The sequence below is a fragment of the Nelusetta ayraudi genome, unplaced genomic scaffold (genome assembly GCF_046127955.1).
Source record: "Nelusetta ayraudi isolate G7.1 ecotype Tasmania unplaced genomic scaffold, CSIRO-AGI_Nayr_v1 ptg000042l, whole genome shotgun sequence".
NCBI classification, from domain to species: Eukaryota; Metazoa; Chordata; class Actinopteri; order Tetraodontiformes; family Monacanthidae; genus Nelusetta; species Nelusetta ayraudi.
Genome location: NW_027466092.1, coordinates 14,315,677 through 14,387,765, shown reverse-complemented (window position 1 = coordinate 14,387,765; position 72,089 = coordinate 14,315,677). Strand labels below are relative to the sequence as shown.

The 72,089-nt window shown below is 43.4% G+C and overlaps 2 protein-coding genes across 5 annotated transcripts in view; one reads left to right on the top strand and one right to left on the bottom strand.

Annotated features, from left to right (window-relative positions):
* The window catches only part of vstm4b (V-set and transmembrane domain containing 4b), a 20,119-nt gene extending 6,816 nt beyond the window's left edge, over nt 1-13,303 (top strand). For all 3 annotated transcript variants that reach the window (XM_076034707.1, XM_076034708.1, XM_076034706.1), the window contains 6 exons: nt 8,344-8,397; nt 8,603-8,710; nt 8,874-8,907; nt 9,028-9,152; nt 9,769-9,833; nt 10,462-13,303. In XM_076034707.1, the coding sequence (XP_075890822.1) occupies nt 8,344-8,397; nt 8,603-8,710; nt 8,874-8,907; nt 9,028-9,152; nt 9,769-9,833; nt 10,462-10,587 (512 nt within the window). In that variant the 3' untranslated portion in view covers nt 10,588-13,303. The remainder of the gene's footprint in view (nt 1-8,343; nt 8,398-8,602; nt 8,711-8,873; nt 8,908-9,027; nt 9,153-9,768; nt 9,834-10,461) is intronic.
* A 23,063-nt stretch (nt 13,304-36,366) lies between these two features.
* On the bottom strand, nt 36,367-39,854 carry LOC142893802 (bone morphogenetic protein 2). Of its 2 annotated transcripts, none has more exons than XM_076034705.1 (5): nt 39,260-39,854; nt 38,672-38,811; nt 38,431-38,547; nt 38,153-38,312; nt 36,367-37,664 (listed from the first exon to the last, which is right to left on the bottom strand). In XM_076034705.1, exons 1-5 carry the CDS (start codon nt 39,573-39,575, stop codon nt 37,249-37,251), a joined length of 1,149 nt encoding a protein of 382 aa, XP_075890820.1. In that variant the 5' UTR covers nt 39,576-39,854; the 3' UTR covers nt 36,367-37,248. The 2 variants fall into 2 exon arrangements, with proteins under 2 accessions (XP_075890820.1, XP_075890819.1); XM_076034704.1 differs by having other exon boundaries at nt 36,367-37,667; nt 39,260-39,848.
* Nucleotides 39,855-72,089: the final 32,235 nt, after the last annotated feature.

Below are 72,089 nucleotides of genomic sequence, written 5' to 3'. Positions count from 1 at the left end.
TATGAAGGGCGCCCTGAAGAAAGCAGGAAGTTTGTCCCGAGGGAACACGGTCGCCACTAGTCGCATTTAGCGGGACCAAGATGGGATGATGTAAGCCACCCGGCAGCTGTGGCAGTTCACCGAGGAAAAGCACTGGGCTGCTTCAGATTTGTGAGGGGACAAATGTCATTGGTTAGAGCTCGGTCTGAAGATAAAAGGACCCTCTGCAGCAGTGAGCTGTGGCTCCCCAGAGTAAATTGACTCGGAGAGAGAGCAGAGGCCCAAAGTGAGGTTTCAGCGCCACCGCTGACACACAAGACGTTCCGTCCACGGAATGGATTACAAATCTGGTGCCGTGAGATGGTGCCCAGAAATCCCTCCACTTTAATAAAGCCACAAACACACTTCAAAGATTTTCTCAGTTTTCCCCTTGAAACTTTCGATTTTTGTCAATGCTAGAGGGGAATCTGATGATTGTCAACATATGGACAAAAACCTTGATGTAAGCATATTGATAGTCTTGAAAACCTCAATGTGAGAAATCTGACTCTTGGTTTTTCCAACCAGGAAAATTAGAAAAAGTCATAAATATGGCTCTTGGACTAATAATACTAAACTTTGGGTTTTGATGTGGCCAAGACTACATTAACCAAGATCTAGACACTACCAAGAACAAGACTACACCAAGGCCCACATAGACATGTCAAGACCAAGACCAAGTCGAGACAGAGACCGGAACCAAGCTCTGACCATGAGTGTAAAAAGGGTTAGAATAGACATGTCACTACCACTTGCTTGAGTTGCAGAACAAAAGCATTGTGTTTGGGCGTGTGAGACGAGTGACTCATGAAGAGAAGACACATCAGCTTGTGTGTGTGTGTGTGTGTGTGTGTGTGTGTACAGGTATGTATATATAGATATTAAGTTTGTCTTACATATTCTACTAAACCATCTAGACCAAGTTTTCCAACTAGCAGTCTGAGTCTCGATAGGTTTCGACTGCTGACTTTCTTTCTCACAAATGCCTTTGCTCCCCTCAACCAGCTGACCAGACGCCACAAATCAATCACATGACACTTGTGAGGAAACCAGTTAAAAGCTGACAGTTGACTGACCGAACCATTGTTCCACCCGGTGCAAACACGGTGTCAGGTTGCAGTTAGATGCCACCGACATCCTGCGGCCTACTTGACGATAAGTAGACAGGCAGCTGAGGGATTTACACATGGGGCAAATGTTTCTGGTAGCCGGACTGCATGACGGTCTCTGTTTTCACAGGCTCTGCTGAGAGAGCTCAGTTGCAAAAGATGGTGCCAAACAAACAGCGCCACCACATTGGGAGGAGAACTGTGTTTTGTGCCAAGTCCTCTCACAGTTTTGGGTACAGGCTAGTCGTACGTGCTCTGCCTGGGACAAGGTTCAAGATATCTGTTCTCCTGTTGCATTACTGAGCTGGACCAGGAGATGTTAAGTGTAACTTTGATTCTACTGGCTGAGATGCCCATAGTGGCAAGAGAAAGTTATGTGAGAGGTTTGAAAACTATTAGTGTTTGTCCTTTCAAAGCGGAAGTACCCTACTTAGCTCAGATTCAAATAGAAATATGCATTATTCATGACTCAACTGACTCAGATGTCACTGACTTGGATTTGCGTATTAATGACTTGACCTCAAAATGAGTAGATGGGCCTTTCCGGAACTTGGCCACTGGCGCAGATCTTATTTCGAATTTTACTGTGAAAGGCAAGACATTGTTGCAGCAGCAGTAGAGTGGGGAAAAGGATATTCAGCTTCTGGACTTCATGTATAGAACAAGTGGTGTTGTGACATCAGCAGTGGAAAGCAACACTGCGGTGCCCTCTTCTTGTTGTAGTTCACTTGCATTGCTCGATGCTAATGCTAGCATCTCCTGTTAAAACAGTCACTGAAATTGTGAGATTACAGGAAAACAACACAATGTGAAACTTATAGGACCAAAAGGAACCCAAATCACAAAACAACAGTCTGACCAGTCACACCTGCATGATAACAGTCAGACTTGTGCAAAACAAGTTGTTCACCTGCGTAAGAGGTGCAGCTGTCAGTAATAATACTGTGAATAAAGCGTTCTGCTTCATATTTATATAGATATCAGTGCAAATATTAGTTATTCCGGTGCAATAAATACAGACACTTTAGGGATTTTATCTATTCTAGCTAATTATTATTTTGGAATCTGTTGCTGGCTGCAGTCATTTTTATTTATTTATTTATTTTTCTTCTGGAATTTATTATTTTCCCTGGGTTTTTCCTGTCTTTTTCCAGGCAACAAAGCCCGATTTTCATGTTTGACAATAATTACAAGGAACACCGTTAATTGTTAATGAAATTTAGATTCAGGAGCTGCAGACTCACACTCCACTCACTTGGTTCTCTCTTGGTTACTTGGCCTGAGAAATCAAGTTTGTCAAATTTCAAACTCCAGTCATTTTTCTTTCACATAAATTGTGTAATTTATCATTGTGACATAGAATGCAACAATCTGAATTGATCTAGTGCACTCATATGTGAAAATTCTTTCAGAAAAAAAAACATAAAAATTCAACACACGTTTTTATCTAAAATACCCACTCCCAAAAAGGTAACTCAAGCCTTTCGTTGAAATGCTGCCTGTGTTCCACAACACTAACTGTGCACTGTATTTTCCATGGAAACATTCGGACTGGCTGCGACTTCCACGGTGTCGACAGCCTGAGCAGAAATGGACCTTGTTGAAATTGGCCCTGATGTGGAGTTTCTCTCCCAAACGTGGAAGGGAAAAGAATGCAGAGAGACTCAGCAGCAGTGGAACAGGAGGCGGTTGTGCAGGGGACAGTGAAGTTGGACTGTTTGTGTGAAGGGACGAGTCGAGCAGGCAGTTTGGCTCATGTCTGGCTCCCAACTTTTGGTGGTAAAGGATGTGGAGAGCTATATCCGTCCGAGGTTGTCCAATCGTGTCAGGGATGTTTATTTTATAAACACCTCCACAGTCGTTTTTGGATCATGAGAATATGAAAGTGGGGATTAAAAAAGCTATTCAGTTTCATTCATTTTTACCGCAAACTGGGATTAAAAGACCACACACAAAAAATGTGCCATTTTATAATGCTGCCTGGCCACTTAAATTTCTTTAAATGTCAAATTTGATTTACATTGTTGGTGCAATTTATGTGCAACAAGTGGACCAATTTCAAGGAAAAAAAATAAGAAACAAATGAACAATTGTCTGTTAATCAAACTTCTTTGTGAACTGGCTGGCTGGAAGGATTTTCTGTACTTGTCTTTTTCAATTAATTGGGACAGAATGGTACTGTGAAAGTTATTGGAGTATCCTTCACTCATAAAGTATAATTCACTCCAAAAAGAATCCTCTGAAGGCAGCATCTCCTAAGTCCCTGCAACCTGGACACTTCATATACACCTATTTTTGTGCTTAAAAATGTAGGAAAAAAAACCCAACTAAATAAGAGAAGACAAAGCTAATCAAATAGTAAACTATTAATAACAGGCTGTCCAGGTAATTAGAGTAATTGTAATAACTTTTAAGCTCTTCCAGGTGGCACAAAATGATCTGGTTCAACCCACAGCCCTTCAGTTGGACAACTCTCTTGTAGACCTCAACACTGAAACCCTGCACTGTTTCTGCCCAGTGCCCCAGAAGACCCTGGTATTTTCTCCAGAATCAACACCAAAAGGTTGTCAGCTATGATAAACATCAGCTTTACATCTGAGGGCCCCAAAACCACCTTTGGGACCACTAGTTCGGTACCCCCCACCCCTCCTTTTCACAGAGGAAACAGCAGATGACTGAGACTTTGTGTGTACAAGCGCATATGTGTCGGTGACGTAGACGCGAAGGAATTCCCGTGGAAGGATAACATTAGGTGACCAGGTGTTTCCACAATCTGTCTCCTGACACAACTCCCCACCCCCCACCCCACCCCCTCCTCATAACTCCTCTTAATAAACACAGCCAGGCAGGGAGGTCACAGGGTTTGAAAAGCTGAGGGAAGCCTCCTCCTGGCACAAATAATCCAAACTCTGGGGTGTTCTTGCTGGGTGCTGCACGCCGATGGACCGCCGGTTTGAGTCAGAACCGTGCATCGGTCTCAATATCGAGACATTTATACGGGGTTCAAACAGGGAAACCAGCAAAACAGCCCAGTGTCTGTGGCTGGAACAGAGACCATTGAGCAACTATCCAGAAATATGCAAATTCCTTTATAGGAATCCTGCAACGACACAAACAGGAAGTGAATGGGAGGATAAATCAAGTCTTTGAAAGGGCACAATGCCGCTGTGTACTCCCATTCGTCTTCACTCTTTTGTAGCGCAGCAGAAGAGAGCGGTGAGTGACTCAGTATCGGGAGACGAGACACGGGCCGACTTGATTCTCGGCCGGTCGGCGTCTGAGTTGGGATGTTTACAGTTGCCGGTTTGTTTGGGCGCAAAATAAGGAGCCTCCATTCTGAAAGGCAGTCAACAAATGGATGCAAACTGTGGCTCATCTAGACAGATAGTAGCCTGTTACCATGCTTATGCTGCAGTCACTCTGTTCAAAGGCTGCTATAAAAAGAAGACACGGATGGATCGAGGAGAGTTTTTGTGGCAAGACAACAGATTATGTGTGTGATGAGTGGGACAAACAAACTCACAGAACCCAGATTAAAGTTTTATGGATATAGAAAATTTGCGAAAGTCACGAAAGGGCCTTTAAAATTTTGATTTGCAAATGGGAGGAGACTAAGTAAGCAGCATACGTGTTTTGTAAAATTATATTTAATGGGAAGAGTAGTGCAGCTTAACACACTGAAACACTAAAATAGAAATTGAGATCCCACAACTGTGCTGTCAGACCTGAAATTAGGCAGCTCTTGCTGATTGGTCAGCGGCCCCTCTGACATCACATTCCCACGAACAAGATGCTAAATCCCCATTAGAATAACAAATTAGCATTAAGGAATATGTGTGTTAAAAGGTACACCACATTGCTGAAGTTGTTGAGGCTTACTAAATAAAACCAGCTTACACAGTCTTTGAAAAAACAACAACAAAAAAAACCAGCTCCACCAACACTTTCACTGCTAACAGGAAGTTAGCATCATCATGCGGTAAAAAGCACTCACTACTTAAATCTGATACATGATGACTGATGCCTAATTTACAGTGCAGTTTGCAGTTTATGACACACAGGAAACAGACACACTCGTGCTGAATTTTCCTCACTGCTTAGCTCAGTTAGCAAACAAAACAAATGGGAGGAGACAGCTCTAAGGAGTTTAACAAACGGAGCCGTGTCAGAAACACCATTTTCCTGTGCCTGCTTGCAAGTGCTGCCAACCCCTACTGAATGGAACCACTGCCAACATTACAGTTGAACCAGTTAAAATAACTCGGCACGTTCCACAAGACTACGATTGTGTTGCCGCCCAGAACTTGCTTGTCCTTAAAATAAATTCTCTGCGATATTGTAAAGCCCCAAACATTTTTTTAAGTGTCGCACTAGAACCATTTTGTTGTGGTGCGGTCGGGGGGCGACGTCTTACCTTGCAATATTTTACATTGTATCTCTGGCGAAATGTAGGTCACATATGGTCAGCATTGACGTTGGTCATTTCACAAATGGGGACCTGTCCACAGAGATCCAAGATCTTTCAACCAGCGGTGTATAAGAAAATACTGAAATAGGGGGAAGATGTCAATCATATTTTCCCTCCTGGAGCGAAGCCTTTCACAGCTGGGAAGCAGCTGATTAGAAGCTAGGAAACGTTCTATCGCTTAAGGGCCCAATAAACTGCTGGGAAACGTGTGTGGTCGGCTGTTTTTAATACAGCAGCACCCTGTAATTACTGGAACTACTTGATCATATTAAACCTTAGTGCAGGCCAGTAAATCTGCAGTGGTCAATGTGCACTTTTATTCATATTAGATTGTGACTCACCTCAACGTTAGTGTTCCTCCAAATGGCAAATGCTAAAAATTGTACATTTTGGCCACTTAGCTTGGAGTGAGACTTTTTCATTTAGCTATTTCATTATTTTTGTTAGGGGTGATGGTGCGGAGGGAAGCAGAACAATCTGACTTTGCCTCGTCCATTCAAAGATTACTAATATGTGGATATAGCCCTGCATTTCAGAATCACCAAAGCATGTTTACAGCACAGGTTTTGCAGTCAGTCAGTCAGTCAGTCAGCTCACGGGTCAGTCAGTCTGCCGACGGGAAAGCCTTGAGCCAACCTGGCGAGCCGATGGTGGTTTTGGGGCTTTTCAAAGTAACTGCTCAGCATGGATTTGCCAGTGTTAAGACTACTGTGGCTAAGTTGGGTGCGGAGTTGAGTGAGTGCGTTGGGCGTGACTTCAGGTCAAGTATGGTAAACATATTTTCTTAGTCATGCTGGACAGAGGCAGCTAAAAGCTGGGATTCTCATCAAGAGATCAAGGCTTCGCTCACTGGCTTCTGTGTCTCTGCTTGCCATTGTGAGCATGTACCTTCATGTTTAGCACTGTGCCAGTCTTTTTCTTTGAAAGCCTTAGCGATATTAACCATGGCGAGGCTACAGAATCCATTTCAACAGCGTAACGTTTTACCGCTAACTTGAAGTACAAATTTGTGAAGAGTTTCTAATGGGCCATGCCATAAGAAAGTTGAGATTTGAGCTTTTTCTGAAAAGTACTTTGTGCATTAAGATCCAAAAACCTCACGTCTGGTTTTGGTCTTTATTACAGTGGTCGCACTAAATCGATTTCTACCACATGCTGATATGTTGTGTCAGATCCAAATGATCACTTTGCTCACTGCCATCAGCTGACTTTAGCTAACAATGCCAACAATGACGATGCAGACGTCCATCTTGTATCTCATAGCTTTTAACTGGAACAAGTGAATTTTGGAATTCCGAGGTGCGTGGGACGCTCGATGAGCTTCAGCAGAGTGTGCTGTCTTGTATCTTGGGAGATAATATTTGACACTCTTATCGCGCAGTTGCGTAAATGTTTTACATTCAGGTCACATGACGTGCTGCATCGTTTACCACCAAATCCAGCTGGTTAGTTACAATGCAGCATTGTGGTGTGGATGAGAGTGCGCCAAATAACGTGTGGAAGTGGTCAATTTACAGGCTCCAACTATATTGCAATTGACTGATGAACATAGGATCTGTTAACTAAAACCAGTTCAGACTTGTTGCACAGTTGTAAAATGTCCTACAAAGTGAAGTTTTCCACTTATTTTTAATCTGACATTCAAACACATGTGGTCGCTGCCTTCAAAGGGAGTAAATAATCTGCTCTTGATTTACCCCTTCACTGTTTCCCCAACTGGCCCTGGTAGACCACTTAAAAGCCACTTCCGGACCTTTGATGCTTGCCACACCTCTCGCTAGTCTTGCTTCATTCTTTTTCAAGGACATATAAAAAGCACTCAGATCACCAAATCTTGGTCAAAATCAAAAACAGCACTTCTCCAGTATTTAAGATAAGGTGAGCAGTTTGATGCCTGCAGATACGGGCCAAAGTTTGGGAAAATAAACAACAAGACCGGGGGTTCTCAAAGAGGGTGCTGTGACAGCAGCCCAGGGGTGCTACAAAACAATTTTATAAAGTTACTGTTAATATTATATTATTAACACTGTATATCTTAAGATGCTGAAAAATCTGAATGTAAAATGGATGAACAGATGTTTTCACTGGTGCCTATATTATACTATTATATTATGTTTTTTGAGTGGAACTGTTTGCCCTTGATTGTTTTTATATTTGAATGATGATACATGTTCACATTTGATGAATATGGGAAATAAGGAATAACTTATTAATTTATTTAAATGCATCTGATGCCTTAATAAAATGCAAATTCAATCAATGTTGTCATTTAATAATGTTAGAATAGTTACAGTAGGGACGTAGGGAAGTAAGGAAAAAGCTGAATGTAATAATAAATGGTGTCATAAAAATGAAGTGTGAAGAGTGAAAATTAACAATGTATAATATAGGTGTCGGAGTAGGAGTGCCACTGATGGAGGGAAAAAACTAAAGATTTAAAGGGCTGCCTTTGGCCTGAAAGGTTTGAGAGCCACTGGAATAGACTGAGCCAATAGTTTCAGATGATGCAGTTGTAAATGTTTGCATTGATTTCTTGACGCGTTATTGTTCGTTTTCTCCCTGTGCAAGTGAAGGGTGGCTCAGGGACTCCAACAGGCAGGGAGGAGAGCAGCCTGAGCGCTTTTGTCTTCCTGCAGCAGCTTTATTTAACCTTCAGCCAGGCTGTAATCAGGCAGACGGCAGGTCAGACTGTTGACGTTTCATTTCTCTCTCACATTTTTTTTTTTTTTTGTCCCCCCCTCTGTGCAGTCCATATTCTACCGGCCACTGAGGCCAAAGACAGCCTCTGGAGCTTGTTTGAAGGTGAGTCAACATATTTTTAGGCCTCCAGTGAGTGAGTCTGAGCTTGTGGTGGGCTGGACGACCTCAGAGGACGTAGCACAGTGCCGTAAATAGCTCTGCCAACATTATTTTATCCTTGTCAAAAGTCAAAGTGTGGGCGTGAAGGTAACTTCATGCAGATTGGACTAACGCATTTTTTTTTTTTTTTTGTGCCTGTGTGTTTCAGATGTATACTTGTGTGCAGTGCTCATATGCTCCGTGGGTCTGCTCTGCATGTGCATGTTCACGGTGACGGTCACCTGCCAGTGCATACAGAGGAAGCACCGGTTAAAAGGTCAGCGAGCAAATTTCCAGTCATTCACCTTATCACCGGATTTATGCCTCCACTATTTCAGTATCCAACGTCTATTATTTTCTGTGTTCATCCCCCTCGAATTACATTAATCTTTGAGGTTCACAGCAGATATTATATTTCTGAACATGTCATATCTCTGCAGATAATTACCACTTGGTTAAAAGCCCTCAGAACAGGTAAGCTTTTGAGCCTCCAGCAGCACGGTTGGAAAAAGCCAACAAACATTGGAGTGTTGTTTAGCGCGACTCATTCCCCTCACCTTGTCCCCACCCCTCCCACGTCTGTTTTCAATCCAGCTCTGGGGAGACGGTCACCAGTCTGGTCAGCATGTCTCCTGCCCTGCCAAAGAAAGAGAGGCGGTACAGGAAGAAGCGGAGCAAAGACTACCAGGTGGAGATACCGCCAGAGATACCGGCCAAAGGTAAACAAGTGCCACAGCTGGGTGTAGTCACGGCTTTTTTCCTCAGAGTAAACCGATGAGTCACACTTCAGCCAAACTTGTGACAACTGACTTTTCAGCAGGAAGGTCGGGACTTGGAGTCTCACCCCAAGCTTTTCTGTGTTCATTGTTCTCCCTGTGTGCATGGGTTCTCTCCAGGTACAAAAGAAAGACATGCACATGAGGCTAACTGAGAACTCTAAATTGTCTGGAGGCGTGTGAGTGTGTGTGTGGATGGGGCTAGACTCAGGCCCCTCCACGACCCTGTGTGCAAGACAATCAGCGACTGAAAATAGATGGCTGAATAATGATGCTATACTGCTGGCCTGATCGATACATAAAGATAAAGAAGTTTTATTGCTGAAGAGAGTTCCCATGTTAAAATGTTGAAACTTACAAAAAAAAATACATTTTAGTTTACTATTGTGCTACTTCAGTGCCCATTGTCTGGTTTGAACATCAAATGGAAAAAAAACAAGATCCAGATGTTTATTCATAAGATATTTTAATGTTTTTTTATTGTTTGTGGTTATGATAGTTTTGGTTATTTCCACCAAATATCTTTTTTACATATAAACTTTGTTATTTGTCTATTCAGCTCCCATCAGAGATAAAACCCGAAAACCCAAACTCTTAAAGCCACAGCCAAGGAAATTAGTTTTGGTAAGTAGGTCCTCATTTTTGTCAGCTATCAGCAGTGCGATTATTGTTCTGCGTCTGCAGAGTTTTTCTTTTAATGTTTTATTGTTCTTCGATTGAAACTCTGTGTCACAAAGCCTGGCTTTCACTGCTATTGTTATCGTCCCAAATGAAATGGCAAACAACAATTATGCATGTTTGTCAGTGAAACTATGCGGCCCATAACCTGCATTTTCATTACTGTCACAGACATGGCAGAGCCACTTTCTATGTCTGCATGAAACGCTTCAACAACAATAAATTGGATTTTGGCTAAATGTGGTCCACGGGTCTTTGCGGGTGACATCTGCACGCAACCTGCTCCCATTTACCGAAGCGGTGTTTAAAACCGGAGAGCGACCAAAGAGATGGGCGAGGAAGACAAACCACTTTTAAATTGCATGCTAACTGCTACTGGGGACTCAGTTTTTAGCCCAGTTTAATTGGTGCGTTCAGATATACCGAGCAGAGAGTATAAACGATGGACCCTTTATTTACCCTCAGTGCTTATTTTCACAAGCTCGAATGCCAACGCCTTCCTTTTCCAACTCAATCCACTCTATTGTCATTGTCATTTCATTCATCTCGCCTTGGTCTGTCTCCAATTCTCCAGCCGAAGATCGTGGAGGAGAACCTGACCTACGCGGAGCTGGATCTGATGAAACCCATTCCTGAGCCAAAGGCATCACGTGGCGGCACTGTGTACGCTCAGATACTGTTCGGGGAACAGCAGCTATGAACAAACACCAAATGTTAAATGTACCTTCTGTTAAAAAAGAAGAAAAGTTTGTGTATTTAAAGTGTGAATTATTTAGTATTTGGCCGATGTGGGCTAGAAACACCCCTCCCCCCCGTCGACGATTAACCCGCCGGACTCTAGCACCCAACCCTCTCTCCCACCAATCCATGAAAATACTGTCTCTAACTCGGTGCAAAAAAGGTTGGGGGCCGCTGTGTTAGCTGACACAGCTGATGTGACTACAAACTGGAGGAAAACTCCTTCACTACGCTTCTGATGCAACCTTGGTTGGTTCTAGCTTGCTAGCTGGCTAACATAGCTAGAAGTTCTACACTGAGGTGGTTCTCAATCAAGATCACAGCATGAAATATCTTGCAAGTCCTATATTTTTCCAGTAGTGTGTGTGTGTGTCTACGTGTGCGTGTGGATGAAGCTAATGTGCCAATCTGACATGCTAGTGGATATTTTTAAACTCAAGTCCTGCTTTCTTTAGTTGGACTTTTCGCACCAGATGTTAGCCGCTGGAGTGGGCCATTAGCCGTAGCTAGCTCAACAAAATGGCCTGTTCTGCTCTGTTCTGCTCTTCTTGTGGAGGGACTGACGCTTGCGAGGCCTGACAGAGGCTTCCCCCGAACCAAGCAAACTGTCCTTGTCTTTCACCTAAATGCACACACGCTGTAGACTTTGATTCCTTTTTTTTTTTTTTTTTCAGATTCTGGAATTAACAATAAAACCTTCAAATGGTTAAGTCAAAAAGTAGATTCCAAATAATATTTTATTAGCTTTATGTTATTATTATTATTTTTTTTTAATATGTACTGTTTTTTCTATGTGTTTTGTGCCAAACCATATAGACATACATTTCAAGGTCATACTTATTTACTATTTCCACATTTGAAATGCCTCGGGTATGTTCCCAACATTTGTGTTCTGTCATGTTTCAGTGTGTCAGTTTTGCAGCACCTTGAACTCCACAGAGTTGATATTGAGATCAGACCATCCCTCCCCCAACAACTAAGTATGCGAGACCCCGCCAGCACTTTCATCTGGCTCCAACATCAGCTTAACAGGCCATTAGCGGCGAACACATAATCATATACCAGGGAGGAGCAACATGTAGGATAAACAGCCTTCTGGGTTCAAACTCCCCCTGGCACAACCATCTAAAAAGGCTGCAAATAACTCGGACATACGATCAACACGTGTTGGGTTAAAATGAAAAAAACAAAAAACAAAAACAAAACCTGCATAGCCTACTTCCTTTACATGTTAGAGGAAGTGATAAACTTAAACTGAAGTTAGTGGGATTTGGTTCTTTGAGTTGATAAAGATTTCAGAAGCTGCACCGTGGCCGACACGCTCGCCACGGTGTTGAGCGTGAAAGTGCTTCGGCCTCATTTTCCACTGAACGCTGCTTGGATTCAGGCATGGAAAAGCAAAAAGGGGTGGAGTTTTTTTTCAACAGTGAACTTGAAACCCAGACACAAAGGCACCGTATCAGCCTCCACTCCCTTCCCCAAAAGCCCCTGCTGTCTTCACTTATTTGCGATCGTGGTGAGTGAGAGTGGATCTTGTCGTAAACAGCACTTTTTAATTAACGTCTCCAAACAGAAGCGCTTGCCTCACTGCGAAGAGGTTGGCGTTAGGAAGTTGCAAATAAACAAAAACAAAAAATGTATTTGCGTTCAAGATGCTCCAATCAGTTGAATTAGTTTGCATTTGTATCTGATTTAGGCCCCCCACATTTTGACAGGCAGCAGAGGAAGTAAACTTTTCCCTCACAAATATGTCTGAGATTTTAGGATTTGTTTCTTTGGATATGCTTTTCAATTTAATCCGAAGAAAGAAAATGTCAATTAAAACATCAGCCAATTACTTAATGATCCAGCAAGATACACACAAACAACAGAAACCTTAATTTTGTAGCAAACTGGTTTTATTTTGAAGGTAGCAGTAAACACGGTTATAGAAAATGAAAACACCTGAAGAAAATGTAAATAAGCCATCAACGGACTGCACTTATGAATGATGCTAGAGTAGATTTATTTATTTACTTTCTACTGCTCTGTTAGACACCCTCACTAGCTAATCCAAATATTTACCCATCAGTACCTTTTGTTTGTTACACCTTAACCCATGAACATGTACGTGCTATATGAGTTATGTATACTATGTAGTGCTATGGTTAGCCATCTAAGAGTTGATATATACGTAAAATGTAAAGAAACATAAGGTCTTCATGAAGGACTCTGTGTCCGTTAGCTCTTCAAGAGTCGGACTGTGCGGTCACCAGGGATTGGTGGTTGCGGACTTGGACCACAGTTGTTTGTTGCCTTTTAACTTTCAACACGAACCACTATGAACTGGCCTTTTCTTTAATACTTCTACTGATGCTCCTTACGTGTATGGTTGAGTTGCACATTGCGTTCGTCTCATTGATGAAATGACTGAACTTGACCTTTTGGTTTGGGGCAGAAGTGCCTGAAAATGTGCCCTTTAAGCTGTGAAATGTTTGTTCCAGACCATAATGTCCTTAATGGGAGTCCACTAACTGGAACCATGTGTGTGAATTGCGTTTCTCCACTTGTTCCCTCCCCTGACCTCTGCCTTCATTAACATTCCTGCCTTAATGCTCTAGTTCAGTTTATATGCACACTGTGTATCAGCAAGTGAAATAAATGTGGAGTAATAATAATTAAAGTGGATGTAAGCAGTGTGTCGACTTGGGGGTGTTTTGTTGGGCGGCGGCATTACTCTATGGGTGTGCTTGTCAGAGTGTCTATCCACCCATCAGAAGTGGGGTATGGATTGAACTGTGAGCTGAAATCCAAAGCGCTGCACCAGGTTTAGTGTGGCAGTATGTGAAGAGAGCATTGCGACTCCCAGACGTGCAAACATACTATTTTCCTTTCGTACATAAAGTAAATGCACACAAAAACACTGACACCTGATTAAAATGTGCCACCTGAATTAGAAGTACACTCGCTAAGTAGCGGATGCTAATGTGAGCCAGCAAGCTAATGCCATTGCAAAACTTCTGCTTGACCACAAACACAATGTTCCAAGACGATGTTACATATTTATATTGATCCACAGTGTATTTTTGGACCTTTGTGGATATAAAACACCATGTTTGGAATACCTACACACTAAGTCTCTTCACTTCCATCCAATCATCCAGGTTCTAGCACTGCTCTTTCGCTCAAAGTGGTGGGGGTGCTGGAGATTATTACTACATATATGTGATGATGAAGACATCTTAAGGTGAAGGTGGGGTTACACCATGGCCAAAATACATTTAGTGAGGAAGTATGCAATTTGGGACACACGTATTAGATCTGCTTTACTAATTCGACACATACAAAACACAATCAGCTTTTTGTTCCATGATATACATATATTTTTTTTTCAGACAAAACCCACAATCTATCTTCATTTCGGACCACCATCAGCACCAAATTAGAGTTGAGCATCTCTCAGACTTGTCACACTGAATCACACTTATTTGGTACTGGAATGCTAACGAAGATCCAGGAAGTGTGTTGTGAAACCATTTCCACACAGTTGCCAAACCATGTAATTGCAACTTAACAGACAGCACCTTGGGTGTGAAAGCTAAATAAATACTTTGGAAAATCCACAATGTTTAATTCTGAGACCCAAAACATACACTTTCTTCATTGGATTCATAAAACACTAGAGCGGATGTATATATTTTGTAGTCTAGTTAATATTGGCACAATCTGCACCCCATTAAACCCACTGACAGATGAACGGCAATAATTGTAGCAACAAAATGATGCTCTTGGTAAAAATGCCTCGGCTCAGGGATTCGCGTCGATGTTCTCTGACTCCAAACGACATTTTCGATGCCAACAGCACTCTTCCCTCTGTAGCTAAATCCAATTTCAACATTGGGTTCCTAGTCTTTGAGCTCCTTGTCACATTCCACTGGCTGTTACTATGCAACCTTTGTGCATCATCAGCACGCATTGGCTCGGATCCTATTCCTGCAATTTGTACAGTTCTAGCTGAGCCAGTACAAATATTTTAAAAATATCGGATGGTTTTAATCAAAAAAAAAACCACCAAAAAAACAAAATCAAAAACCGGATCCAGTCAGCATTTACTGTTCGATGCAACCGTGTCATTACTGCCATCAAAGCTCAGATTGTCTTCAGTCCGTCGTACTTCATCCCGACCCTCCTCACTTCCACGTCGAGGAGAAATGAAACGGGACTCAGCCATTAGCCGCCTGGTTGGGTTTTAGCATGGAGCTGCTCATAATGAGAGAAGGGGGAGATTAAGCGTGAGGTTTATTTGACTCGCAAACCATTGAGTTGTTTTCAAAAAGGGGGGTGAAAAAAAAGAGAGCGGGAGCCCACTGTGTGCGTGGGACGAGTGGAGCCGCGGAGGTCTCGCTCACTAAGCAAACAGTCATACTCAGGTCAGTAGTTAATCCTGCTCGGTGGAAATGGTGCGGCAGCGATGAAATATGGTTACCGCGGAAGTGACAATTATGTAGAGGTGATTGTTGGCGAGGAAAGAGAAGTGAGCGGGGGCAGGTTAGAATTAACACGCGTGAGGTAGACTTGGCAAGTATCCCAACCAAACTGGCCGGCAGCTGCACTGCTCGGATTCTGAAGTGTGATCTCATCTCTGTCACCCATCTGGGCAAAAACACCCTTTTCAAATGGTCTCTGCCTGCTTTGCGCTCCTGAGCTGCTCAATCTACCCTTCAGGTAAAGAGTCAGGAAGTACATGGCTAGTAAGGCTAAGAGTGATACTTTTTGAAGCAGCTATAAAAATCCAGGAGAAGAAGAGCAGGAGCAGGGAGCCTCTAGTTGCTCTGTTTACAGCCTGCGGTTACACCATGTAAATACTGGCTGCTGCTGCTGCTGCTGCTGCTGCTGCTGCTGCTGCTGACTAGATTACTACCGGCTCAGTGGCCCAGTGCTAGAGTGTCTCTCCTGAGACTGGGATGTCATGGGTTTGATCCTGGGCAACTTCAAAACTATTCTGGTTTACTGGCATAATCCCATCCTCGTAGAAAAATGCTTGTTCTTTTGATGACCTACATTCACTATTTACAATGTAACAGTCAAAAAAACTATTTCGACCGGCCACATGAGGTGGTTTTCCTGGCTATTTGAAAATCCAAACTACACAAAAGTTTACATTTTTTGACCTCAGTAGGTCAATGTCACCTGGTCCAGAACCCAGGTCTCTGACAACGCTGGATAAAAATAGAATGGAGAAGAAAGATGAAGGGAAGGAAGCTCTTTTTGCGTAGTCTCCCTAAAAAGAAACAAGTGATGTCAGCAGCAGTCCTGAACAAGGCACACTGTCAGAGCTGAAAGCGTTGCGTGCGTCTGTGCTCGGTCGGCCCGCAGCATGCCAACATCTCTCGGACGGTCGGAACACAATGCATAGTAAACACAGAGTAAAACCGACGTGTCCTCTGCGGTTGCAGTAATGCACAGCTACTCGGGCCCTCGGAGGCAGAAATGGTTTTTTAATGAAAGGCTCAAGCGATGTGAAATCGCAGGAAGTAGGAATTAAATTAAAGCTCTGGAATTGTTTTCCCCTAAACTGGGATCCAGCGCTGAGCAGCATGTAAATGTCAGACGGATGACCTTGTGGGCTCCGGTCAACTATGCAAGGTCATGCCCAGTTTAGATATACAGTTAAAGGAACACTTTGCTTCAGATTCAAAAATGCACTTTCATTGACTAAAGTCAATGACAGAGCCTCCTGGCCCTGCAATGTCTCATTAAGACACTATGTCTGTAGCAACACTCCCATGGAAGCACTGGGCATTTACTCAGACACGATGACCAACTTCAACTTTAGACAAAAAAACAAAAAAGAAACTGTTTTGGTCTTAAAAACAACACAATCTGAGTTGTTCATCAATACTGGAGGAAGCTGGTAACGGAGAAAAACTTCCCATTGGTTCCTTCAATCGTTGGGTCACTATTTAAGCTCAGCTTGGAGGCAGAGGGTGGTTGGTCTATTCAGCTCATTATGAATAACTGAGATGGTAGGCTTTTACGACAGACCTCCAACATTTCACTCTTGAAGTCTCATTAATCCATCTGTGATGTAATTTTATGTTGTTGACAATAGTATTTCCTTAAATGTGTTTTTCAGTAGAAATGAAATAGTTCCCAGTAAATCTGCCATTAGTTGGAATATTCAGGTTGTGACTTTGGTAGGGAAACTTTTCTGTTATTTTTTATGTATTTATGAAAGAGTGCCTTTTTAGTCTGTACTTTCTGTTAAAATGTAAGTATTGGCACAGGAGGGGCGTTTGTTAGCGTCATCAGGTACATCTGCACATGCTCCATTTAGCGTTGTAACCAAAATATACAAAATCTTTCAGGATATACTGTAAATTGACCACACACACACACACACACACACACACACACACACACACACACACACACACACCATTGTAGTCCTGACAGTGGGGGCAGGGGTGAGTTTGGCGTTTTGCAGTTCAGCTTGACTGAGCTGGAGCTGAATGCGCACTGTCTGCTTTTGTTATTGTATCCCCCAGCTCTTTTTTTTTTTCATATTGGGTCACAAAGTAAGCCGTGAAGCATTTCACTCAGAGATTTATGAGTCTGCAGCGATGACGGCGGTCGTCTCTCAGAGCTCTCAGGCGACTGATGGGAAACAGCTTGTCTCACTGGCTCGCTGCCTTTCACTCCACTGGATTTCCTAGACCGATGACATCATGCTGCAATTTCTTTTTTTCTTTTTGTCTTTCTTTTCACTACTATACCCAATATTGATATTTCACCCACTTTATCCTCACAGCTTTGTTAATGTAGGCCTTGGTGATATTTTCCGTTCACACCATCCCTGATGGTTTCTACGTGTCTGTGGCGTCGCCTCCAATCCAGGACTGTGTCCATTTAGACAAACTATATTTATCTGAGCTGTGCAGACAAATATGGTTTTTGAAATTTCAGTATTATACAACACAAAGTTTTAATTCAGTCAAATTAATAAAAATAAAATGTTTGTCTTGTTTTCTTTAGGTTTTCCAATAAATCAAATAATTTGTTGTTTATTCTGTGTGTAGCTAAATATAACAATCTTATTGCTCATAAAATGCCCTTTGGAATGAAATCTTTCACAACATTTAGAGAGAAACACCTTTTGTGAGCCTTTCCAAACCTTTGCAAGGTTTCATCAATCAAAAATGGACGAAGGAAAAAAGATAAACTAAACCTTTGGTGAAGTCAACAATCCAGTCACACAGTCAGAAGACAGAAAAGCCACATTAGTTTGTCACTTGGGTAAACACGTGGAAGTTTGGGCTCTCGGTGCCACTTTTCCTAAACATGTCGGACAGGATCATCCTTCACAGAAGCACGCTTCACACTTGTTAGGCTAAAGAAGGCTTGAAACTACACATGCAAAAGTCAAAACATCATCAAAATCTTGCCAAACTCAAGAGCAGCTTTCAGCCCAAATATGGGTTTCTTTAAAAATAGTACTATCAGATTATGCAGAGTTTGCACACAAGGGGCCTGGCTGTATCTTTTTGGGTTTGTGGGCATCAACAAGGAAGTGAGATCACACAAAACTGCAATTTATATTTCCCTTTGCCGATGGAAAACTGTACATAAAAAGCAGCTTAAAGGGGAAGTGGGTGGTGATGCCACAACGGAACTGAGAAACGTCTAATATTACTGCTGTCTGGGCAGCTTTATGTCAAATCACTCTTCTCTGTGTTTCCTCAAGGAGCATGTGATCCTGCATGTGTGTCTTAGTTACACCATCATACAAATAAAGGCTTTGATCTGAATTTCCTTCCAGGTATAATAGAACAGCAATATTATTATACTGAATGGAGAGGGGATCATTTTGAATGTACATCTACACTGATAACAATTAATAACACAACAGTGACCAGAAACAAAATAAAACAAGATAAACAAAACAAGACATTTACATTTGGAATGAACCGGGCAGGTGACGGAGCAGGAAGGAGCGCCCTGGCCGGCTGTGGGGGGGGAGAGGAAGGGAAGGAAGTGAGTGACTGAAAGACAGGAAATCCTTAAAGGTAATGTTTTGGGGTGTTGTTTTAAACATCAGGTCACACATGACACTGATGATTCTGTTTACATACAGTACATGGCTTTCTGTCGCGCATGACCTATTTCCTAATGGACAAGTGTTTCTCATGTCATGTAAGAGCATTTGGACTCTGGGGATTGGATACTGTCTGTAATCTGTGTGCTTTGTTCATCTTTTATGTGTCTTTTGTCTTCTGCAAACATTGATAGACTACGGAATGCATCCGTTCCATCCAAATTGTCACCACAAAATCTGCTCATTAGTAACTATGAAGGAACCCAACGACAAACAAGGTTTGTGGCCACGACACTCCTAGTTTGAGCTGTCTGGGCCTCTCAAAACCAGCGTTTCTCCCACTCAGTCTGAGGTTCTATCTCTCCCCTCCCCCTCCCGTACCTGCTCCATCCATGGCAGTGCCTTGTGATTGGCCAGCTGTTCACTGCTAGCACTAGCTAGCAGGGAACGACGGCTCCTAGCTCTCGTTTGGTGACGCCTCGCTCACATTTAACAAAAAAAAGTCTACCGAGGCGTGCGTTACTATGTCGATCAGCTCCACTTGTGATGTAGAAAGTTGAAAAAAATCTGAGCAGCCTGTTTGGGTTTCATTTTTAGAACTTTGTGCGTTAGTTGGCATGCCAGTAACACCAAAAGAGCTGGAAAATTCAGTTTCTCCAGAAGAGGGCCCACTTTGAAAACCTAAAAAAATAAAATAAAGGTCACAGTCTACACAAATTCACACCGTAGTTTTCAAACAATAATGTCTCTTCATCCTGTAACTGAGGTCATTTGCTCATTTTACTTGCTCCATTTTTCAGAAATGTGCGCGGAAATGTAAGTTCTGGAAAACAAAATGTTGTGACGTCACAAAGGGCTCTGATACCACTCCCAGGTTAGGGACAAGATGAACCCCTGTCTGAGAACGCCTTGTTTCCGTCGTCTTCCAAACAAGTAGAAGGTCCTCCCAAAAAAAAGCATTCACATTAGCAAGAAGCTAAAGACAGTGTGAATTTGAGGGGAGGCAGTAAAAAGGGGCAGAATGTGCTTTTCAAAGAAGCAAATAAAAGAAATAAAGCTCAGGAAATGTGAATCATATGGGCCCTTTGACTATGGCTTGCTTCGATTTGCGCGTGCACACACACACACACACACACACACACACACACACACACGCACACACACACACACACACACGCTGAGCTCATATTTCGAATCAGCAGATGTAATCTGAACTGCTGTCTGCAGCGGCTCACTCCGTCAGGCCGACACAGTTTCCCTCCAGTGTGACCTGCATATTTCCTGACCTTAATTTCACACTGACGAGAGGAAGCGACCGAGCCAGGACACCGCAGCGCGTCTCCCGTCGCCGCCATTTCTGGACAATTCCAAATAAACAAGAGGAGGGAATCCAAAGGTGCAGACAGAGAAAGGAGAGCCTGCAGCTAGGAGGACAGCAGAGTTCTCTCAGTTTGTTAGATTCTGTGCCCAACGAAGCGACTTCTGACCTCAAACAGTGGAATCTGACTGTGAAGCAGATTTTTGGAACCTTCTGCACCTCTGTGTTCTCAACTGCATTGATTTGATTAATCCCCTTCTTGACTGTTGCTCCCACAAATTACCTTTTTTTGTTTAGAATTTTTTTTTTTAGCCCAACTTAGCGATGTTCACATTAGCTGCAGCTGCTGCTGCTGGTGAAATGGTTTCTGGATGGTGTTCTGGAATACTGCGTTCACCTCGGCCCTTGTTACAAACTGAACTTTGTCTATCTGAGGACTGCCGTTGCTGCTGACCTCGTCCGTCCCATCACGATTCAACAGAGGCCAACAGCATCACCTTGTGGGAGGAGTGGGATTCGCTCGTGTTTTCTGCTGATTGAGCACCCGGGGAGTGACGCGTTCGACACCTCGACCTGATGCAAATAAATAAATGAACGAGTAAATAAATAAATACACTCACTCAGCCACATGTTCAGACCTCCGAATGACACCACGCAGTTTTTACACAGAACAACGAATCCACTCGCTTTCTGCTGGCTGCGTGTACACCAGGCATCTCGCTAATCATTGAGCACAATGGGGAAACTAGATAGAATCGCTGTTCTCCACTTGGTTTCAGATTAATAGTTTTGGAAAATCCTTCGTTGTCAGTTCTTTCTTCCATGTCTGCCTGGTAGTACACCGCCAGTGGGAGCCCCCCGACTGAATTTCAGAAAATTCTAATGTAACATTTCAAAATAAAGCTCCTCCAAAAATTAAGATTTATCTGTTTAATGTTCTTGATTTCAGATTAAAGTTTTAGCTAAATTCCTGATTGTCAGTCGATCATTCCACTTCAGGGTGGTAGTGCACAACCCCAGGAAGCCCCTCACTGAATTTCAGATAATGCTAATGTAGCATTTCAAAAAAAAGCTCCTTAAGCTTCCTATTCATCATTAAATTCTCCTCCGGTTTTAGCTACTTGCTATATGCTAATAGTGTTTGTTTGTGCCATGTGTAGCTCGAGTCATACCTCCGTGTTGGCCAATTTCTTGTGGTCGGGTTTGTCATTGTAGAGCACACAACAGAGAACAAACTCAAGTGTCAAGGAGAAGACCCGGGGATGGGGCGGTGTTTTTGTTGTAAAACTGGCAACACGATGCACCACCTGGCCAAAAACATCACTTCCTGGATTGTTTCAGGCTCGTTCATCAATAAAATTTCAATATTCCAGTGTTAGCTTTGCATGTAAACAGTTGAATGGAACTTCGATTAGTTTTTTAGGGATTAGTACAAAATCGCGTCCCCGAGCTGTTTACTGACAAAACGTGAGTGGACTGCTTGAACTTCCACCCACATGCCGCCCGTGCACGGCTCACTGACTTGGTTTGACCCTTGACACTGGTTGCCATTTGACACCACCTCCCTCTGACGACCTGATTGGCTACGAAGGAAAAAGAGCAAATATGAGAGGCTGTGCTTGAAATTGTGGTACTTCTAAGATGAATACCGGGCTTGTTTGTCTGCATTGTGGCCTAGTTCGAAATATTTAGCTAAGAAATAAAAAAAATAATAACAATAAAAGGAGGAGGAAGCATTCTCTCTGACATTTCAATGTTATGTACCATGTTGTTACATCTTTCCTGAGAAAGATGAAACTAATTTGAACTAAGCTAAATTAAAAAACAAAAACAAAAAAATGCTCCACATAATTTCCTCATTGTGGTGCAATTTACAAGTGAAATGAAAATTCAGACAAATAATTCATGGCCAGGTGTGGCATGACATGTGGCAAGGTGCAGAGGGCCCGGGTAGGCCCTCAAACTCCTGGGCAATAGTCATGTGCGCTAGCCATTTAGCCAAAAAGATTCCCTTGGCCAAGTAGCAAGGGCGCATGATCAATTGGAGGCATAGTGACAGGAACGTCAACTGTCACTTAAGTATAGTAGTTTGTCAATGAAATGGAGTTTCTAGCTGCTTCTTGAACATAAGCCATGAAGAATGTGAAGACTGAACTTCAAATCCAGGATCTCGTTGACGCAGTTAGCACTTCGACAAGAAAAACAGCCAGCATGTACTGTCAACAAACAAGAAGCAATCTGATTTCTGTGAATAGAAGGTGATTTTCAGAAGTACCAGCTGACGTTCAGGCCTTCTGACTCACTGGTGGTGCGTGTGATTGGTGTGTGTGTGAGGATGAGGCAAAAGGGAAATAAGACCACTGATTTCACAACCAGTTTTGCACTCTGCGAGACCTGGAAAATCCAAGTCATCGTATCACACTCTTTCCACAAATATTGTTGCGTCACTAATGTTTGGAACTTGAGCCGCTAGTGTTTGGGGGGGCTACAGCCAGTCAGTTGGAGCTCACATGACAGAAACCTCAGGGTGCCATACCGTCCTTGGAAGGTGGTTGGATGAAACCCTGTGCCAGTCCCATTCAAGGTCGCTATTGCACTTTGCACTTTGCACTGCCATTTCAGCCTTTCAAATGAAGCTCGGGGATTCCTATTGGTTCAAAGGGCAGCATTAGCTGTGCGTTGTGAGTTGTAATTTTAACTGAATGCTTGGTGAAAAGGGTTGGGAATGAAACAAAAACATCAAATCAAGAAAGACATTTAGCTGTCCTCTGATTCATTTTTGATGTCGAACTACAATCAAGTCCATTCTGATAAAACTGCTGCAGCATCATCGCATCAAACAGCTTCAGCAGCAGCAAGCCTCCAAGTCCTTTGAGAATTCAGAATGTCTGATCCAAATTTCAAACTTTTTAGTCCATGCTAAATACTTTGATTGTGTAATTGTTTAGAATGAATATCTATAAGTGTTCAAAATGATCAAACTAAGAATTTGTGAATACACATAGGATGCAAATGAGTTGAGTGTGAGTGGAGTGATGGACACTTACACAGAGAGTAAAAAAAAAAAAAGAGTAGCAGTGATGCTGTAGTGATGGCATTAGCTAGCTTATACCATGCTTTTATAATGTTGGCTTGCTGGCTGTTAACTTACTAGCAAATGCTAACTACTACTAACTAATGTTAGTATGTACTGTGTATGGGTAACAAGGAGCTGGTGCCCTGATTTCTCTGAGGGATTTTTACGGAAAGTTTTTATTGGACATTTATTGTGGGGACTGTAACACACAGCTAACGCAAGTTTAACATGTGCTAGTTAGCTAAAACGCATTAATACTGAAGTGTGCCCCTAGTTTAAGAGTGAGCGTAGTGAAGAGTCAAGGGAAGTGGAGGAAGAGAAGGAAGAAGAGGAGGAGGAAAAAGAGGAAAAGGTGGAGGAAGAGTAGGAAGAGGTCCATCTCTCCTGCTGGAAGACATGAAATTTAAATAGAATGGAAATTTAAATAGGAATAGAATGTTATTTAATAGTGACAATATTCCATCAAAGCTTCTTTTACTATTGGTTTGCTGTTTTCTGTTAAAAACAAAAAGTAGTAGTTGGAGTACTTGAAGTAGAAGAAGAAGCAGCAGCAGTTGGTGGTGAAAAATGTCTCTGCAACTGTCTCTGGGTGCAAAACAACAGTTACCCATTTGGGACAATGCTGCGATGAAATTAGTGCACCACTTTTACAAACACAACTTTTAAGCGCACTAGAGGGCAAACAGGATTTGGTTAACAGCTGTAATCTTAGCGATTGAGCTACCACGCCATTGTGGTTATTTATCAACTATAGGCACTCTTGAGCTGGGCACCCAGTGATCAGCTGCTCCCGAGGTATGACTCCAGCAGGGTGTCGATGAAACAAAGCATACATGCAGAGCAGGAGGCCTGTGTACATTTTAGGAATGGCAGCCGTACGTCTCTCTCACTCTTCTTCCACAGCAACTGTGTGACAAAAGGGGAGTGCAGCCTCAGCAGAAACCAGCTCATCCCTGCAGAAGGAGACTGATTCACCCCTGGCCTTTTGCACTGGTCATTTTTAAGGATGAACGACCCTCACCGACGCTGTTCTGTTTTGGTGTTGGCCACAGTCTGAGACCTGTGACCAGCCAAGGTTCCATCTGTTATTAATCAGTCTGCCAAACAACTCTGAGTGCTGGGAAAGATAAAGTTTCGGGTGAGCAAAGGGCAACCTCTTACATAATGTGTCACTGTGGGCAGTCTGACTGCCACCTTGCATCATAGATGCAGGTAGTGACTGATGAAATTAAGGACTGATGAAATAACCAGTGAAATTAAGGAAGAATAAAGATTGAATGTTTTCAGGAAACCCTTTAAATTTTAACAGGGAGGTTTTATAGTTCTCATAGTATAGTTGTTTATTTATCATTCTAGACTCTGGTAACACAGACTTTTATGATTATTGGTCAAAAACAGAACAAAACAAAACAAAAATCTTACTTAGCCCTCTGTTTACAGCCCTCTGTAAAACACAGCGTTTTGGCTTCCTGCTGAGAGCGATGCTTTTTTTTTGACTGGAACAAACAGGAGTTGCATATAAAATCCATATTGTAGGTCACTGACATAGTTGTGTCGGTTTTTGCACTCTTCTCTCTGCCATCTTTCACACCAAGGCTGGTTCATGCGACGATTGTGTAACTGCTGCACTGGAGGTGTTAATTCTAACGGCTGCACCGCCTTCCTCTGTCTATGTGCTCTCAAGGGCATCAGTTTTTGCAGCGCTGTCATCGCTCCCTCAACACAAGACAACTAACAACTGGCCACACAGAGGTGTTAGGTCACTCAGGCTGCCTTCACCACTTCTACCCATGTAGAACCAACAGTTCATATACAACCTCCTGTATATGACAGAATGACGCTGTAAAAGGGGAGGGGCAATCATGTCATTGTTTATTCCTATTATTTTTTACATTGTCAAAGATGCAACAATTGATAATGATATTAACAATGGTAGTAAATTCCAACTCTAATTCCAACAACTTCCCACTTTCCAAAATAAATGAATGCTATATAAGGTTTAAAAAGCGTGCTAAGAAAAAGCATGCTTAAATGCTACAAAAACAAAAACAAGAAAACAAGAAAGGCTTAAACAGGACCGCTTTTTTATATGTGTGACCATACTGTATATTCAACTTTGACCTCCAGCAACTTAGCACTCCATCACTGTGCAAACTGAATTTCTTTTAGCAGTTTTTCAACCTGCCTGATACTGAGAGAAACGAGGTGACAGGAAAGCCAGTTGACAGCTGGGTGACACTTCACAGTGGGAACATGACCAGACATATCCAACCAGAAACTGTAGATAAAAAAAATGTGGTTTGGTCCTGTCATATTTGGACTGACTGAAAGTGGATATGCAACCAAACACCATCCCACCTGTTAAAAAAATGCCAGTTAGCCGTGGGTAAAAGCAAACGGGCAAAGATCAGAAAAGAAAAAAGATCAGGTTTGGTGTGAGAGGAGAAAAGATACAGGCGAGGCCTTCTGGGTGGGACGTGAGTGCAGTGCCATGGCATTCCGTCAGTGCTCAGCGGGAAACTCAATCTCTCTGAAAACAATGCAGGGACTTTTTCTTGTTAAGTTGTTTACGGCTGTAATATTGACTAAACATGAGATCTGTAGCAAACAAACAAAAAGTAACGATGAATATGAATAAAACAAACCCTTGAGTTGAGAGCATCTGGACTTTTTATAACCTGGAAAAATAAATCTGTCAAATAACAATTAACTTCACTCTGGAAAAACCCCCAATAACAATAAAAATTTCATCTAAAATTCTGGACCACTTGCATCATGGAAGCAGGCCTTCACTTATAACCGTAGAAAACTCACATGAAACTATGCACAGAAAAACATGCATGCATGCGTGGGACCTCTGTGACCAACACGTGCAAGGTTTGAGGTTGGACAGACTCGCTGTGGCAGCAAAGGTGCAGTCATTTACAGAGGCAGGGTTGCTGCTTTATGATATACAACATGACAGAAATAGACTGGCTCAAATACGGCCCCTCGGTGGAGCCCTGTGAAAGACGGTACCTTCGAGTCATGAAGCTGTCGCTCAGGGTGAAAGAAAAATATGATTTGGATTTCATGCCCTCTGCTTCTAAAACTGAGCCTCAACATTACATACAGAAGGCAAATCCTGGTGGTTTTTTATGAGATGTAAAAATCACATATGACATCCAAACTCTTCCATGTAGGGAACACACAGGGTCAATCATCACCCGTGACCTTGTGCATTAACTTCCTCTGACTCACAGGGGTCAACAAGTCAACACAATCCCCGCCTCCGCTTCCACCTAATCTCACAGCAACAACAGCTGCGTGGCTCCTAAAACCAGAGTACCCAGTCACGCAAGTTCATGTCCACAACGCACCCATGTAAACAGATCTGAACAACAGAAATTAGCCTTGCGCCAATAAAACGTCGCATCGCTCATCGACGTTGGAGCCGCCTGATGCAATGCTCTAAAAGAAAGCCTGTCTCAACAGGTGATAGAGGCAAAAAAATGGGTCATCAAGTTATATTGGAAAAGTGTGTCCATGCCAACAATGCCACTTCAAGGTTTGTCTTAAATCCCATATTTCAGAGTTAAATTCCATATTTTCTGACTAAATATTAAACTTTTTGATCGCATCAGTGTTGGACATGTGTGAGCTTAAATTGCACAAACTGTAACAGAAATGGTCTAAATGCCCTAACGGTGACAGAGCAGAAGTGGAGTAATGTCCTTAGCATGTTTGCTACAACACTGCCCTTGTTTAAAATGAACTATTGAAGTACACCAACAAACAATTCTTCAGTCATAGCTTCTGTCTGGACTGAGGCTTAAGGCAATCTCTCACTTGGACACAAAGCCATGCCATCTTTTGGAAGTTGTCGGCCAATAAGGAGAGAGTCCCTGTGGGAGCCTATCAACCCTTCCTGCTTAGTTACAAAAATAACCAATGACAGTGTCCATTTCATCCTGCTGGCCTGTCTCGCCCTGCCACTTGACACCCAACACTTATTCCAATGTTAGCTAGCTAGCTAGCTAGCTGTGTTGCTGCTCAGTTTGGCCACACTGACTTCTGTGTCTATTTTGGTGGTCGCTAAACTTGCTTCCTGGACCCCGGCTACACAAGCTCATTTGAACATGGCTCTAGGGCTCGACTCACTTTGGTGAGTTTCCTTTGTTCTTTTGGATTAAGAATTAATTTTTTTTTCCTCCTCCACAAACACAATAACTGCTAACCAGAAGTTCTTCTCAGCAGGGGATTCTACTGAGGATTCATTGTTTCTACATTGAGGATTTTTGTCTGGTTTTGGCATTTGCATCCAACATGAAAGAGCCAAGACTAAGGTGAGAGAACTGTGTGTTTCACTGGGAAAAAAAAAAACTATTGAGGAACAATGGAAATATTGTAAAACTATGAATCACATTAGAATTTCAGAAGTCCTTTTACACAAGATCACCATAATCTCATCTTCTTCCTTTTTTTTTTTTTTTTTTTACACATTGTGACATATTTATCCTTAAAATGTATGCAAGTGTAAAACATGATGTATGAAACCATATTTAATCTGTTGATAATCCGTAGAGTTAATTGGGCTTATATTGTTTTATAACTATGCAAAGGAAGCCATGGAAAGTACCGTGGTTGCTAACTGATACTTGGTATGAGACTTGCTGGCAACCAAAATATTTTGGAAGGTGAACTCAAGATACAGTGGTCAGAAGTCAATAGGTTCCTCCATTCAACGTGTTGTTTTTAGGTCGGCGATACACTAATTATCATAAAATGACTGTGTATTTTCCTGTTTTTCAAGGGCTTACATCAGCATATGATCCTCACCCTTTATAAGGCCACAATTTTGGGTGAAGAGGTGAGTTGTTTGCTCATGGCTTTCAGGTCAGGATTTATAAATGGGTTAATGAGCTATTCTAAGACCTCACCCAGATAGCTAAAGTAAGCTACAGTAGAGCAGCTGCTGCTGAGGTGCCGCACCAGGGATGTGATGATCTATACACATTTCCTCACTCAGCGGCATAAATCTGTTTTTCTGTAGCCTGTAGAATTTAACCAGCAAACACGTGTTTGATTTAAAACTGACGTGGCTTTGTTCCCAAGAAACAAATCTAAGGAGAAAAACAGAAAATATGTAGATGTATTTTTGCCTTAATGTGAGAGCTTGAGATCTGTAAATGAACTAGGGAAAGTTCTTATGTTTGTGCTCACAGCCAAAGGCATGATGCAGCACTTAAAATAGCCAAACACATGGTATGAAGTGTTTCGCTACTGTCTGCACACAGCAGCAGGGCTGAAGGCCATCACGTGCCTTCCAGACAAAGGTCAAATAGTCAGTTTACAATTATTTTTTTTTGCCTGAATGCATGCAAAGTGTTTCAATAGGGATAGCTAAACTTGCAAGTTGATTGGTTAAGACTTCGAGCTATCACATACAAGCAGGTCAATCAGATTTGTATTGCTAAGCTTGTAGCGATGCAGTTTTGAGGCTTTTGTCTTGGTGTAGGGAGGCCAGTGTTGTGTTCAACTAAACAGTTGCAAAAGGAAGTAGGGAAAATCTTCTTGCAATCTTTCTTGCCACTGCTCAGTAAATAAATCTCTTGAACAGCTGCTAGGCTAGTAGTTGTCCTTTTCTTCTTCGTTGTATCTTTTTTGTGCCTTTTATCATGCCGGTTGCACATAGCAATGGAGGACTGATTGGCTCAACCCACGTTCATAGGGCGTTATTTGGTCAATTCTGATTATTGAACATTTATTCTAAAATGTTTACTATGAAGTAGTCGTTACAAAAAGGCTTTAGAATAGTTGCCTATTTTATTTAAGTAACAACTAATAGGAATTTGATTGGCTGTGGAAATCATGTAACGTTAAGTAACGTTAAGATTTATGATTGACTGGGTGTTGACTACAATTTTTTCAGTTTAATTCTAAGTAATATCACTGCCATGTAAAGTTGTACAGTGTGTGATACTGCTCAGAACCACGTTTTTTAAACACTGATTGATTGAAATCATTGTCCTATTTCTAGAAAGTACACACATCGTGTCATCGCTGGAATACTCAATTGAGCTGGGAGAAAACCAAAGACTCTGCAACATCACTTTGGATGAGTCAGCCAGGTGATGCTTGAGGCTAAAAGGGAACTGTCGACACCATGAGTTGTGTGGAAAAGCGACACATGAGCCACCGGATGGGAAGCATGCTCCACCATCGCTTCCCCAACGGCTTCACTGACTTGTTCATGGACGAGACTGACCGAGAGGTCAGCACTCTTACTGACAGAGCTTTTCGAAGTCTGTGCGTTGGAGACGACGCAGTGTACAACGATGAGTTCTTGTATGGATACTCCCCCTTCAGCTGCCACAAACCCCTGGCTGGTGACCCTCTCAAAAGGGCTAATCGCAAGGAGTCAAAAAAGCAGGGGCAAAGCAAATCTGACAAGAGTTATGCACAGCATCAGAAGAGCATGTCGCACATGTCTTCGTTCCTCAAGGCTTTAAGTGCCACAGAGGAAAGCAGTGAGGGGATGTTCATCAAGAATGGAGCTACAACAGACTTTAAGGGGGAATCGTGGGACAAGTCTGCTCTCCGCAGCATCCAAAGAGAGCTGTCAGAGTTCTCCTCAGATTACCACAGTAATCTCAAAGACATTGAACCTCCGTCGAGAAAGTCGTCAAAGACAAAAAATGGGAAATCTGCTGTAAAAATAAGGAAACTGAACATTAAAAACTTTTTCCTCCACAGCGAATTTAGTCCTTTTCAGGCTTGGGCAGATTTCCGATTTGGCCAGAAGGACTCAGTCCTTCCCATAGACGATATCCCCAAATGGTACGACATGCCATTTTATAAGGAACTCGCAGAGGCACACAGAAAGGAGACATTGTGCACAGACGAGACCCAGTCATATCATAAAGTGGCAGCTGGGCCCCCTCCTCCCACTGCTCCAAAACCAAAACCTCCCTCTCCTCCACCAGTCCTGCCAAAGCCCTCAGTGACGCCGACTGAGAAGAGGTGCTCGTCAGATGGAGGAGATGGTAGTTCTGCCCCCTGGAGGCGCAACAGGTCCAGGGCCAGAAGCGTCATACCAGTCAACCAACCTGGTGTAGTAACTCAGGAGAGTGCTTTAAAAACTGTAGATGAAAGTCTAATGTTGATCACACAGGAAGTCAGATCTGTTGATGTGAAGGCCATCGATGAGGTCAGCTCTTTGGCATCCACGCCCTTCAGCATTTGCCAGCTGATGACTCCTGTGATACCATCTAGACAGCCAACAGAAACATCTGAAATCCTTCAAGGTGTCCTTTCTCCTTCCACCCTGGACCTTTCCCTGAGACCACACTCTGAAGCCAAACAGACCCCTGAACCTTCACTCAAACGTGACGGTTATAAATCACTTGCATCTAGCATCCTCTTTAACCTCAAGGATAACAGAAAAAGGGTGAAAAGTCGATACAGCCCACCTAAATTTAAAACCTCAGAAGTGCCCGGAAGTGTGACTCAGTCCCCACAGCCAGAGCATCTGAAATTACAGCAAGCTGGCTCAGAAGGGAGTGCATCTGGCCTCAGCACTCCTGCAATTTTAAATGATGGCCAGGGGGTTCATAGTCCTGGTTTTGAATCCAAGAACACCCCAACTGTTAGCCTTATTAAGGATTACTCTGATAGGCCTCTGTCAGATGATTATTTGCTATCAAATCTGCTGCACTCTAAAAGAGATGTTGTTGTTGAACAGAGTGCAATGTCCCCATACATACGACGAAAAAGGATCAAGAGTCCCGTGGTTAAAAAGAAGAATTACCCATCCCTGAATTTGTACAAAAAAGCAAGTCCACTTGACGGTGACCCAAATTATGTTCAAATCCCTGTGAGCACTGCTGGATCAGTAAATCCAGTCCAGTCAGCTGAGAACAATGAACTTTCACGGACAAACAATGAAGCCACCCATAAAACACCAACAACACACACAACGCTTTCTCCAACAACGTCATCTGGCATCAACAAAAACTTTTCACCTGGGGTTTCACTCAGCCCAGAAGGACCATCATCAAGTCTACCAGCAGGGAAAGTACAAACAGTCATAGCAGACAAAGAAAAGCAACATGAGCAAGACACAAAAGAGGAATACATTGAGGGACATCTCAAAAGTTTCAGCAAAAACGAGAATAATGGGCAAGTGATCAGGGCAATGGATGTCATCAGGGCAGCAAAGGAAGCGATAAGTGCAGTCAAAAGTAAAGCGCTTTCTACAAGCCTGCCAGAGAAATCCAGCAAGTCAGTGACAGACGTGGAAGCTTCGGATGGAGGGAGTGAAATCGACAAGAAGGCTGCCTATTCAAAAGAAACGTTACGTGGGAATATGGAGCATTTAACAACAGAAACTGATGATATCTCAAGTCAGATTAGAAATGACACAGGATTAGCAGGCAAAAATAGTAAGAACAAGAAGGAACCGCCACCTGTTCCCAAGAGAACTTTTGTAAAACCTGATATTTTAGTCCCACTTGACAAACTAACTAATGGCGATTTAAGTGATGCAAAGCCCGATTTACCTCAAAGTGCGTCCAATTCTGCTCCCAAATTGAACAAAGTCAAACATGCATTCTCAGCCAAACAAAATAACTATATAAAATCTCAAAGATATTCAGTTGTAGATGATAAGGAGGATGAGGAATTTAGGAAAGTTGACCCAAAAGTGAACATGAAAATGATGCGGGATGAAGAGAGAATGTCACTCAGAGAAATGAAAGATAGTGAGCATATCATTCAAGATTTGCACGCTTTGAAAGAGTTGGAGATGGCAAGACTTGGAGAGCATGTAACGGATAATGAGTTGAAGAAATTTGCTGCATTTAACATCGACGAGGAAGCAAGGGCCAAGAATGATTTAATCTCAAAGGAGCTGAAAAATATCAAAAAGGGTATGCTGTCGATGAGGGGAAACACACAGGCTAAGAGGGAGTTATTTTTACACACAGAGGGAGGCAGGCAGGATCATTTTACAAAATTAGATAATAATGTCAGAGTAAACAAAGCACTTTTCAATGATAATTATGACAAAGCTAAAATGGCGCTTGAAGAGATCATTTCAGACAGGGAAAAGAGGAACAAACAGTGGACAGAGCTGGATGCCAAACCTGTTGGAGTTAGTAGCTCTCATGAAGAAACTGACACAGCGATGATAGAGCAACAGAAAAGTCCTTCAAACACTTTAATAACAGGCAACGAGGAAAGACAGAATGGCAGCACTTTGTTGCTAAAAGATGATTGGAAAGAGAGGTTTGGCGATTTGAGAGATCATAATCACATGAGGCAAATCCTGTCACAAGCTGAACCTGGACCTGGCAGTGACCGAAATACAAACCCGAAACTCAAAGCTAAACAACCTAATGAAAAAGTAACTAATCAATCGAGCTATGACTCTGAAGAAAATGATTCAAGGCATGCATCTGAGCAAAATGAAAGCAAGAACATAGGTACTCCTCCTGTCCCTCCTCGGGGCAAAAAGGCAGGAAACAGAAAAGATGCAAGTGTTTTGAAGAAGGCAGAGAGTTCAAAGGTTGCAGAAGAGAAGAATATGTTGAGCAAAGAGCGGACGAACGGTAACTGTGAAGTGCAGCCCCAAGAGTTGAATTGTATGGGTGCAGCAAGACTGGAAACTGACAATGAGATGCCCACCAGAGGATGTACTCAGAGTCAACTTCGGGACAGATGTGATAGAGAAAAGCCAAACATGGACACAAGATCAGATTTTATGCCTGAATGTGACTCGTGTGAGACAGTTATACCTCCGAAAAGCCTGCACTCTGATGATGAGTTGCATTCTGAGGAATTTATACGGAATGAAAATAAGAAACCTGACCTACAACCAAGCGTAAGTCCTGTACTGGAGCCTACATTTGAAAACTGTCCTGACAGGACAGCAGAGAGGAAACAGACTGTTCCATTAAACCCCAATCATTTCAATGCAGACAGAACTAAAAACTTACAAGAGGCTGACAAAAAAGCTGAGGACACAAATCTTGACTTGGAGGCAGTCAGTGAAACCAGGAATGTAATCTCACCCCTGTCATTGGTGAATAGTGTGAGTCCACCTGACCAAGCCAGTTTGTCCTCCAAGTCATCCTACTTCTCAGTGGAAAGTGCACTGCAAAGGAATACTGAGTGCGAGTCAAACGTCTACCACTCCCTGGAAAACTTAATCGTGGAGGAGGTGGATGAGCAAATGTGCAAGGTGTTACAGAGCACCAAGAGGGACGTTGACAGAGCTAAAGTGCAATACTACTCTTTAGGTGATCATGAGGACAAGTCAGATACAAAAAGGCCTCAAAAAGAGAAAGAAGTACCATATGAGGAAGACAAAGAGAGTCTTAGCACAACTACAGATCAACGTTTGCTCATTGATGATCTTGACCAGACACCAGTGTCGCCCACCAATACTTTGTCACCGCCTTTGGGGATACCTGCCCTATTCAAAGTTAAAGACAACACTTTTAGTGCCAAGGTGAAGAAGACCATTCAACCCTGGTCACCAAGAGGGAGTATTTCAGAGAAAGTGGGAGAGGAGTCACATCAAGGCAAGAAAAATGCTGAGCTCTCTGTAAGCCAACAACCTGGTTTCAGCATTAATGAAGAGATATCTGAAAATTCTATAAGAATCCGACATAGTCCACCTCCTCAACTGCACTCTTCCAATTTAAATAATGAGAGGGAAACTCTGAAGAAACCTCAGTTTGGGGAATTTCTAACTGTCCCACAAGAGGATGACCAACTCTCGGGGAGGAGTGTTTCCTCTGAAGGTGTGGAGAGTCTCAGAGTTAGCACTGACATTGATGAACAGGGAATGAATGTGAGTGTGGCAGAGGAGCAACACCTTTCAAAAGTCCAAAGTGAATGGTCTGGTTCCACATGTAGTGGCACCGAAAGCCAACCAGTTTTGCCTAAACCACCAACTGTTCTACCTAAATCTGAAAATGCTGTTTTGAAAGCCATAAAACTGACAAACAGAAGGATTAAGAAAGAGGCCCAAAAGAGCACTCACAAATCATCTCAAAGCAAACAGAAACCTGAAAGACATAAAAGTGACAAATCCAAGACTGCCAGCAAAAGCGACAAAGATGTCAACAGAGAAAAGAAGGAAAACGGTCATCAACGCGGTGAAAGTTGTGCTAAACATCATGATCGGGCAGATCGCTTTGAGAGAAGAGGTAAAAATTTGGTGGAAAGCATTATTCCAAATCATGACTCTCTACCTGCCAAAGAAACAGATAGGCAAGGCCGCAGCATTGACAAACGTAGTCGAAGCAAACCAGAACCAAGACACTACAGTAGTGACAGGATTATCAGTAATGTGCCCGTGTATAAAGCTCGCATCAACGAGCAACGCACTTCGGACAAGAACCTGCTCCGATCTCAAAGCATTGACAGATACCTGGAAGGTAGAGCGGAGAGGAGACCTAGCACTGATTCGTCAGTCAGTGAGAGGCTGGAGCCGAGGAGTCAGCGCATAGAAAAATCCATTATGAATGAGTTCCAGCAGAGAGGCCGATCCAGAGACAAAGCAAACAGGGACAACATCGTAAAGAGGAGTCACAGCATTGATGCCTACAGTGTTGATGTACCTCTTTCCTCTGCCTTATCCCGTCAGTCGAGTCAAACCAGCCAGCTTTCGGGCCAGTCCAGTATCGAGCATGCCCTCGTCACACAGTCCTTTCCGATGACCCAGCGCAAGCTCCTCCAAGATCCAGACTCTGGGCAATACTTCTTCGTTGACATGCCGATACAGATCAAAACTAAGACTTTCTTCGATCCCGAAACGGGGACTTATGTGCAGTTGCCAGTACAGCCACCAGAGGGTACAATCGCTCAAGCACCTCCCTTGGAGGTTCTGACACCACCCATGGTTGTTTACCGCAGCTTTGTCCCGGTGCCTCTCTCCCCAATGGCTCAGAATGCCACTATCCAGGCCAAGCACATAGCACCAGAAGAACAGATGCACCCATATTTAGAGCCTGTGTTTGCTCAACATGATTACATGTTGGGTGAGTTTCTTGGCACTGAGGAGTTGGACTGTCCAAGTTAAGAGATAAAAAAAAATCCACAAGGTCTGGAAGTGAAAATGTTCCCCTTTACTGTTCTTTTCTATTGAATTGGTGTGTTCGTTGCATTCCAGGGATCACTTACATGTTTAGGAACAAAATTCACATTTCTATCAATAACCAGTTCTTAACCTGCCACTACTGCTTTTGCTAGTCCTTCATTTAAGAACGTGTTTAAGTCATTTGTGATGCCCAGAGGGCCTTTAAAACCACCCTGGTAGTCTCCCTGTTTGTGAGAACGCTGGCTGTCAGGTGTTAGCTCGGCTCACTGAGCCCACCTAGTGGATGCTTTTGTTTTTGTCTAAATGGAAGGTGCAACAAAGCACCAGCTATAGGTGGCTAAATGCACCAGTAGGAGGCTGCAGGTTTTAAACCCCATCATCCCACATGTGTTTTCAATAAAACATTCACTTCATGAACATTTTTTTTTTTGTTTTTACCCCAAAATGCAATTGACATGGCTGCAAGCATATTGTGAAATGAAGGTTGGTGCCTTAATGCACTCAGAAGTAATTTTTTTGTTTTTTTTTAAACCTAAACCTCAGTTTTATGATGAGTGTAAAAATGAAAACAGATAACACCTTTGTAAATTAATCTATAGTTAACTTATTGTGTAATATAATGTGCATTTTTGATGAACATGGACGGGACAAGGATGATCCACGGACATGATTTATTTAAATATTCACAGAGCAGGAAGGCTTGATTGTAAATGTGGATTATTTATTGTAAAGGCTCACGTTTTGCTGACAATAGGGGCACTGTGGTCTCCTCTGCTTTTCAGGTATTGTGACTTTTTTCTCTGTTTACTATAAAATACTTTGTTTCCTTGACATTTCTTTTTTTACCTGTTTGTTTTGCAGTTGGTTTGAGATACCTAAAGCAATTGCCTGATTTATATGGATTTTAGTTGATTTCAGCTGATCTTCAGAGCAACAGAATTTCAGAAGATGTTGCATGCTGAACCTGAAGTTGCAGTTACACCAAAAAATGTCTTTATACCACCTAAAAGCTTGAATTTGCATTTTTGCATTTAATGTGCAAGCACAGGATGGAGAGGAAGGAGGACTTGTTTCAGCAAGCTTGTTGCATTGCATTAAAAAAAAAAAAAAACAAGGATTAAAAAGACAAGTGTGTTGTGTCTGTTATCCATTCCAATAAAAAAGAGCTGTTGTTACAGACATATATTGGTCCACAGAGACATATTTTATTGTGTTAGCCATCAGTTCTTAAAAATACTTTCATACAGTTGTAAGATGTCATATATGTTATTTGTAACACAAAAAATATTCAATTATAATAAATATATTTCGCTTTAGAATAATTAAACAGTGCACGGGAATCAGTGGAAAGATTGAAAATGTTAAGAATAAACCCATAACCACATTAATTACCCTCAGATGAAGCTACTACATCACAATCAGTTGTACCTTAGTTTGTCACATTCTATTTTCAGTGTTCTTTAGCTCTGTTGTTCTACCTGCTGTTTTCTTACTGTGTGCCATAGAAATGTTTTAGTTATACTTATATGAACTTTATAACCCTGGTCCAAGGCTATTACATGACTATTTATAGCTTATATGATTTTAGAGCTTCATAAACAATGAATATTTAAGTAATTTAAGGTGTTTCCTTACCATTTTTCATTTGATGGAAGTTTAACCATTTGAAGAAGGAATGCTAATATTATTTCTATTTTGCTATCTGTCAGATATCTCAGTTGTTTGTGACAAACTGGGCTTGATTTGTAGCAATATGCAATTTTCATTAACAACCCATATAATCCTAGAATAACCACATATGAATCCTTCACTATTCCAAAAGTCATGCATTTCCATCCCTACTTTAGTCTATTCTAGACCAATCGCTGTGTCCACTTTGCATCATGTAACAAATTCAAAATCCTAAAACAACACGTTTTCAAAAGTAGATTTCCACACAGTTAACAGTTGAGGAATAGTTGTTTTACTCGACAAAATAATATAATAATTTAAATCATATGCAAGGAAATACAGCATTTCAGCCAACTCAGGCAGGAGTGTTTCAAAGTGCGGGAGCTGCACGGCCAATCAGTGGCAGCCACAGCTGAGCGCCACCATGTCGTCGTACTGCTTCAGCACCACGTTCTCCTCGTCGTCGAAGTACAGCAGACTGATGGACTGCAGCCTGTCAGGAACACAGCAGGGAGCGGACACCTCGTCGGCGGAGAGCTTGAGCGCGTGCATGATGGAGCGCACGGTGGCGTGGTTGGTGGCCCTCAGGTTCCCACCCAGCGGGAACGGGCAGGAGCCTCTGCAGTGGTAGGCGTTGTAGCCGCGGGGAGAGATGATCCAGCCGGACCAGCCGATCTCGTCAAAGTCGACGAAGAGCGGCACCCGCTGGCAGGACTGGGATTTGGCGTTAGAGGACAGCCTCTGGGAGGCACGGCGCCTCCTGCTGGGATGATCGTGAAGCTCAGGCGCAGTCGCCGCAGGCTGGGCTTGACCTGCTGAAAGGGTAGGTAAAGTGAGTCAACGTGCACGAAAAGTAGGGATGTAATTTACAATCTTTCAATCTCTCAGATGTTGATGGTAAAAAGAACTAGTCCATAGAAGGAAAGGAAAGACAAGTAACAGATGGCAATGTTGGAAACATCCAAAGTTCAGCAAGTGACTCGATGGAACATCATCATTCACTTTCCCCCTTTAGCATCCTCCACTGCCTCTCAAAGTCACAAACTTAATGGCTACAAAAACATCTACTTTTTGCCCTGGATGCCCATAGTTCCAAACTGCCATGTGACCATGAAGACAATTGTACATTTTCCCCACAAAAAGACAGAAATAATGAATTTCATACTGGGGCCATTTCAGCATCGGCGACATTTAAGCGCTGCTAACTAAAACAAAACAAAAAGACGAATCTTTGCTCGTCCGAGTGAGCTGACAAAAATATTTCCTTCCATTTTAGATGGAAATATATACGTGGCCTTACCGAGGTATTGCTGGCTCTGTGATTCCATCCCTCCATCGTCCGAGAATATCACTAGGTAGGTGTTTGTGTCTATCAGTGATTCCATCCAGTTCCCGGAAGGCAGCGTGGTCACCACCAGGATGCCGTTGTTCTCCTGGCTGTTGAGGATCCACTTTGACACCTGACAAGAGCATCAGGGAAACTTAAAACTCATGATAAAAACTTGTGGGATTTTTTTTTTTTTGTCAAAACTAAAACTCTACAGCCTTGATATGATCATGAACATATTTTTAAATTACCGCCTGAGTGACATTGAAGACCTCCCATCCTTGTGTGTACAGAGGCACCAGCCTGGAAGTGATGAGGTTTCCTCTCCAGGGCTTCACTCTGCTGTCCAGCACTTCGTACAAATCCACCTGGACACCCACAACACAAACATAAAGTTGTTGTTTTTATTTCCATGGTTTGGATGCTGCTCGCTGTAGGTTTCCTTGAATGTAGATGAGAACGGCTCTGACAACGCGCGTCATGGAACCTCACCTTATAGAAATGGGGGACGTGAGACTTGCCGAGGTAGAACTTCTGCTTCTTTCTGAACCAGCGGAACTCCGCTTTGATAATTTTCTCCTCCCTGCCGAAGGAGGACAGGTTGAAGAAGTGGAACCTCTCGCCAGGGTGACCTGAGGATGGAGGAAACGCCAGGAATAGTTTGAGTGGAAAAGTGAAGCACAAGTTTGACGGAGGGTTGCAACATGTTTAAATGGTCTCCAACCGTGGCGCGCAGTGAGCTTTTACGCAATCTGCGGAAATATCTCCGCGACAATATCGCATTTAATTGAACACAGATGATTTTTGGTATCAACGTCTATCTATCTATCTATCTATCTATCTATCTATCTATCTATCTATCTATCTATCTATCTATCTATCTATCTAAACTATGGTTTAAGTTAATGAGAAACAATCTTGTAACTTAATTGCTTATTCCACGTAAATTATTTTGCGTGCCAAAAAATAAAATAAATTAAATTAAAATAAATAAATAAAAAAATAAAAATAAAAATAAAAATAAAATAAAAATAAAAAACCGAAAACCAGCGCAAAAACGCCACTACGCTCCTTACGCACCTTTATCTTCGAAGCTCCGCACTATGTTTCCGTCCAAGATCTCCTTCTGGCTCCTCCCGACGCTGTCGGACACCGAAACCACATTAAAAAGATCCAGCATGAACTGCGGCGCCTTCTTGTGCGGAGCCACCGGCGGCCCTCTGGGCAAATCCCTCAGGTGGAAGAGCGCGTTTATCTTCTCCTTGGCTGCCTCCACACCCGCACCCGCACCCGCACCCGCCTGGCGCGCACTCTCCTCCACGTCCTGCAGCGGCACGGCGACGCACCGCAGCTGGAGCGCCAGGACGAGGCAGAGGCGCAGAGCTCCCGCTGTCATCGTTGCCGCCGTTTGTTAAGAGTGAGCCAGGACTGGGCTCGGCACCTGTGGGATCCCCGGTGATAAGGGGCGACCCCCGGCACCCCCCCCACACCCACCCTGATTGGACCGCCAGTGATGATGATGACGGAGGGAGGAAACACACAAAGGGCATCCGAGAGTCGCATTAACAAACAAATAAAGGATAGATGATACATTATTAATTGGACGTGTTTACAGGGTTTCTTCTTCAGCTATTACAAGGTCATTCACCACTGAAACCACTGGGCAGTAAAACGAATGGCGGAAAATATGTCAGTTGATTGGATGAAACAGTCCGAAACAGGCACACTGTTATGTGGATTATTTTGACGCTATGTCAAATGTATTAATAAATGAATGACGCATTCAACTCAAACGGATTTTTATTTTTATTTTTTATTTTTATTTTTTTTTATGACAGTGGTTTTATTTCTGCGAGATGATGTTTCATCGCCTCAGCCTCAACGCGACGCGTCCTCCTGTTATCAGCGCGAGGCCAGTCGCGGCAGAGCAAACGAACGGGGCCGAGCCGTGACGCAAGTCGAGCTGCGTTGTGTTTTTGTCCGTAGCCGCTTGTTAATTTAGCGCGTTTCCACCGTTCTTTTCTCTTTACTCCTCTCTGTTTGGACAGTGAGTCAGTGCGCAAAGCGAAATCTGCGCGACGCGCCTATTGATTTAGGTTAAGATGATCCCGAGATGATCCGCAAATCAATCAGGGAGCCAAACAAAAGGGATCAAATTCACAAGGTCGTCAGGCTGATCAACGGAGCCCGATCCATGCTCTATTGTCGCGGCCATCAGGTGGGAATGATGATCCCCTCACTTAGGGCCCCATTACTCAAGTTAAGCAACACGGCAGGCAGATCAGAGGTGATAGCACGAGACCGGTTGGTGATTGGATTTGTTCCAGCTGGACTTGTGTCTTTGTTGTGACAAGAGCCTCTTCAGACTGTCATTGGGAAAGTGAAAGCGCAGCTCTCAGGAAGGGAAACGTGTACTAGGTGCGTATTGTCTGGGGGTGGATGATCATCCGAGGTGTTTGGTTTAACTAATGGATTAAGTTAGGCTGGGATCCCGCTGATTTCACTGAGTTCACGCTGACTCCAGTGTGAACGAGTCACGTCCCCCATGCAGTGGCGTGTAGTAATTGTGTGTTTTTTTTTTTGTGTGTGTGTGTGTGTTTGTGGTCCAGTACAACGTTTGAGTAGAACAAACTGTAAACAGCAGAAAGTGACGCTTGCACTTGCGTTAAACACAATGACAGCAAAACGCTGCACACACAACATGTTCAATGTGACGTCTGCAAAGCCAGCCCGGCTCCTGGCTGCGGGGTGTCCTCGCGTGTTTACTCTGAGAGTGTGCTGATGCTAGATAGACCTGAACGGGGAAGCCCTCTGACGCAGGTTGGTGCCGGGCTTCACCTCCAGACAACCCAGGCAGACACAGATGCTCTCTCCATCGCCTGGTAGAAACTCACCGTCATGCTGTTTCCCAACCAAGGCGACAGACTGCTGTTCCTGCCTTGGCTGCACTCTCTGTGTTCGTATACTTCTCTAACCTCTTTTCTGAACTAGTCGAAACAGATCTTTCATCTGACACGGGTGACCAAAGCTGTTCTGCCAAGCACGTTTTATTCCAGATGCGAAGATCCTGTGCAGTCTGATTTTGCACTTGCTGCAGGCCCAGCTTACACAAGTAAGATTTGTTTTCCCTTTAAATGAAATTGCATTTGCTGTCTTTGGAGCCCGTGTCATTGAACTCCCACGTGAACTATTTTCAGCAAAGTGACAACCACAGGCCAAGTAGGCTGTATTACTGTTATACATCCTCCAAAATAAGATGATTTTGTTTCAGTACATCAGGAGAAAATCTGTCATAATTGATCATGTGATCATAAAATAAAATATCAGAAAACATTTCTTAAGATTGATTTGTTAGTGTATTTGCCCAACAGCTTATTCCAAAAAAAAGATCCCCCCCTCCTTCGAAGTTAGCGCGTTGAACTGTTCACTGACCTTTTTAAGCCTGTCCAGTCCACGTCTACTTGCAGTGCACTAGCAAGACCAGCAGATAGCGCTGTTTACTCAGCTAATGTGAAAAAAAGCACAGCATCATTTTTAGTGGACTAAGTGATACGACCTAACTAAATACTGTGTTTGTTCTTCTATATGTATTTACACGGGCACGCACACACACACACACACACACACACACACACACACACACACACACACACACACACACATATATATATACACACACACAGAATATTATATATATATAATATTCTGGCCCTGCGATGAACTGGCGACTTGTCCAGGGTGTCACCCTGCCTTCGCCCTAAGACAGCTGGGATAGGCTCCAGCAGACCCCCGTGACCCTGAATATAAGCGGGTATAGAAGATGGATGAATGAATGAATATATATTATTCTGTAAATTATTATTATTGTTGCAGGAAGAGAATAAACAGTCAAAATATTATCATTGTATTAAGGGCCGTGGCATAATACTGTTTTAAAAATTATGATAATTTAATCGTATCGTTGAATATTTTGATTTTTTTTTTTTTTTTTTTAGCAATTAAAGGTCAAAAATATATGGTAAGTGGTAAACACTGTGAGCTTTTTGTAAAAAATAAAATAAAATAAAAATAACAACTTGTGTTGTAGTGTTTCCCTACTGAGGAGCCCTCAGCAGAGTGGATGGAGCTCCGTTAGCCACGTCTGCCTGGCTCCACATCTGACACCGTGTCCATATGTGTTAATGACTTCACCTCGTGTTAAATACTGAGGCAATTAGAGACACATGGAAGGCATTTGCTACAAGTGCTGGCCACTGCTGCTGCAGCCCTGTTTGAATGAATAATGAAGAGGAACACAAGCACGGCTAAAGTGGAAACACATGAGTGGCGTCGAAGCCGGTCACGATGTAATGTGATTAAAAAAAATGCATCTCCGTCGCCTCCGATGACCTCATAGAGCGCCCCTTTCAATGATGTAAATGTGGATCTGCATCTTTCTCTGCTGCCGTTCAGGCTATAAAGCTGTTTGTAACAATGAGCATTCAGCCAGGCCACATTCTGCAGGTGTGTCAGAAATTGCATTCATCTGTTGCCAACTGTTTTCTTATTCTCAGGAGAAATATGCACAGTTTTGCTCTATGCGATCTGCACACTCAGATTGCTAAAAAAAAAAAAACTGATTGTGAAAACATGGAAACACTTCATGGAAATGTGTGTGCTAATGGAGAGTAGTACCAGCTAGCTAGCTAACAACTAGCTCCTAGCTAGTGGCACATTTTAATCAGGCATTACTGTTTGGCACACTTATTCTTTCTTTTTAATCACCATTGTTGTCCTGACTGTCTGTGAGAAGCTTGTACTGGTTATAGTGGAACAGAGAGGTTAGAGTCTAACCTCTCTGTCCCACTATAACCAGTCCATCTAACAGTTAGATGGACTGGTTAAAGTGGGACAGAAAAAACAGAAAGGTGAGATAAACTGGTTGATGCCACATCGAGAGGTTCTTTTGAAGTTTTACCTAAAAGAAGAGTGGTTTTAAAAAAAAATAACCACTCTATGCACCTGTCTTTATTCTCAATTGTAATCTCTTTTCTGTGTTCAGTGTCTTTAAGACCAATCACATCTAATATGCACATGTCAAAATGTATGTTTTGCATGGAGCTACATGAGCAAAAATGAGTGGAAGGGAAAACACTCGAGACATTAATACACAGCGACAGAAAAGAGAGTTGGACAGAGACGAGGAACAAAGAAAAGTGCTGCTTCGGAGCAGCCAGATATATTTTAAGCCTCCCTTTGCCATCTTTTTCAGACAGAGGCATTAAATTAATTTGCAACAGAGACATTAAGGCTCTTACAGGATCTGCTTTTAGTGCTGGTCCAATCGGGACCAGAGGATTTCCTGCTTCGGTTTTCCAGCAAATGAGGAACTGGCCCTACTTAAGAAGGTATTTGTTTAATGGAAGAACATCCAAAATTTTTCACCGTTTGCAAAATGTGCAATTTCTGTGAACATACCTCAGTAATAAAGGACTGGCAAGACAGTCACGGTGATGCTGGATATTTTTTTTTGCAGCTCTTGCACCGAATAGTTTACTCACCTGCAGCTTCGACCTGGAGGAACGAGGACAACTTTCAGTTTTGGCTCAACCTCCTGGGCCACTCCCCCCCCCACCCCCCTTTTCTGTGTCAGAGCCCTACATGCCGTCTCCCCTCCCGCTTGGCGTACCCACCCAACCTTTCTGCCATTAAGCCAGCCAGACGCTACTTCATCTCGCAAAATTATTGCGGTTTAGATGATATTTCTGATCGCCCAATTCCTGAAGCAGAGTAGTTGCTTCATAACATCCACCTGATCCTTATTAAGCCTTTTTTCCTTATCGTGATCGGCCACCTGCGTTCTGCTGTGCACTGTGGGGCCAGAGTTTTCTTGTGCAAACACATTCACGTTGGATTGAATAAGTGTCGGCCACTGGTGCTTTGGCCTGAACTCAATGGAGTGTGTGCCTGTTGAGGTGGTATTACATTAGTTGCCCCCCCTTTTTTTTCATTGCGCTATCATTGCCGCAGCTGTTGTTCGCTTTTGTCAAAGATTGCACGCAAGTTCTTTTCAAGCTGCCTCGAGGCTCTGCTCACACACTCCAAAGTAGCGCAACACTTCCCGTTAGTCAGAGAGCACCTCCACCCCACAAACAAAAGCAGGGTGCAAAAACAACCTGGTGCCAGCGGATGCTGCCATTTTTGGTGGCAGTGACGCAAGGAAAGAGGCCAGGGCTGAGGAAATTGATGGCAGATGGGCTTTAGAAGAGAGCGAGGAAGCAGCTCAAAGACAGCGGTTGAGTGGCTGGAGCCTGGAGAGCCAACTGGAGTCTGTGCTTCAAAGGCAGCGACAATTTCCCAATAATTTCCTCATCAACGTGAAGCTATTGTCGTTTTTTTTTATACTTTAGAATTAAAGTTTCAAAATTGTTTTATAATTTGCTGACTTGGAACTGAGAAAACGACACTGCTGCTATTACAACAGTCCCCCCAGTAACCTGGCACAGTTGCACCCTGTTGCATGAATACGCCAACATCAACAACCTTTGCCTGGCTTTAAGACGCCAGCGTGCTCACTCGCCTTTGTATGTTCAAATGGTGTCAGAGATAACAAAGATTAGGTTGTTGGAGAAGGAAAGAAATGAAAAAAAAGTAGCTGCAGTGATATTCAGAGGCTTTTACCAGGACAGTAGGGGGTGCTGTGTCAGCAACAAGGGTGCCATTTTCCTCAGTATAAATCAATGAATCCTTTTAAGGTGGGAAAAAACTCCATAGTGCTGATTTACTGGAGGAGCAAATGATTGCGTTAAAGGCTAAAGGCTTTCCTCCACTCCTAAGTAGCTTTGGCAAGAACCGAGTTGAACACAGCAGCGCAGCTCGCCATGGGTCTCTGACGCACAGCAAATAGATACTCTTACGCAGTTATCAACTCGCTCAGCTGGCAGTGAAGAAATCCGACTGTTCTGCTTCGAATTCGACGCAGGAGGCTCATGAAATCACCCTCCAAGTTCATTTCTTCCTGCTTCAGAACCTCTTTCTGCGGATTTGTCCGCCAGAAAAGGATTCAAAATGAAACCCCAAGGATGAGTAAAGCATTTCTATCTGACATGTTATTTTACCAGAAAATGAACTGTCAAATTCCAGAATTACTGACTCATCGCCCACACTTAAAATTATCAAAAGCAAAAAATATCATTCTGTAGTATTTCAGTTAAAACCAAACACATGAATGAAATGAGTCATTTTAAGGTCTGTAATTATTTTGTTGAGCAAACTTACAAAAATAGCTGCTGTATGCAGTTGATCAAGCTGTCAGCTAGGGCGCCAAGTTAGACCTAAAATTAGCACTTTTTAATTTTTTTTAGAATAGCAACAAACAAAACTCCCAATGAATTCTAATGTTGCTTTTGTGCAAGTGTCAAAACATACAAGAGTCCTAGAAGTAAGATTAATAGTATTTATGGTATACAATGAAGGAACACAGACGCGCTTTGCTGCCGCCTTTGACTTTAGCACGTCCAAACACACAGAGTAAAGCATCCTTAACCGTGTGCCTGTCCCAACCTTTCACTTTGCAGCCGGATACGGTCACAGGTTAAGCTGTGAAATGGGGGAACAGGAGGGTTATCACCAGGGGAAAATGTGCACTTCCATCTCCGTCTTCTACTGCTTTGTGCCAACATCCTCTGGCTCCTGCAGCTCGGCTGAGGCAGATTAAGGTGGACTCGCCAAATAGACTGAAGTAGCCCAGTTGTTGTAGCCACGCCTGCAGTGGCACCAGAGAAAGTATGAAGCCACATTGAGCGCAGATGTGCAGCAACACTATGTGCAAACATGTGGAGGTTATGTGTTTATATATGTATTGTGTGCATGTGTGTGTGCGTGCGTGTGTGTGTGCGTGTGTGAAGGCTGCACATAAGGAGGGGGTTTATGTTATTTAAATTGGCTCATACATCATGCTACCAGCCCATTATTGCGGTGGTCTGCTATCAGAACCGCACATCGGCCGCAACATTTTTCTGCGCTCTTTATTTGAATAAACTGGTCACTGGTTTGAGAAATGTCGGCGGCAAATGACGCGAGGAAAGACTGGATCTCTGCCTATCGGCTTCAATTTGTTCTTTCCATTTTCCTTGACCGCAACACTGCGACGTCTGGTAGTTTTAGCTGGAAGTGGGGGAAAGAAAGAGTTTCAGCTACTTACTTGCTACAGCACTAAAGATGAGAAACCATGAAAAGCCACAGGTCAGGATAAACTGCACACGTGGCTGAGAAACTCCACTTCCTGAACGGCTTCCACATAATAGCAAAACAAAACAACCTTGAAATGGACAGAATAAGAAAACCTGCAAAGCCTTTTATTTGTTCATTTAAAAAAATATAGATTTGACTTACATCTCACAATATGATTTTAAATCTAAATGTAAAATTCCAATTGAGTCAACAAGGAGATATTTTAAGTTTCATTTGAAGTTATCCAAGATTATTGTTCTAAAAAAATAGATAATATACATTCATCTATAGCAGTGGTTCTCAAACGTTCTCTCTGTCTCTCTGTCACGCCGCACCTTGGAGGAAGAAAATCTTTCATGCCCCCCCTCCAAATTTGGGGCTAGAAGGTTGACGCGGCTGTGTCTTGAGGGATCCCGATGAACCTGCAGGTGGCCCCATGTCTCTAGAACAAAGTTGACTTTTGACCCCATAGACTTGCATGGCATTAGGGTTAGCGATAAGGCTGGAATTAGGGTTAGGGTTACTGCTGGAATTAGGGTTAGGGTTTCAGGGTTCCTCATGGGCTAGAAGCCCCAAATTTGACGTGGCTGTGTCTTGAGGGATCCTGATGAACCTGCAAGTGGTCCCATGTCTCCAGGACAAAGTTGACTTTTGACCCCATAGACTTGCATGGCATTAGGGTTAGCGATAAGGCTGGAATTAGGGTTAGGGTTACTGCTGGAATTAGGGTTAGGGTTTCGGGGTTCCTCATGGGCTAGAAGCCCCAAATTTGACGTGGCTGTGTCTTGAGGGATCCTGATGAACCTGCAAGTGGCCCCATGTCTCTAGGACAAAGTTGACTTTTGACCCCATAGACTTGCATGGCAGTAGGGCAGTGGTTCTCAAACTATCTGTGGCACGCCCCACCTTAGAGGAAGAAAATTTTTCATGCCCCCCAATAGTTTTTTTCAAATTCACTGAAACAACATAAATGTGCAAATAATGTTTTACCTTTGGCACACCACTTTTTGTGGTATCAAAACCAACATTCTTTTTTTTTTTTTTTTTATCATGAACATTAATTTTACATTCATTTCACTTTTCTCTTCATTTATGAAATCATTTTATTCTACAAATAAATAACTTTAGCAAATCACTCTTTGTGACATCAAATCCTGAACATTACTTTTTAAACAAGAACAATCCTTTCACTTCAAAATAGACCAGATGCCGAAACGATCACTGTGCGGCGCGAGCCGGCCGTGGAGGTGCACCCCGCTTCAAGTCTGGCGTGAACGACACCATCGTCCCGCAGCTACTCGCAGAACGATTCTACAGCCAAAAGTGCCCAACATTAAAGAGCACTTGGCCGCCGCCGGACTCCTGAATTCTTCTTTTCGTCCCTGTCAAATATTTGTCCATCCTGGGTACCTGAGCAGCGTTTTTCTTAGCTACAACCTACTGAACACTTTTTGTTAATTGTTCCGCCGTGGAAAAAGTTCCGACGTGAAAACATTAGTTCACCCGGGCGCCCCGTCTCCCTCCCGCCCGGTGTTTCGCACCCCCACTAGACGTGACTCCAGTTTGGTTTAATTTCAATTAAAAATGGTAGTAAGTGGGTTGTGGCTACTAAACTATAGCCATGCCCAGTGGCGGGTGGGTGGGTGTTGTCCACACCTCCAAATATGGACTATTCTGGTTTCAAAACAGAATCTCAAGATGGGGCTAAATGTGAACACAACGGGTTCAGAACGGGTATTCGCAAACCAATTGATGACATCACGTTGACTCCATCCATACTAGCTGTTGCTAGTAAAAAATCAAGTTGATCGAGCTGATTGACACAGAACTTTGTCACACAAAGGTTCCTTTAGTCTCATGTGGAAAAATACATACATGAAAGTATGTGGAATGCGATACAAAAGAAAAGCATAATGGAAGAGCGAGAAGAAACTGTAGATGCTGACTTGTGGTCAGTTCTCTTGTCTTCCTGCTGATGGTCCATACAAGTGGGATTTGGGAACCTGATCCAGGATTGTTGCTCCCAGGGAGAGTTCCATATGGAACACGTCCACCACATACATCCATTTTTCATCATCACCCTCCTCTCTTTCCTCCACTATTGCGCTGAGCTCCTAATGGGACTCTAGTTCTGGACGGCGAGGTCTCTGCACTCTTTCATCCTCAGGACTCCTGGAAGGGAACTCATCCTGTACTGGTGTCTTTAAAATATGCATTGGTTGCAATTGGATGATGTACAGTCCAAAAAATTCAGGATTCAGTCCTGAGAAAGTGATGTCAGTTAACTGGCACATGGAGCTCTTCAATCAAACCCGACACATTCCTGTGAAGAATATCTCGGAAGTCTTCAAAACTGGTCCCTGCTTTCATCGTGGGTCAAAGGTGACTCTTTTGGTAGACATATGTGTTAGTTTTCCAGAGACTAGTTGGTAACATGAAATAAATCCACTGGATTTGGCAAATGCTCAGTTAAGGCGTCACCTGAATCGTTCAAACTTTTAAAATGTGCTTTTTTCTACCAGCAAAGACGCAAAAAAGAAAGAAGCAGAAAGCACAAAACCTGCTGCAAAGCCGTTTTCCTCTCTGACTTTAATTGTGGTTTGTTTGCAAAGCCTCCATTAACAATCTGAGACAGGCAAGCGCCCTGAGCGTCAGGGCTAGCAGATCCTCCATGTGTATGTTTGTGTGTGTAGACACTCATATGGGAAGAAATATATAAAGTGTTTACATAAAGTGTAAGTGGGACGGGCTGTGGCCAAATGTGGCGAAGGATCTCGAGTTTCAACCAAGGAGAAGCTGATAACAGCCCAGTTTGACTGTAATTACACTTAATTAATGACCACCAAGTGTTCCGCTACTGCCAAACTCCACTTTTTGGAAGCAGTTGCTGCTTTTTGACTTCTGCTGCTTTTTGACTTTTGTTTTTTTTTCAAATGGATAATTGCGTTGTAGGAATGTTTATCAGCACTGGGGTTGCTGGGGAGTGCAGATCAAGTTCTCCCCGCTGCAAAAACCTCACTGAGTGACGATCATTGTGCCTATTTAGACAAGAGGGAAAGTGTTCAAACTTTGAGAAAATGATGGCAGTTTAATCTTCACAGTTGCTTTACTGACAAACAATTACTGGAAATGTGCTGGCCGCCTTTGATTAATGATTCAGAGACCTTTTCTTTTTCCTTCTTCTGCTTCTTCTTGCATCAGCGGCACAGTTTTAGTGGAAAGGGGCAAAAGGATGAAGGAACGAAACTCCTCCAGGGACTGCCAAGTTACCGTGGTCTAGGGGTCAATGTGCCCTAAGGATCCTAGGGGCTATGTTGTCAGGGGCTTTTTGCCCCTGGTAGGGTCTTCCATGGCAAATTAGTCCAAGTTGAAGGGCTTTACAACTAGAGCTTTAGATTACCCAACGACAAGTGAAAGCAGAACACAGTACACTCTGCCATTGGGCAGAATCATCGGGCCCCGGCCTGGAGAAGGGGGCCACTGGTGAACACCTAGTGGCCTTGCTTATGCCTGTGGGGCCCGACTGGGCTCATCCTGAAGCACCCATCAACCGTAGGAGGAACATTACGGGTCCAGTGGAATGTGGACTGGCCAGAGGTCCAGGGTGAGGGCATTGGCAGTCTGATCCCAGGTTATAGAAACTTACATTCTCTCTGGGTAAGTTTCGGGCATACTCAACCGGGAGGAGGCCCTTGGAGGGACCATGTCTCCCGGCTGCCCTTGCTAGAGCTCGTGGTGGGCCAGGGAGAGGGCAATTTGGGCTTCCTTCCTCAGGACACTGCTGCTGTACCCTGGCTCTGGATAGGTGGTAGATGACTTGAAGAGACTAGACAAGACGAAACGAAACTCAGGGTGTTGGTTTTCCTGAGCATACATGCAAGCTATTAATGCAGAGATCATATTGTAAATCCAACTGCCGCCGAGCAACAAAGAAAACAGTCAGAATTTGTCATCCAAGAAGCATTTACAGTAGACTGTAAAACAGGAATATGCTGCCTGAGCTGCCAGAAGTCCAGAAACCCGTCACTTGTGCTCCGGCTGCTCCTTTTATGAATATTTCTATTAGAGGGTGACAAGACGAATGAGTCAGATTTCAGAATTAAAATCTTAGAGATCCAGATGTGATGCACGGTTACTCAACAGACCCAGTTGTCTTGCACTGTCCCTGGTGAGTCCTGAGAACAGTGATACACGATCACAGTGTGAAACGACACGCAGGCCCCCTCACGTCATCAAGACTTTCCCTTGTGGGCTTAATCCAGCTGAGTTTAGGGATTAAACAGACTGACATCCCAACATACAGTCAAACTTTAAGGGATTTTCTTGCAATTTCATTTTTATCATCTGCAGATGTGGCTGGTTTACATTTTTTTTCCTGTTTGTCAACATGATTTACTATCATTCATTTTGATTTATTATTAACAACACGGAGCGGGTGAACGTCAGTGCAACAAGCTGACAGGAGTCCAACATGTCGCTCCACCAACTTTCAGTCTCGCTGTTCTGTTGCGAAACAAGCCCAGTGATGAATGGATGCAACCGTGCGCTCTGCCGTCTACAGCGAGTCAAGTAGAGAAACATTATTCAGATATCTGCTGCCGTGCCAAGGTTAATAAATCTGCCAGAGGTTGGGTTAAATACAGATCTCAGCAGACTCTGTGGATGTCCACCGCTGGGTTTGACCTCCTCAGACTGGTGTCAGATCTCCAAACCGTGCTAACAGGACACTGACTAGCAACTCCTGGAGAAGCTGGTAGAGTGAAGCCACCAGTGCACAGGTGCACAGTTCCAGGTCCGAAGAGGAAAGAAAGAACATGGTGGTAGATTATACTCGTGTAGAATTTCCAAAATGGACAGCCCTGATTCGAACTGATGCATGTTCTAACTTGAACAAGCTTGCATGCTAATTGGTAGTTCTCAACGACATGATGAGAACATAAAAAAAATAAATAAAAAAAATGAAATCATAGCAGTTAAATCAAGTTATTACTGACCTTAAATGTGAACGAAAACACCACCTGAGCAGAACTGAACAACTACAACATAATTTGTGATATGTCGGAAAGCTGAGTAGCAACACTTTCTCTTCATTGTGTATGCCAAATGAATGAATGCAAGCAAAGACAGAGCAACGTCTATCTACGTTTACACATCACAGCGACAAGTCATCCACTTTATAATTCTGCATGTGCCCACCTGAATTTCCAAGAATCCACCTCTTGGAGAGAAAGTGTGTTAAACTTCAGGTCTGAGTGACCAAAACTGAGCACAATTTGACTCTAATTGAAGAACAGTTGACGGGTCGAGACGGAGTGTGTTGGAAAGTTCAGGAAAACGAATGTATGTACTTTGTATGATGTAAAAAAGATGTGAAGAGTTTTTTTTTCTTAATCTGTGCTTTTAATGACTTCCAAACCTCGATTCAGGGAATAAAGGCATCACCTTTGCGCGCACATTGTGTGTGCATTGAGGCCTTACGTGCAAAACACATGGACGAGCATATACATCATACGATCAGCCGCGCAGCTCAGCCGGCCAAGACAAACAGAGGAGTCCCGGGCTGTGCGGCGTGGACGCCACCAGTAGGACAAGTCCTGTTATTCCAATGTCTCCCATTCTGGTATTTATGGGTGGAAACCCGCTGAGGGCCGCTCACTCCGCACCGATAGGCTTCACAATGGCCGCAGCTTCTGTTATTTGTTCCTGAAACTTAGCCTGAAGCCACTTTTCATCGCTGCTCCTGTAGATTCCTGGATGGATTCTCATCTGCCAAGTCGGTGGGTTTCCGGAGTCCAAGAAAATCCTGCGTCCACTTCCACTGACGCGTCAGGCACAGGGCCAGGTTCGCCGTGGTGCTCGGCTACAAACGAGGCTCGCGGATGTGAACGGAGGGTCACGCTCACAAGGAAGGCCTGCTCAGCCTTACTTTTAACACACAATAACGACGGAGTCCAACAATACAGTATATCGCCAGAGCTCAACTCTGGTTAACTAGCACTGACTCGCTAATCGTTTTTCCTGACATGAGAGAACCTGTATTGCACATTTTGTGGTCTTTGTTTTTCATCAAAGACTCCAGCATAGCAGCTTTTTAAAATGAATTATCCGAAAAGTGATACAGACCTCCAAAAAACAGCATCTTAGCATTCTTAGCCTCATGCTAAAAGTGTTTCTGTGCTGGACCTTTCACGTCTTTGAACAAGGTGGCCATGTGAAATAGAAAAATCTAGATGCATATTTTAATATTCTGTGTTTATTTTCTCATCAACAGCCAGATCCATTTTCTAGTTTTCCAGAATAGTATTTAGCTATTCCTGCCCTGAACAGGCGCTGCCGCTATGTTATGCTAGAATCCGTTAGGGTTAAATGCAGTACCTGAATAACTTCAGCACTATTACTTGAGCGACTCCCCTCTGGCCGGTTTTACAGACATTCAAAATATAACAACAAAAACACCTGTGAACACAACACAGAAGCACCATTAGCGACAACAGCAGCACAGCAGGTGCGGCGGCTAATGCCACGTCTCCTGTCAGTCCACGGCGTGGCGCCTGAGTGGCGGCGGGCTTGTTAGATCCGTGTGTGTGCGCGTGTTTCCGCTTTGTGACAAATTAAGATTAGTTATGGTTAGTTGTAGTGATCACTGATCGTTGTACTTCAAATAATAATGATAATCATAGTTTTCGCAGTAGCTCTGACATTGTAAAGTAGTATTTGAGGAAAGGAACCTTGTTATATTTTGAAGGATTAGTACTTTTCTGTCAAACACTATGTGTTGCATTTTTTTTTGTATGAAAAGTGCTATAAGAATGAAGAAAGACAGTTGTGTGACACGTGCGCATTTACCAGCAGGAACTCATCTCTGCTTCCTCTTGGTGGCCACCTAAAAGGCTTTTCCACAGCGGTTCTGCAGCAACAGACACCAATGGCGGTGCTCAGTTGTATTTACATTTTTTTTTGTTTCACTGTGGATACCCACACCGGCGCTACGAAGTACAAGCACAGCGGGGACGACTGGAATTACTGTGAAAGAACACAGTTTCCCACCGACATCCTCCAGGGGCCTTTCAGCATCAGTGAACTGCATGTGTGTGTGTGTGTTTGTGTTTGAAGCTCGGGGAGGATTAATTCCCACCGAAAACAAGCCGTAGTTGATGGATGTCCAAATGTACTCTGCTCGGCTTCATCCAAGTGATATCTTATTATGCTTCTGGCGTTAACATCTAAACTTGGCCCAGAGAACAGAGTGTCTGCGCTAACCCCAGTCAGTTTTTTTTTTTTTTAGTTAGAACACAGAAAAGAGCCAAGAGCAATAAACAAAGCAATGGCCGTCTCATAAATTCCCCGCACAAAAGGCCCATATTTCAGGAAGTGCTGATAAGACTTTGCGGGTTTGTACATCAAACACTCGGCTAATTAACCTTGTGTTTCTTCTTCTCCCTCGCAAACGGAAATGTCTGTGTTTTTTTGGATGCCCGGCATCCTTGTTGTTCTTTGAATGAACAAAGTTTCTGGACTGCAGTTCTCACATCCAACACCATTGACACCGAGTGGATCAACCTCCTAGAACCTCTATCTATCTATCTATCTATCTATCTATCTATCTATCTATCTATCTATGTCTATATCTATATATCTATATATCTATATCTATATATATCTATATATATATATATATATATATATATATATATATACATATATATATATATATATATAAATATATACATATATACTTACACACACACACACACACCCACACACACACACACACACACACACACACACACAGGTTCACAATCCACAGAAAACAAAACATCTTTATGTTTAGTTAACATAACAGTTGAACCTTTAGTGGGTTGTTCCCTCCAGTGGTGGCCACAGCCAATAATCTGCCTTCTTCTACCCTTTACATCCTCCTCTTCTTCTCACACACCAACTAACTTTGCGTCCTCCTTCACTTCATCCACAAGTCTCCTCTCTGCTCTTGGAACTAGTTCCTGCCAGTTCCAACCTCAACGTCCTTCTACTGATGGATTCACTGTCTCTCCTCTGGACACGTCCAAACCATCTCTGGCTTCATCTCCATCTAACATCCAAACATGTGCTGCTGTCCCTCTCAAGGACTTCTTCCTGGTCTTCTCCATCCTGGTCACTCCCAAAGAGAAATTCAACATTTGAATCGTTGCCACCTTCAGCTCTGCACTGTTCCTTCCTGCAATGAATTGCAACACGTCCTGGCCAGTGTTTCCCAGTCAACCTGCTCTACCGCTCTGACGGTCGGTGTTTGTTTCGGATGAAGAGCAGAGGTTATTTTGAGCGTGCCGAAGAGCAGAGCTCTGCCCTCCATTTAGAAGCGGTGGGATGTTTGGGACGTGCCGTCAGCGAGGTTTCAGACGGTGATTCACTGTAATATCAGGAGGATTTGGCGCCTCACTGAGCTCAGTGGCAGGACAAATGTGGACTCACTGACAGACTCACTGACAAACAACCGGGGAGCATCGACAAGAAAAAGACAAGATAGGTACATTGCAGCACGTAGTCTGTAAACTCATATGATGGACTTTCAATATTTCTGGGTCTTAATTACGCTAAACCTTTGGAGCAGCTTTGTTTTCCTCAGAATTTACCCTTTTTTTCTTTTTAATAAATCAAAAGTAAGCGATCAATCTCTGTTTCTGGAAATGTACTTTTATCTTTTTATTAAACACTATAAAAAATATGAGCCTTGATCCTGCCAAAAATTACAAAAGTCCATCCCTTACTTGTTTTCCTTGCTAAACTTTTAGCAAAGAAAGCAAAGCAGAAATTATACCCTTTTGAGGGCCATCTTCTGGCATTCTCATTGTTTCAGAGTTAGCGGGAAGCTAAAACTCAACATTTTGCTGTAAACAAAGGGCTAAACGTGCAGTTTTCTCGAAATCTCTCTCTTTCTCTCTCTCTCTCTCTCTCTCTCTCTCTGTATGTGTGTGTGTGTGTGTGTGTGTGTGTGTGTGTGTGTGTGTGTGTGTGTGTGTGTGTGTGTTATTAATTATTCAAAAATGATCCATCGTCGGACCTTTTAATAAATCAAAAAGGTTTGCGCTGACACGACTGTACTACCCAGTCTGATCTGAAGGGGGCAGTAAAGGACCACGTGAGAGCCCATTTGAGTGTGTGCCTCGACACGTACTTCACAGGAACAGATAATTAGAAGCAATGGATCAGTAAATAAATAAATAAAAAGCGGCGACACCATCTGCTGTTTCCCAGTTGTTCTTTTCTGTAACCTTTTCCCCGAGCTGCAGCTCAGCGACGCAACAGGTAGAATGGATTGAATACTGCCTCACAGGGATGACATGATTGTGTGTGTGTGTGTGGCCAAGAGACTACTCCGCGACACAGAGAATCCCACTCACCACATGCACATAAGCATGCATGCGGCATCTGAGTGGGAAGCGTGCTCGGAATGCTTCCAGTCCGGGAAGACGCTCCATATGTTCGGACACCATATACACGGTGGGAAGTACTTTTTGTGTATGTGTGTGTGTGTGTGTGTTGGTTTTGGTTTTTCTTTGAACAAAGTTGGGAATGGACTTGCTAACAGATGCAGGAAACTTAATGTCTTAATGTCAGAGGATATGAATACATTCACTTCCCGGAGAAACTGGGACCAGGTGAGCGAGCGGCGGATGTCGTCGAATCGTCTCGGGAGGCTCGCTGCAGTTACGCAGCACCACGATGCTCTCTGACACGCGATGCTCTCTGACTCTGTCAGTGGTTCCGGGAGCCGCCGCCGTTGTTCTCCGTGCCAGTGATTTCTGGCCCAGCTGAGCTGGTCCTCGCTGTGAAAGAGGAGCTCTGCGTTCTCCACTAAGCTCTGAGTCTGTAGTTACTCTCACACTGGTGCCCCGCTGTTTGAATGTAGTGCTCATTATGAGCGGACACTCTTTTGGGGGGGGGGGGGGGGAATTATTATCAGTGCGTAGTCATTGGCCTGCGAACGAAGGCTAACTGCATGACGCTAATTACGAATGATAGCAAACCGAAATAAAATACAGGGTGCAAATTTCGCCAATGTGGGATTAATAAAGGCGTTCTGTATCATTCTATTCTATTCTATTCAACCGTTGCCTCACAATAAAACTACTGAAGACAAAAACAGTATTTGTGTCGAAGAAAAAAAGAAAAAGATTATTTGAAACAGCAAAACGACCGCTGCATTATGAAAGGATAGAAGCTAGCATACAGTAGCTGCAGTACTACAGTAGTACTTCTCATTTGAAATCTTATGTCCAGAATTTCTACTGAGTGACGTTCATACACGCTGGAAAAAATGTTTTCTATGAACAAGAATGTTACTTTCTATGAGGTGAGCAGTGGAGCAGCCGAAGCCCAAATCTATGACTTACCAACAAAAAACACCACAGAACTCCAGAAAACCACATGTTTAGCCATCTGTTTACAGGCTCCTGCAAAATGTTGAGTTTTCGCTCACCGCCAACTCTTAAATAAGCGCTTCTGAAAGAATAAAGTGGCCACGAGATGTCTCAGAGGCAAGAACTGAGCAAAGAAAGGTATTTCTCTCTGTCACATCACAAAGGGCTGATTTCCAGAATGGACATAAGGCGCAATTTAAAAACCAAACCAAACCAAACTTTGTTTTCCTGTTATTGTTGGGAAAAACAGCAATTGATGCACTGTGATGACACGTTCCGTCTGCGTCTCAGGACAGGAGGTTTGCTCATGAGGTAGCCACGGTCCTCTTGTACGCTTATCAGTGAGGTGCTATAATAAGCTGTCCCTCTTTGTTACTGTCCTCTAAAGGATAATCATCTGTACTAACCATCTGTAGTTGGGGATTCTGATTAGTGAATTTCTTTGTCATTATTGAGTTTGCATGTTTCCTTTCTTTGAAAGGTTTGTTAACTAATTTGTCTGAATATTTTGCATTGGTTGTCTTGTTTAATTGTTTAAATATTTGCCTTTGATTGTTTTGTTTAACATTTGGCTTACTTTATTTTGACATTTAACCATTTCCCCCTTTTTTCCCCCTAGTATTTGTGACAAAGTGACACACTATTAGAAAAAGAAATTAAACGCCACAGGTGAACTGTCTGAAAGTATTTCTAAAATAATTGTCTTAAATTTTTTAAAAATATATCTTAAAACCACGTCTGTTGCTTAATTGAGTGCAACAAACCTGTGTCCTTAACTACTTTTCCTGTGGCCGAAATTCCCCCAGGTGTCTTTGTCTTGGCAGCACTAAAATGACTTTAGGTCCAATTATATTTATTCTAGTTACTTCACTGCCACCCTAGCACCACAATAAGGAAACAAGAAGGAAAACCCCAGGCCTTTTTAACTGTAGCTGTGAACCATTTCTCTAGCTGCACTATCAACCATCCTTGACAGTTATGAGATAAAGTTTTGCAAAAAAACAAAAACAAAAAAAAAAACCCACGCGGACACACGTGATAGCACAGAATTTGTTCTGGTGCGCTGCCCGGGTCACTGCAGTTCTCCAGTGTGACTCTCACGCCCACCTTCAGGATCTCTCGGTGCACCGTCCCACTATCAAGCAGCTGCGTTGCTTGAGGCTTGCTGGTGATGTCAGCGCTGGGTCCCGGTGGGGCTGCTGAGGTCAGCCGGGGGGATGATAACGGGCCGCTAGTCAAACACCGCTATCGCGTCGTTAACCCCTAAATTGGCAGCATAGGGGACGACTGCTGTGTTTTCGGAGACTCGGCTGTTCCAAAAGTCTGGTCTGCCGTGGGCGGGCGGGAAGGAGAGAAATGGCCAGAAGAAAATGCTGATTTCAAAAGAAAGGGGACGGTGCCGATCCCACCCTGCCAGCTGCACTTCCTACACTTTTGGAGTGAGTTTTAGCGGTGGCGGCTAACAAGGCTAACACTGTACAGTTGAGGATCGCTGTTGAATTGTTCAGTTATTTTTTTATGTGCTGGGTCAGGCAGGGGTTGGATGGATGGATTTTCAGCTTTGAAAAAGCAGCAAAGTTCGGGAGAAGCATTTTGAAACGCATCTCAATAAAAGCTTTATTTTGTCTGAGAAAAACTGTACTCGGGAATCCACAACTGATCAGGACTGATTTTCACACGGGACTTATTATAAATGCACAAAGAAAGTTGGCAGGGTGTAATTAACACAACGCAGCGTGTGGTGTTAACTACTAGATCTGATTGGCAGCTGCAGCCACGACACAAACTCAGTAAAATGTCAAAACGATGCTAAAACTGAACGAGGAAGCTTCACTGCTGGTGTTTCAAAGAGGGTAAGCTCAGTTTTAACCTCAACATATGATTTATCCATTTGTTAGTATTCATTATGTGCAACTTGCGAGCTGCTTTGTTGCCCAGTTGATCGTAAGCCAACAGGCAGACTGAACAAACAAGCGAACACAACTATATTAAATCCAAACTATAATAAACAAGAGATGGCGGCGACTGTGTTTTATTCTCAGTGTATTTGTCGAAATTTAAAAGCAAATCTCCGACTAAACCCAGAGTCAGACTCACTGCACTCGAAACGCTTCCGCAGTCTGTGTGTATTTCCCGTAAAATGGGATTCAGACTATCTGATCATAACGCGGAATCCCAGCATTTCAGAACTGCGCCCTCCTCCGGGGGCGGAACTGAACGCACCATGGAACCAAAGAGCATCTCGTTTCACTGCAGTGAAAAACATCTTATCATCGTTTGCGCTGCTTTGGAAGTCTTTAATGGAGAGAGACGCTACAGAAATTTTCCTGATTCTGAACAAACTCGTTGAACACATTGAACACATTTCTACACAATAAAAATCTAATACGCAACAGTAGACATTTGACCATTTATTGTTTTCACATTTCAGGGGAAGCTGATCTTCTCTTGCAGTCTTCGAGAAATCGCCTCTGAGAGACGGACCTGATTCTTCTTCACTGACACTAAGGCTAAGATGAAAGCTGAGTGACGGCTGCTCTCCTTTCCCTGACACGCTCACTGAGGCGAGCTCTAAACACAGTGCACAGGTGCAGCGCAGCCTGGTTGCATGGGCGGGGGAAGCCCCTCCGTGTTAGCTAATGATCAGCTGTTGGCCTGACTCAGCATGCAGTCTTGCCTCGCCTGCAGGGTCACCCCCACCCCACACCTTGGCCAGGTGTGTATTTGGCTTCAATATTATATAAGTGTGCATGTGTGTGTGTGTGTGTGTGTGTGTGTGTGTGTGTGTGTGTGTGTGTGTGTGTGACCTTGCAGCTGCAGCAACGTCCCTAACATCAGCACCGCGGCTTTAAGACGAGATCTTTAATTAGAGCCGACTGGCCGGCCCTGTCATCACACGCTGCTCTCATTCTCAGAGCAGATGGCTCGTGCACACACGTGCACACACACATGTACACGCACACACACACCTGCACAGAAGTGCAGAAGCCTGCACAGGTGTCTCGAGGCACCAGCCTTTGTGGGAAGCAGGAGCAGACGAGTGTCAGCGAGCGGCGGGAAGGAAAAGCGGCAGAGACACTTTTTGCTTGCGCAGCAGAAAACACGTTTCTGTTTGGAATTTACCGCTGTGCCACACTTTGTTTTTTGTGACCGACTTTTATTCTTTTATCAAAGGAGGAGAGATCAGTGAGAACAGTGCAGGTCTGGACACACAGGGACAAAGTTAAACTGGGCCCTGCAGAGCAGGAGAATATATAAACAGGGATGACAGGAATCGATGCCGCATGCAAGAAATGTAAATGTTTTTGTTGTAATTTTTAAGGAAAAAAAAAAAAACAGTAAAATTCTGCACCTTTTCTGGTTTAAAAGATGCAGTTACAAAAAAGGTGAAAATAACAGGTTTGTCATTCGCTTTTATGGGGCATTTTAGAGTCTTTTGTTTTGTTTTCTTGTTTTTATGCCTCCGAAACTTCAATTTTGCATCAAGCAGCCAAAGGCGGAGTGAAGCTGTGCAGGAGTTAAACAAGGCTGAGCCATCGTGTTAATGGAATTGTTTGCTACAAAAAACTGCACACGTAACTTTCGATAAATGTTTTATTTTTCTGTTTGGATTCCCAAAAGTTGCAACCACAATTTTTTATTGGGAAAAAAAATGAATGAAAAGCACTTCATGCTGCGTTAAATCACGTTGCTTTATCTGGGTTAATGTTTGTTTTTCTTCATTATCATTACAGCTGTAAAACTACTTTATGAGGTAGAACTTTTACAGCAAACGACTGCAAACAGTTTCCAGGTGAAGATTTACAAAACACGTGAACCGATACAAAATGCAAACATGCCAGATATACATACAGACCAAAGCGCCCCCAAGCTAAAACTGAGCTCAACTGATAGCTGACCTTCAACTGAACACTTTGATTCGGCCGCTCTTGCCGCTAGTGCTGTAGCATCAGTTCAGGGTTACGCAAGCGCCGTCCTCGTCCTGCTGTGATGTCAACGCTGTGCGTTTGGTGACGATGACGGAGTTCTCGGCAGCTATTGTAGCGTCGCAGCCTGCGGTCATTCTGCTGCAGCTGGCAGGGCGCCGACTGAAGGCAGCTGGTAGCCATTCAACGACACGCAATCAAAAACCACGCAGAGCAAACAAAATTGAAAGCGTTTTTCTGGCCACGCGGAACTCTGCGGAGGTCAGACGGACTCCAGATTGTCACCGCCGTCGACGCCTGGCAGCTCCCGGAGAAGACGGCAGTTCGGACACGGAGTTTTTCATTATGTTGTTGGCAATGTAGATTTGGTAATCTACGTTTTGAATACACACACACACACACACACACACACTTGCCTAAACCCAATTTGGTCCTCAGAGGAAGGTTTTAGATAGAGTTAGAGCAAAGGTCAACTAATCAACATGTGAGATCCTAGCTATGCTATGCTATGTTATTGTGTTTTGTTTATTTTGGGGAATTTTATTATTTGGAAATAACAGCACTTTTGTTTTTTCATGATTGCGCCCCCAGACTTTTGCCCATAGCGCCGATGCCAAATAACCGGCTCTGCCGATAGACACTGGTGGGATAATTAACTCAAAATTACCACAGTTCCCCAGAGTCGGTGGAGGCTTTGGTGACTTTTTCCAACCCACATGACCATCCTGGAGTTTCTCAGCCCGTGAGAGTTCCAGCCGACAGAAACCCACGGTGGACGAGGGCTCAGATGTAAAAAAAAATAAGCTAAACTGGTGTGTTTTCATCCAAGTGTCGGGAGACTCGACGGTACTGTTTGACTCAAAACAGCAACACTGGCACCAGCCAAAAATACCTGCCGTATAGCCTCCTAGCCAGGAGCGGAATCATGCTAGCTTGTCCAAGCAGCAGTTCATTTACACGCCGCAGAAATTTGCCAGAGTTGAAGCAGACGCACCATTTCTGTTTTATAGATCCACATACTCAGACTTGCCAGTCTGAGTATGTGGATCGTGAGTGAGTGGTGTGAATCATTGATGAAGATTCATGAAAATGAATAGCAATTAGCTAGCATCCAGCGCAACATCGTCACACATCCTTGAGGTGACGATTTGCTGTTGGATGATTTTTATATTATATATATTTACAACTGTGCGTGTTTGAAAGCGTGTTTTTTTTTTTTTTTTAACCTTCTCTGTATCTGTTTTTACTCAGAACACAGTGGAGCATATGTGTTGCCGTATGCTTTGCTAGCTTTAGCTGACTGGGGTAAGCGCTACAACAACAGCAAACCACAAAATCTAATTTTGATTCAATTAAAAAGGGATTTCATTGTGTGAGGATTTTTTTCATTTTATTTTCTTTTTCCTTCACAGCTCATCCGTCCTTGCCAAACCTCACTCTCGCGACTTTGCCACTTTTGTAAGAAAAGGTTACACACGGAGCTGCCCTGCTTGTCACAAGCCCGCCTGCGTATAGACACAAATTACTGCCCATTGCCAATTTCCCTTGTAATTACAGCTTTGGCTCAGCAATGCAATTCACTGATTATTCTGAACAACACAAACCAGAGCTGTCACAGTGTCAGAAGGGGGAATTTCCCAAATAATTCCTGTGAAAAGGTCTCTTAAGCAGGACAGAGAGGCAAGTCAAGACAGACAGACAGACAGTGGGGCTGGGAGGGAGGGGGGAGGGGGAGCTCTTTCTATTTTTGTTACATAAACAAATTCAAGTCATAATGTGAGAAAAGGTGTTATGATTATTAGTAACTGATATTTTAAAGACTCTTCACAATGTCTAGACTTAAATCAAGACCAGGAAATTGACTCAGTGTGCTTTTCTTTCTTCTTCTTCTTCTTCTTCTTCTTTTTTTTGGGTGATAAGAACATGGATGAGAACATGCCGCTAAAGGGAGTGAGAGGAATCGGCAATAAGGGAGCAAATAAATAAATAAATGAATAAAAATGAAAATGGGGGGTTTCCTCTGAGGGCTCGCTGACGCTGCCCCCCCCCCCCTCTGCTGCTGTTTTGACTTATCTCAGAGGTGTCCTTTGACATCCATCTGGAGCTGCTTGCCCGGACAGGCAGCCCACCTGTGACCTGCGTGAACCTGCAGTGGCTCAGGGTTGGGAGACGGAGGGTTGCCTCACGCTAGCGCTGCCATACTTTAAATGGGGTTGAAATGCAGTGCGTGTGTAAACTGAGGAAGGCCAGCGCAACAATTGTGGCTGCCAATACCAATATTCCTAAATGTGTTCTTCAAACTTCCCTTTGCTGGGCTGTCGGCACCGGTAAAGTCTTTCTTTTTTTTCTCTCCAACTGTCCTCCACTACTTTTTTGAGTTGGTTTACAAGCTACAGGAAAAGGCCATACTTGTAACAGATTTGCTGGTTCCATTTTGGGTGAACTAAAAGCTGACATTAGCAAATTAGCACAGCGAGCAAAGCAAATTATTGCCATTGTGACAGCATTTTAAAAACTGCCATCTATCTACTTTATTAACAAGAAAATATAGTCAAGATATGATCGGTCCTAAACATTGAGAGACTGTTGAGCAACAGCTGCTATTGCTACTTGCTGTTTCTCATAAATATCCACAACTTGTCATGAATCTGGGCTCACTTCTACCGCTGAAGAATGTTCTCCAGTAAAGAGGAATGTTCATGGCATATAAACCAAACACACACCACAGCATCAATGCCCGATCAAAATGTAGCTAAGTGTTGCTACCTAGATGAAACGAATGGAAGCTAGTGTGACAGTGGCGGTCTTGTCACTATGCCTCCAATTGCTTATGCGCCCTGGGTACTTGGCCAATGGGGTATCCCTTTGGCTGAATGGTTAAGCGTGCATGGCTATTACCTGGGAGTCTGGGGTTCAAAGCCCGGCCGGGCCCTCTGCGCCTTGCCACACTAGCATACTAATTATGTTTTACCAATTCGCTGACTTAGCAAACATTTACCGATATCTATCGCAAAGTTTTATTTACAATGGCCATTTAGCTAGCTGGTACATATGACATGCTAACATGCTAACGTCACCACATTGCTTCAGCTACGTCACCAACGTGGCTTTAGCTTACGTCGAGGGCATCTGAGGTGTTTAGTGCAGACAAACAGGATCCGGGACGCACCCTCAGTCTCAGGTTGAGTACAAGAAAAAACGTTCGTATTCCGAGCAGTCGGTCTGGAACACGACAAGTTGATTTGCCAGACTCACAGCGCTGTCGGCTCACGCCTTGGCAGCGCTTCAAAACTGACTTTTACAGCCAACATGTGGAGTCGCAGGCTCCGTTACAGAGGGAAAACCTCATTCAAAAAGGCATTGGCATTTGCAAGACTGTAAATCAGGCTCAGCAACAGCAACTGTCAGGTGTTTCAGCGTGGCTAGAAAAAGGACAGAAGATTTTAAACAAAGCGAAATCTCAGTTTTTCTTTCAAAGCAGCTTGCAAAAGTTTACCATATGCCTCATAGCCGAGGAGTCTCCGAGGTTTAGGTTAGTGGCGGGCAGGTCCACTGGAGAGTCCGGGGCTCCAGTTGTTTTAAGGCAGCACCAGTTGTAAAAACGGCATTAAAAGGGCAGATTTGTACGGATGATTGATATGAAAGAAAGGGAGATACAATGACTGCAGTGACTTGAAGGCGGGACAAGTTATTCTTTCACTTCTTAAGGTCATAAAGCTCCAACCTTCAGTAGTAATGGATCTTCTAGGGGCTCGTTTATCTGGACGGAGGGCCTTTAAATCATACGCGGAGCTGTAAACTTTAAAACTTATGTAAAGACCTGAGCTGCTCCCAGTAAATCTCCCAGCACACGTCTCAAAAAGCGTTCCGGCCCTTTAAACGACGGAGCCATTAGCCACGATAGCGCTCCTGCTCCTTGCGGTCTTTTTTTTTTTCTTGTCTTCCTCTGGCACCGATTGCGTCACGGCTGCTCTCAGCTTGTCTTGGATGGGAGCGCCGCGCAGGTCTGCTCCTCCACAGTCACCCTCGCAGTGACAAAAACCACCGTGGAGCTTCTTGGCAACTTCCAGGAAACTATAAAGGGGTTATTTTTAGTTCACTGGACCTTGTTGATATAGGATTTGCTACGATCAAGGCTAGAAAGCGTGTGTCTGTTTCTCAGCTAAACGTTTTTTACTAACCTACTTTTGGATTATTGTGCCACAGAGGACATTCTCTCAAAACTCAGACCATTAAAGGGGCAATCTGCAGTTTTCTTCTTCAGATTTAGGCGTTACATCCTGTATGATTGCAGCTCTCCTGCTATTTGCATGTTTTTGCTGACGTTGTGCTGCGTTTGCCTGTTGGCAGGGTGGTTGCATCCCGCTGTCTATAATGTTGGCAGGGAAACCAGGAGGAGGCAGAGATTCTCACGCACTGACGTGCACATGTGGCCGGTCTGGCTTTTCAAACTAAAATAAAGGGATGCTGTGATGTCTCGATGACTAGAATTTCACATAACAATTTTGTTCTATTACCTCGAATGTGACAATGATATAAAGCACGTAATTCCCCTTTGAGGCATTATGTAGAATCATCCTTCCTGTTATTGTTATTGTTGTGTTATTTATCACTTTTCAGTTCTACACTAACTTTTTACACTGTTTTTCATTCCTCCTGAGGAAAAATTCTAAAAAAAACAAAAAACAAAAGCCTGCAGAAAGGAGTCACGGTCCATTTGGCCTGAATTGCGCGCCGCTCCTTCACCAGTGGCTGGACTCTAATGCAACACATTTAACGTATCGGACTGTTTGTAAATCTGCAATTAAGATCTCCGAGCCTCAGAGAGAACCCGGAGTGCAGGCCTCTCGGGCCAGAAAACACAGCTAATTGTGCATCGAGAGCAAACAACTCCGGCCAATTCAACCTCCTTTGCTTTGTCTAAATGAGCCTCGTTACGGCTTTTACGTAAGCGGCTGCGGACCAAGCGTTGAACTCGGCCGCCAACGATGCTATCAGGCACCCGTGCATGGACGACAAGAAAAAAAACAACAAAACCCTCTCTGCACACGGAGTGGTAGCAGGGCAACAGAAAGAAGATGGATCTACAGATGTTGGTGTAAATTCGCTCTGTGACCTCCAACAACGGCTCGTCCAATCAGATCCCTCGACTCAAACTTTTGCAAATTCCATTTGCATTACGAGCGGCCGACGCTGCTTGTTAGCACACACGAGGACGTCGTACTCACACACTCTCAGACCATTTTAAACACTGTTACCTCACGGTTATCTCATGCTGTGTAATGGTTTGAAGAGAAAAGGTGTAGGAGTGAAAAACCCCTTCTACTCACGCTAATAAAGTGGGCGGGATCTGAGCTGGAAAGAATCTGTTTGAAGTTTGTGCCAGGAAGATGTAAACAAACTACAGTAGTTGGATGGGTCCTTTAAATTTATCAACGTCCTTTTAATATTCTGCGGTCGTGACTGAGAAAGCAAATGAGACATTTTAATACGCTGCACACGGCTGGCGCTGAAACAATTCGTCCAGAGCACCAACAGGAGCCACAGTCACATCAGTTTCTTCACCACATCCACCTTCTTGATTATTGTTTTCAATGGTTTACTTAACAAAGTGGCCGGTCGAGTGTTCTTTTTGGTTTGTTTGTTTGTTTGTTTGTTAGTATTTGTTTATTTGTTTTTTTTGCATTCAAAACCTTGAACGCTGCATCACGGAGGCAGCTGCAGCGCTTTTCTTCACCCCTCACTTCCTGCCAGCGCTTCTGTGGTTCGTCTAAACGGCCAATCCAAAGCCAGCAGCAGCTATCAGGAAAACGGCACACAAATTTCTCTCTCTCTCTCTCGTTTTTCTGCTTTCTTTTTTGCAAACGTTCCCCTCGCATCGTGCACCGACTCACGTCCAGCGCTGGCAGCGGGGACACTTGTCCGTTTATCTTTCCAGAGGACGGTGAGTCACCCCGAACCTGGCGAAGTCGAGAGCTAAAGCAGGAGTGGGTTTGCGCCCGTTGAATGATTTTTCTGTAATTTTTTTTTACAGCCAAACTCCATCAGCCCGGCTATTTTTCAGCTGCGCTGCCCCCGGCTGGCTCTGAGGTCAGCGCTGAGCAGAGAAACACCAGGATTTGCAGATTAAACAGACGAGCAAGGAGTCGCTTGATGATGAATAACCCCGTCCCCGACCCAGGGTGTCTTGAAGGGGAGAGAGACTCCATGATGATGTAACTGCATCTACTCTCTGCTTTCTCACCAAGTCCGAGCAAACACACTCAACCAGGTGATGATGTTCGCACGTGCACACTTTTCTTGGCACAAATCTGCTTCAAGCAAATCACAAAGCAGGCAGTTGGCCGAGTGTCGCCGTCTGTCCAAAATAAAAAGCATGCAAGTGCGACTCTGAAACAATCACAACCCGCTGAACTCAGATTATGTGTCGACTCAGGACTGTGCAAACTTGATTTTGTTTTTTTTCATTTTGTAAAAAGGTAAACTCAGATACATATAATCAGTTGGGATTGCGTTTGAACGTATTTTCTTTTTTGTTGTTAAATTCAAGTTCATTTTCTTGGCTGCCCCCACACTTAGTATTCAGTTGTTTTATTGGATGAATCAACTCACTTCTTTTGACTCATTTTTTAAAAACCAAACGACAACAAAAAAACAACAACATGAAATCTAGCTTTAAAACAAGGAGGATTTAAAACGGATTTCTGCTAGCTCGTGGCAGATTGTGCTAACGGCAATGCTAGCTTCGCACAGGTAACAAAATAAATCTGACTGGTTCCGTTTCAGAAGAGAGAGACTGAACATCTGTCCAATCAACATCCGTGTTTTGTTTTATGTCCCTGGAGTTTTATTAGCCTATTAGCTTTTGAATAATGAATTCCTTTAGGGGGCGACACTGGCAGAACAAATCATTACTGTCGCACCAGGTTTACTGTATCTGTACATTTTAAAGTGTTTTGTGACAATTAACTACATTGTAGATATTCTAATGTTATATTTAGCCAGGAAATGGAGATGGCAATAAAACGTTTATCTGAGAGACTTTGGTGGCGTTTGTTTCACACCTGAAGTGAAGGACCGTGACGGGACGTCTGTTTACTTTCAAAGCTGGAGAAGAAAAAAGGCACCTGAACCCTTTAATACTTTTAACACTCGCGCTAGCTTGTATGTAATTAGGAACAATTTCACAGTACGTCTGCTTTATGTTGAGGAGCGTCAGCGCGCTGCTGCTCCCCCCCGCCCCACTGAACCACATGATCTCCGTGGTGATTCCATGTTTTTTTGTTGTTTTTCTTTTTAAACAAGATTAATGGAATAATGCCCGAAAGTTTAATTAACGATGCAAAAACACACAACTTCTTTCCAGCTGAAGTTATTTTTCATCACACTTGGTCACAAAATCTTTCTGGAATAAATCATGTCTGTTTCTTCGGCATGTCTTGAGGTCAGGGTATCCAGAACCTTAAAGCCTCATCAGTCACCGTCCACTTGCTCTTACAAAAGTGACTTTTTTTTTTTTTTTTTTTTTCATTTGTTCTCATCCAACTGTGTCCTCATCTCCACTGGCTGCCCTGTCCGGTGGGAGGCGGCTACCAGGAAAGTCTCGTTGCTCCAAATCAAGAGCCTGTAACCTCTCAAACCAGTTAATGTTTCACTTTGAACAAGTAAAAAATATTTTTCCCTTGCCTGCTCCATGTTATATTTAACTGTAATTATTCACCAAATCATTTGCTGGCTAAGAATGTGCGGCTATCAGGGACCGGCTCTAACTCTCGTCTCGTCACTGGTTCGCCTCTTGTGGGCGGAGCTCAGCTCAGGTTCGGCGCCCCTATCTCATTATTTCTGAGCGCTTTCTGAACTTTGTACTTCGGCCACAGCAGAGTAACAATTAATGGTGCACAAAAAAGCCCCGAGGTCCAGGCGCAAATGTGCAGCGGCTGGATCTAAACTGCAGGGGAAAAGGACTCTGTTTTAATAACAATAATAATCTGCCCACGGCTGTTATTGCTCGGGACATTTGCTCTCACGGTCGTGAACGGGTGTGTTGACAAAAGAGGATTTCGTTTAAGTTTGAGACGCTTCAACTTTGCTAGGAAAACATGGACGGAACGGCGATTGGGTGAGACCAAAGCTAACAGAGTCAAACTGCTACGTTGTGGGGTGAAAAAGAAAAACAACAAAACTTTACACAAAAGTGACATTTGTCATGTGAAAATCTTGGGTTGTTCTGAGCACTCCAGAAACCACATCTATTATGGAGGACGTCAGTTCTACTGGGAAATGCTGCACTGAGGTAACAGTTTGTCCCACCAGCTGAAGCGGAAGCCAGTTGAAAACCCCAAAAAGACTCATCATTCTCCAACAGTGGGGAAGGCAAGGAATTGTGTTTTGGGTGGGCGACTGCAAATTGGACCGCTCATCCCAGAAAAATAAGAGAGTGGTCTGGGTGGTTCCTCTTCCACTCCTCCTCTTTGAAAAACTTTGTTTAACCACTGCTTAAGCGGCGATGCCACGTCGGGTAAAAACTTAGCTTAGCTAAGTGCTAAGTGAAGTGTCAGAGAAGGAGAGTTGCAGACGTTGGATTGGACAGTGGCCATTAGAGGGAGGGGCCTAAAACAGTTCTCTTTTAATCAGACAAATTACACACACACTCATGACAAATCAATGATAATGACAAAGCATTCTATTATATTTTCTTCTTTTCTTATGAGTTTTAGCCAAAGCAAAAAAAAAACTAACAAACCTGTCACACTTGTCACATTACTTCAACACTGGCGATGAAAAGTTTGTTGGTTCCCCAATTCCATCTGATTGGCTGGTTGTAGAATTGAGTTCTCAGTTCTCAGACTGTGCGAGGTGGGGGTGGGGGGAAGGCCGGGGTGCATGCGTAATAAATCAAAAGTTGAGCGACTATGCCATGACTAAAGGAAACTTATCAAATGTGTTTACGTGCCCTCTGACTCTGAAATCCAAGACCTCCAGAGATTCAAACACCGAATCGGCAAATCCACCCCCACCCCCGAGTCTTCCCGCTGGTGTAAATTAGAGTTCAAAGTGGGAAAAAAAGGGAGGGGAAGCAGCCGCTCCTATCCCGAAGCACCGCGTGCGTCTGAGCGCTCACTCTCATTAAGTCGACGCGCGCTCTCCCAGTTCACACGCATTCAGAGAGAATTTACATTTCCCTGAAGCCGAATTTGATTTTGCATTCGTAAGTGGTGGAAAAACGCTAGGGTAGGTTTTCTCGAGGGACGGGTGCACGTGTGTGTCCTTCTGAATGACCTGCCTAATGAAGAGCAGCCAGCGTCGGAGAGGAACCACGGCGGGACCCTCGGAGTGGAGGATCTCCCAGAAGAACCGTCTTGGCAGGCATTCAAGGCTCTTAGAAAAGACCTCAGAGGCCTCATGGCTCAGCAAGCAGGAACACTGAGTCAATGTTGGGGCTTCGTGGTGGCCGCGCTCCACCTCACACAGAGGGAGAAATCCACATCCTTTATGTGACCTTATTGTTACGGCAGAGAGAGGTCTTTACTGTGAATGCAACAGTAGCCATCAATTAGAAGCCATGAAAAGGTTAAACAATTAGTTTTAGATGAAACCTCAGCCTTAAAACATTCTGCAAATGTTTTCATAAAGTCAATTCAGTTGAGTGGCTGAGGAAAAGATTTTCTTATTGGTCATTTGATGAAACACTCATGTTGAGGGTGATCTACTAAGATTGCATGCGCAATTGCCAGCATGAGCAAAAGTGGGTGAGACTGCCTCATTTAAATAAAGAGAGAATTCTCTCTGGCTCCGCTATTGGCCAGAGAGAATGTGGGAAAGCAGAGTCACTGCAAGAGACAGGACTGTAGCCACAAATGTAACCAGAACTGTAGAGTGTGACAGGAGGGGAGAACTGGTGCCTTTGATGTGCGCATTCTATTGGGACACACGGACCAACGTCTACACCGGTCTCCACAGTGGAGAACAGCACTGCGTCTGGACTGACAGTAGCACTGTCAGTCTCTCATGTCATTTAAATCCAACAAAACATGTTTCATTGTGCAAAACATATCTACATACAAATGGAAACTGGTGAGCTATAACCAAAAAAAAAAGTAAATAATTACACTATCCAACTATCAAAAGGCTCATGACAAGCGGCTTTGAATCAGATCGCTCGTGTCTGCAACCCGGTCAGCATCGGTTATCGGGTGTCCCGTGTTCTGCCTTCAAACCTTTAGTAATTCAGGCCCTTAGAATCTTGAGTGCGTAAGTGATTTGAAGATTTCCAAAAAAAAGTGGAGTGTGGAAACCTCAATCAACACCGTGCTGGTGAAGTAGCAGAAACTTTAAAGGGGAACAGAGCTAAATAGCTAACATCCGCCTACACCTGCAGTGCATGCCAATCAGGTTGTTCAGACGTAGATATGGGAAGCATGTTGCACTGAAGTATACAAACCAGAAGTACACAATATAAAACCCAGATCTGTGATGTAACACTACTGGGACTCCTGGCTGCACTGCAGTTGTGGAAACTGTTTTATTTGTTGGGCCTCATTGCAATCACACACTAAACAAAAAGGTTGAGTGTGAAGTGCTGCATCAAAGCACAACCACGCTCACTGGTCACCTTCATGTTGCCGCTCTGTGAATCCCCCAACAGCTGTGCTTAAAGGCCGTACAACAGCACGAGCTGGAGTGGGATATTACTTTATTAAACCATCTAACAAAGGCAGCACCTGTTGAGATTTGTTGTTGTTGTTGTTCCTTGATTTCCCATGTTGTTTTCTTTTAAAGATAAATATATTAGTTGGAAAAGAAAAACACAGCAAATATATATATATTTTTATCTTCACTGTTGCCTTATCTGGTCCCTGCCTGACCCGCCGTGCCTAATGTCTGACATGATGCAGACCAGTGGGATGGAATGTAGTGCTTCTGGACCGGATGGTCGAAGGAAATCAAACGCTGAAAGCAAGTTCCTTAAATAGCAACATGTTTCCTCTGGAAGTTGGAGACCAAAACATTGTTTCGATAACGTGCGATAAAATATCAGCTTTGCTACGTTAAAAAGACCAGAAATTTAACACTGATGTGCAGAGCTTGAACCGCCTTGATTCTCTGCCTAGGAGTCAAAAAATAGCTGTTCATTAGTTGAGCTGAGAATTCAAAGGGTCGGCTTATTTTACATTTTTCCATCGGTTGGTTGACAGACTTCCAAGAGCCAAACAGCGTTTGGGAAGAATCGTCATTTTCCTGCAATAAAAGTCAACATGGGTGATTATGTATGAAAGAAGGGAGCGGGAAGAGAGATGCCAGAGGCAAAAGTTGCGGTTTCGAGGAGCAAATCAGGGGATGATCCTTTATTTTCCA

Excerpts from the sequence above, each read along its gene's own strand:
- LOC142893802 (XM_076034704.1), bottom strand. The coding sequence starts at position 39,575 with ATGACAGCGGGAGCTCTGCGCCTCTGCCTCGTCCTGGCGCTCCAGCTG. Across the intron at positions 38,812-39,259 it reads GCGGAGCTTCGAAGATAAAG|GTCACCCTGGCGAGAGGTTC; the intron begins GTGCGTAAGGAG and ends CTCCATCCTCAG. Across the intron at positions 38,548-38,671 it reads ACGTCCCCCATTTCTATAAG|GTGGATTTGTACGAAGTGCT; the intron begins GTGAGGTTCCAT and ends GTGGGTGTCCAG.